The 64059-nt window shown below is 39.2% G+C and overlaps 1 protein-coding gene across 1 annotated transcript; it reads right to left on the bottom strand.

Annotated features, from left to right (window-relative positions):
• Positions 1-6205: 6205 nt before the first annotated feature.
• On the bottom strand, positions 6206-61573 carry ABCA9 (ATP binding cassette subfamily A member 9). The gene is made up of 40 exons (XM_036033443.1): positions 61045-61573; positions 57509-57606; positions 56032-56133; positions 54372-54579; positions 52174-52338; positions 51655-51758; positions 50719-50945; positions 47952-48093; positions 47499-47684; positions 46456-46603; positions 45856-46024; positions 45137-45198; positions 44507-44617; positions 43908-44083; positions 43608-43727; positions 43254-43392; positions 42694-42784; positions 40502-40641; positions 39887-40006; positions 38424-38622; positions 36484-36650; positions 35722-35855; positions 33431-33568; positions 29857-29955; positions 25537-25710; positions 25239-25352; positions 23155-23274; positions 20353-20421; positions 19848-19939; positions 18580-18700; positions 17882-17999; positions 17136-17227; positions 14894-15054; positions 14360-14435; positions 14192-14286; positions 13411-13530; positions 13060-13200; positions 11735-11814; positions 7312-7367; positions 6206-7180 (listed from the first exon to the last, which is right to left on the bottom strand). The coding sequence occupies exons 3-40, from the start codon at positions 56125-56127 to the stop codon at positions 7082-7084; spliced, it is 4869 nt and encodes a 1622-aa protein (XP_035889336.1). The 5' UTR covers positions 56128-56133; positions 57509-57606; positions 61045-61573; the 3' UTR covers positions 6206-7081.
• Positions 61574-64059: the final 2486 nt, after the last annotated feature.

Genomic DNA, 64059 nt, shown 5'->3' with positions numbered 1-64059 from the left:
AAGCCAGCACTTTCCACCAAGAGCTAAAATCTTGTTTTCTCCTCTCGTGCACTAAACTCAAGCGGGGAATGCGCCACAGGAATGGAACTGCGACTGCTTTTCACTGTGCCTCTCGCTGCATGGACTTCTGCTTGCAGCTTGCGGGGAAACCTAGCATTCTGCCCCATCCTTGTCCCAGCCTATCCACTTATGGGTGTCTTTGTTGTGGCAAGCACCCCACTGGCTTTTAAATGCTTGGCTGGTGGCTGCAGGTGTGGCAACTGTGAGAGGGAGAGATCATTCCCCTGGAAAATGTAACATTGCCCCTCCTGGCAGCTCTTGCAAGGAGTATTTGGATGCAAATTGAAGTGCTAGAGAAGAGAGAGGAGAGAAAGCTGCAAGAAAGCCACCTGGGGAGAAATGCTGGAAGCCACCTGGGGAGAGAGACACAAGAAACATTCTGGGGGAGAAAGATGCTGCAAGCTTACAACAGGCCAACGGTCTAAACTGACTCTTCTTCTGGCCAAGTTTAGACGTGGAAAAGGCTGAGGATGGTGGGTGACGGGAGTTCCCTATGGGGCCCTTGTACGACTTAGGGATTGGCCTCAGACACCTCTGTGAGGCCCCCACTCACATAGGGATGCCTGAAGGAAGTACTTCTTTTGTCTTCGGAGCCCAGAAGCCCGGGTGCAACTCAAGCACTCATTTCATTATTTCTACCCCCAAACACAAGTCTAGTGTGTTTGAATGCCCCACTCCCAAAGAGCAGCATCTCCTTTACCCCAAGGGTGAGAGACTGTGCTCACTGCATTCTAAAGGGCTGGAGACAAAAAGTAATATCCAAGTCAGGACCCATGTTAGGTTCCTGGGTTTCTGCACCAAATATGTTACCAGAGAAACCCTGGTTTTCTCACCAACACAGTAAACAATCATAAATCAGCAAGCCTGTTAGTGTGCACGCAAAATTTATCAGTGCTAAATTCTAATGGGAGAGCAAAAGCAAGGTGGCAAGAGCAGGGGTGGCAAAGGCATGGTGGCCAGAAGCCAGGTGGCCAGCATCTGGGTGGCCAAAGCCCAGGTGGCCAGAGGCCTGGGTGGCCAAAAAGGGGTGGCCAGAGGCCCCCCTGCCCAAGATTGAGTGGCCAGCCCCCCCCCCCCCGCCCCCGCCCCAATGTGGCAAAAGAGCTACTAGCCAAGAGAAGAAAATGAATCCTCTGTTCTGAGGATTTATGCAGTTGGTGGGATGGGGGTGAAGGAGTTACCTTTTGAGTGACGGGTAAAGGTGGTGCCAGCTTTGCCCCGGAGAGATGTGACTACCCAAATGTAGGTATGTGTGGGGGTCTGTTAGCCTGAATTCTTGTCTTCTCTGGACTCTATTTGTTCATTTGGCACATGTGACAAGAGGCAGGCAATTAACCAAAGTTGTTTCATGGATTTTTCTCTGGGCACTGTAGCCCCCTCCCCTTCCCACTTCTAGGCCTTGGAATGAATACATAGTCTCAAGGTTTTCCTTTTCCCAGCTAGTGGAGATGATACACACAGACTTTCAAGGGCTTATCCCCTGCACTATCATAGTTTACTTGTGTTGTTTGGAATGCCTGGCAGTCTTTTTGGACCAGGCTCAGGATTACTAGGTCAACGGGTGAGACATGTCTTCCTTTGTTTTTAGTCTCCTGTATTAAGTTCTTCATTAGATTGTAATAGTGAGGGCTCTGCCTTTATTTCCCTTCTGGCCGCTCATTCCTAGCTGCTGCCTTTGTGTTAAAAGGCATTGCCTGGCAACCAGAATGCCAGCTGCTGGCCAGCAACGGCAGTGCAGTCTCAGAGCTCTTCTACGTTATGTCCTGCAACACAACCACTGTGGACAGCAGGGTGGAGACACCTCAAACAATTAAAAATGGATCTGCCTTTTGACCCAGTTATCCCACTTCTGGGAATATATCCGAAGGAACCCAAAACACTAATTTGAAAGAACATAAGCACCCCTATATTTATAGCAGCATTATTTATAATTGCCAAGATATGGAAGCAGCCCAAGTGTCCATCAATAGATGAATGGATAAAACAACTATGGGACATTTACACAATGGAATTCTACTTGGCTGTAAAAAAGAAGAAAATTTTACATTTTGTAACAGTATGGATGGACCTGGAGTACAGAGTACATTATGCTAAGTGAAATAAGCCAGTCAGAGAAAGACAAGTACCATATGATTTCACTCTTATGTGGAATCTAATAAACAAAGTGAACTAACAAGCAAAACAGAAACAGACTCATAGATGGAAAGCAGATGACAGCTGGTGGGGAAGAAAGCTGGGGGCCAGGGATTGAGCAAAAAGAAAAAAAGATTTATGGATATGGACAACAGTGTGGTGATTGCTGGGGGGAAGGGGGTATAAGGGGACTAAATGGTAATGGGAAAATACATTAAAGATTCAAGTAAAAAAAAAACTAGTTAGGCCATCTTTGTCTATTGTGGGTTTTTTTACAATAGGAGGAAGGGTAGACTCATCCAAAAGCATCTTGGGTATCTTGGGTTGGATCATGTCCAAAGAGGGATTTTTGAAGTGACATTAAAAGATTTCCAAAACTTACAATGAGAGTTCCATTTCAAGATAGCGGTTTAAAAACAGAAACAGACTCATAGATACAGAGAACAGAATGATGGCTGCCAGAGGGGAGGGGTTTTGGGGGACTGGGTGAAAAAGGTGAAAAGATTGAGAAGTACAAGACTGGTAGTTGCAAAATAGTTATGGGGATGTAAAGTACAGCATAGGGAATATTGTCAATAATATTGTAATAACTATGTATGGTGCCTGATGGGTACTGGAAATATCGGTGGGGGGGATACTTAGTAAAGTATATGACTGTGTAATCATTATGTTGTAGACCTGAAACTATGATAATACAAAAATAATATTGAATGTAAACAGTAATTAAAAATAAAACATTTTAAAAATATAGTTTTAACCCAACATTTTAATTCTCTTGCTTTTAAATTTCCATGGATGTAACTCAAAAAGTATCAAGACAAGAAAACATGTATATTAGTAGTAATAACAGAAAGTTACTATCATATGGCTAGACACTTTGAGGGCAGTGTGGTGGAGATAAATTGAGATTGAAGGAAATACCAACTTGTTACAGAGTCAACACAGATAGGTAAATGGGAAGGGTCAACTTGCGGAGTCCTGATCCAGGTGGGGATCAGGGACAGGCAGCTTGGGATACTTTGGAGGTCTTTGGCAATTGCATCCATGCCCTGTTCAGGGTTTTGTCCTGCACCTTTCTTGGCATGATCTACTATGTTAGTCAGTGTAATGTTAACTACCTTTGTAACAGCCCCACAATCTCAGAAATCTCAATAGCTCAACACCACAAAGGGTTTTGTAGCAGTTCAGTGTGAGGTTTGGTTCTGGAGTGTGCGTGCGTGTGTGCATTTCATGTTTCTTATGTTTCAGACCTAAGTTGGCCAGGTGGCTCTTGTAGACAGCTCATCTCCAAACGGTGACTTAGGGACTCCAGTGCTTTCCATTGTGGGCTCTGCCATCTCAAGTCCCTCATTTCCTGACTCACAAGTAGGAAACAGAAATCACACAAATGACCTAGCAGGAGACTTAGGCAGCAGCCCAAGTGTGTCATACATCATTTCTGCCCATATTCTATAGTCCACAGCTTGTCCCATGGTCCCAGAGTAACCGTAAAGGAGGCTGGAAAAGGAAATCTTCCAGTCTGCTCAGAAGGAGAATGGGATTGGTGAGTATCAACAGGTTTCTACCTAAACGACAAAGAAAATTAAGTGGGGCTGTTTTCACCCCAGATTCTTAGTAAAGATGGTGCATAAGAGGAGAAACGAGTGCCCCAGCTGATGTTAAGAAGATTCAACAAAAGATGGCTACTGCACATTATCTCTAAGTGTTTTCAGTACCATTTGATCAATGTAATCCATCACTGTGACTCTCCTGCAAAATGAAATGCAATTAACTTTCTTAATGATCATAAAAATTTCCCTCAGCATCAAGGTTTTACATCTCTGTTGTTATGTGCAGTATAGACTTTAAGCTTGTATTATTTTCCTCTTTGGAATAATAGTTCAGCGTCTAGAGTTGCTATACTTAGAAGATGCATCCTCCTTGATATGGAAGGAGGATTATAAAAGGAAGATTTTTTTTATCCTGGTGGAAGTTTTGTTTATAAAGGGACTATTTTCAAAAGTGCAAAAAACCAGAGTACCCCTCCCATCAGTCTGCCCACTGCTCATGTGACTGTCCTTATGATTACAGGAAAATTATTTTTTGATTTATAAACTTTCACCTGCATTTCGTCATCTGATTCTCACAGCAAGTCAATGAGTAGATAGGTTGGGTATTAATACTCCCTTTTTAAGATGGAAAACTGGAGACTTAGTATGTTTAAGTCACCAACTTATAGACCCATAGCAAGAATAATACCAATATAATTCTGCCAATTTTGAGGCCTAAGAAACAAATTCCTATGGGTATTTCATAGAGCTTGGTGTGCTCTTTCTCAATGAATTCTCAAGTTCTTTGCCAAGATCATTACATTTTCTTTTATATCCTCATTGCTTTTGAAGTTCATAGCAAGGGAAGGCATTCCTGGTAACTTGCTTTATACTTGTGTCTTGGAGTTCTCCCTGAGACAAATTTTGTTTTTTCCTTAATCAGTAATGTACAGCACCTTCAAGGTCAACATAAAATTATTTCTTTTTAGATTCAATTGTTCATAGGTATGTATTCTTTGCCATTTTATTGTTCATAGCTTTGATCTTATTTTCTTAAATAATTCCCTTTAACATTTCATATAATAATGGTTTGGTGATGATGAACTCTTTTAGTTTTTTCTTATCTGGGAAGCTCTTTATCTGCCCTTAGATTCTAAATGAAGGCTTTGTTGAGTACAGCAATCTTGGCTATAGGTCCCTGCTTTTCATGACTTTGTATATTTTTTGCCAATCCCTTCTATTCTGCAAAGTTTCTTTTGGGAAATCAGCTGACAGTCTTATGGGAACTCCCCAAACTGCTTTTTGCTTGCTGCTTTTAAGATTCTCTCTTTATGTTTAACCTTTGGCATTTTAATTATGATGTGTCTTGGAGTGGGCCTCTTTGCATCCATCTTGTTTGAGATCTCTGTGCTTCCTGGACTTGTATGTCTATTTCCTTCATCAAATTAGGGAAGTTTTTTTCATTACTTTTTCAAATAGATTTCCAACTTCTTGCTCTTTTCCTTCTTCTTCTGGCCCTATAATGTGAATGTCAGAATACTTGAAGTTATCCCAGAGGCTGCTTATACTATTCTTGTTTTACTTGATTCTTTTTTCTTCTTGTTGTTATGATTCATTGTTTTTTTGCTTGAAGAACAGAGACAGAATCAGGGATTCAGAGAGCATTTTGATGGTTGCCAGATGGGAAGGGATGTGGGAGAACGTGTGAGGAGGTGAGGGGATTAAAAAGTACAAATAGGTAGTTACAGAATAGCCATGGGGATGTAAAATATAGTATAGGAAATGGAGTAGCCAAAGAACTTATAAATATGACCCAAGGATATGAACAATGGTGTGTGGATTGCCTGAGGGAGAGCAGAGTGTTGGGTGGAGGGGGGCAAAGAAGGAAAAATTGGGACAATTGTAATATCATAATCAATAAAATGTAATAAAAATAAATTAATAAAATAATAAAATTATTTCTTACCACTATGACAAGTATACTGTGATAGCTTTAAAATGCAGTGTTTATGACACCGATTGGGTATATAAGAAAATAATAAGTTTTGGTGATTTGCCTATAGACCCTTGAATTGTAACAAAACACGTAAAACTTGGGACACTTTTCAAAATTGTATCTGAGATATTTATATTAAACCATTCACAATGGGATCATTTGGATTTACCACATTAATTGGCTATTTTTAGGGCAAAAATAGTTTTTAGCTTCAAATCCTTGTATTGTTCTAGTTGATACCATAACAATTAGAAATTGATTATATAATGTCTACTGGGTTCTTTAGATTCTCTCCCCAAAAGACAATAAAAACTTCAAGTTGAAGGAATGTTCTTTATACCTTCAGTGAAATGTCAATCCAATGTTTAATAACTTCTTGATGAAATCGTAAAGTAGGTGGCATCAGACAGACTCCTGGGTTTGAATTCTGGGTCTTTGTGACCTATAACTATGGAAGGTCAACTTGTCTAAATACCACTTCATTTACATGCCGGTATTAGACTTTTATTGTTGTATAACAAATTACCATACACAGCGACTTACGCAACAATACAAGTAGCAGCAACAACAATAACACCTCATCTAAATATGAGTGTAAAAGTATATTGTGTTGATTTTAAGGTGTTTATAGAGTCACCAGTTGAATAAATCATAACAGATACAGACATGGGAAATTAAGATCAATATATATGGATGGACCCACTGCTTTCCCTAGATCATTGCATCATAAAAAACATAAAATCAGGAATATATTTAAAAGTTATATGCAAGATATGTATTTTTTTATCAACTTGATAATTCAAAGTCTAACTGCAATTATTTATTTTAACAGGTTTCAAATTTCCTTTATAGTCACTAGGCAAAACATGAACTCTACAATTTGAAATCTGAAAAGTGATAGAAAAGGAAAATCAGTGAATTAAGAAAAATTTTAAAAAAAGCAACAGTGAATTACAAAAGGCAAAGACATTGCTGCTGTGTAATCACTGGACTTCCTGCCCCCTAAAATCAGCATTCTCTTACTTGGTATTTTAATCAAAAAGATAAGAAAATATCCAGAATATTAAAGTGCAGTGAAAGAAAGTGAAGCAACCTCTGAATCACCCTCAGAAGCAGAAACAATTCTGTAACAAATGCATTTTTTTTTTAAGTTCACTGTTGTATGAAATGTGGAATCTGGTGGCTGGTGCAGAGGCTGCAGGATCTGGCTTCCTTAGTCCCATTGTAGTAATATTACTGAGAAAAATCATGATGTAAGTTTCAAAAGTAACTTGTACAAATCTGAAATAAGGAGTATTCATGCTATAAAATGTTATCTTAAAACAGTCACAAGCTTAAAGAGCAACCTAGGGTATTTGGGACTTCAAGGCTCTTCCTGCGGGAGGAGCTTCCACTTCACTGATAGATGGACTTCCTCCTCAAAGTCTGCCTGCTCCTGCTCCTTGGAGAGCTCTAGGAAAACCTGACATGAAGGAAAAAGCGAAGAGAGAGGGAGTCACACTGCTTCCTGGAGTTCCAAGTGAGCACAAAGAATATGCAGATCATATACATTTATATCCATGGGGGATACAAGAATTTCTAAGACTGACCCACCTGCTCCAAGGTAGACTGTGAGAGGCTGTACTCCTCCAGGTCGAAGCTCTGTTTAACTGCAGAAGGATGGGTGTGTATTAGGGAACCATATATTTTTGGTCCAGAGAGTTGTACCAAGACATGTATAAGAAGTACATACTAGTAGATCTTAAATATAAAAGACAAGGTAACACACATTTTTGGACTAAATATGAGCATGCAAGTTTATGTTCCAGTCCCGTGACAGGATGGAAATACTTTTCCATTGTCTTAGGATGTTGGCAGAGGAACCACCATACTGGAAAACAACATAAGGGGTTCCAGACCACCTAAGTAGGTTAAGCTACGAGTGGTTTCCTCCATGCTGGAAAGCTACCAAGTGCCCCTCTCCATACACGCTCACTCTTCTCTACCCTGATCTCTGCTCCAGAGACTCCTTCTTGGGGTTCCACCAGCAGCGGCTCAGAAGAAGGGACAGAGGAGAGGGGAGGCAGGTCAAGGCCTTTATTCCTTCACTTTCTCTCTGACACCACCCATGTTGCTTAATTGAAAGTCACGCCTTCTCTCAAGGTGGCAAATTCTACATGATTCTGCATCCAGGTTTCAGTCACTGCTTCCTCTCTTAGTCCCGTCGGACCTAAGGATGGGGATACTTCTGCTGGTTTAGCCTCGGGTAATTGTACTGTTCCTTGGCAAATAGTCCCTTTATAAACAAAGCTTCTCTGAATTATCCTATTTTGAATTTCCAATCTGTTACCAGTCTGGATTATGACTAAGATCCCAAATATGCAGATACACAAGGGGAGGAAATAATGAGAGAAAAGGTAAGACTGAAAAGCAAAGTCATCAGATTGCTGGGGTGGGGTTGGCCCACAATTTGGAAACATGGGAGTGGGTCCTTGACTCGTGTCTGGAAACACGTAAGGAAAACATGCTATAGATGGCTGATGGCCCTGCACTTGCAGAGTCTGGAGAAGCAAAGAATCTGCGTGTTTCTCATAGAATGCAAAGTGGGAGGTATCCCTAGAGGATATCTCAGAAGGTTAAAGAGATTCCAAGAGGCCAGCAAGGTGTTCACAAGAGGCCAAGGGGAGGCAGCACCAGTCACTCCAGGAAGCTGTGGTCAGAGACTAAGTATGGGAGAGGAGAGAGTCTCTTCAAGGAACCCACAGAAGCACCCCACGAGAGAAGGGGAGTCAGGCCTGTTGCCATAGTACAGTGCTAATGAGCAAATCAAGTTTTGCTTCCATATTATCTCTTCTCCCCTCTCCTTGTACTCTGTCCTAGAGAGGGCAAAAACATCAGCTTATGAGTAGAGAATAGGCAGGAAGAGAGATAAGACTGACCATCCTACCTTTTTAGCTTTAAGTCTTCAAATATGAAGCAAGAAAAAGGCATGTGAGTCCCTAATTTTGCTGGAATTTACATTACACAAAGGTGATCTGACTGTATGCAAGAATGAGTCTATGTAGCAAGATAAAGGAATAATCACAGGACATGCATTTTGCTTCCAGGCTGGTTGGCCTAGCCCATAATTTCAATACATGTATTACAGCTGACAATGTAAGTATGGCCAATTTAACATTTGGAGAAAAAACTGCTAGCTTATGTTTCAATATTTTGTGCTTTGTGTCATCTCCACATAATGGGATAGGAAACTGATAATACACTGTTTTTCTTCCCTAAATCAGAACTTCAGTTTCAGTAAATTAATCACAGCAGAGGAAATCTGAAGAGGGAGAGAAGATTTTTGAAAGCAGAAACATTAGAAGGCTCTTAAGAAAAGGGTCCATTGTGAGACTTCTGGCCAAGGTGGAGGCATATGTAGACATGCTGTGCCTCCTCAAACAATCAAAAGAAGGACAACAACAATTTAAAAACAAAAAACAACCAGAACTGACAGAAAATCAAATTGTATGGAAGTCTGACAACCAAGGAGTTAAAGAAAACATATTCATCAAGACTAGTAGGAGGGGACCGACAGGGTCCTAGAACATACACAAGCCAACCCACATGGGAATCAGCACCAGAAGGGCACAATTTGCTTGTGGGAATTGGGGGAAGTGACTAAATCCAGCAAAGAGTGGAGCAAGTGCCATTGTTCCCTCTCAGACCCCTTCTCCATATACAGCATCACAAACCAGCGATGTGGGTTAACCTGCCCTGGGTTAATACCTAAGGCTCCACCCCTCAATATGTAACAGGCATGTCAAGACAAAAAAAAAAATGGCCCAAAAGAAAGAACAGATCAAAGCTCCAGAAAAAATATAACTAAGCAACAAAGAGACAGCCAACTTATCAGATGCGCAGTTCAAAACACTGGTAATTGGGATGCTCACAGAACTGGTTGAATTTGGTTGCAAATTAGATGAAAAAATGAAGGCTATGCTAAGTGACATAAAGGAAAATGTACAGGGAACCAATAGTGATGAGAAGGAAACTGGGACTCAGATCAATGGTGTGGACTGGAAGGAAGAAAGAAACATCCAACCAGAAAAGAATGAAGAAACAAGAATTCAAAAAAATGAGGAGGTTATGAGGAACCTCCAGGACATCTTTAAATGTTCCAACATCTGAATTATAGGGGTACCAGAAGGAGAAGAGGAAGAGCAACAAATCAAAAACTTATTTGAACAAACAATGAGGGAGAACTTCTCCAACCTGGCAAAAGAAATAAACTTCCAAGAAGTCCAGGAAGCTCAGAGAGTCCCAAAGAAGATGGACCCAAGGAGGAACACACCAAGGCACATTGTAATTACATTACCAAAGATTAAAAATAAGGTGAGAATCCTAGAAGCAGCAAGAGAAAAGGAGACAGTTACCTACAAAGGAGTTCCCATGAGACTGTCAGCTAATTTCTCAAAAGAGGCCTTACAGGTAAGAAGGGGCTGGAAAGAAGTATTCCAAGTCATGAAAGGCAAGGATCTACATCCAAGATTGCTCCATCCAGCAAAGCTTTCATTTAAAATGGAAGGGCAGATAAAATGCTTCTCAGATAAGGTCAAGGTAAAGGAGTTCATCATCACCAACCCCTTATTTTATGAAATCTTAAAGGGATTTATCTAAGAAAAATAATATAAAAAATATGAATAGTAAAATGACAGCAAACTCACAGTTATTAACAACCACACCTAAAACAAAAACAAAAGCAAACTAAGCAAACAACTAGAACAGGAACAGAACCACAGAAATGTAGATCACATGGAGGGTTATCAACAGGGGAGTGGGAGGGGAAGAGAGGGGGGAAGGTACAGAGAAAAATAGCATAAATGGTAGGTAGAAAATAGACAAGGGGAGGGTAAGAATAGTATAGGAAATGTAGAAACCAAAGAACTTATATGTATGACCCATGGACATGAACTAAATTGGGGGGGAATGTAGGTGGAAGGGGGTGTGCAGGGTGGAGGGGAGTGAAGGGGGGGAATGAGACAACTGTAATAGCATGATCAATAAAATATATTTTTTAAAAAGAAAAGGCTCCATTGTATTCTAGGGACGCAGCCTTCCTGCAACATCTCTCTCCCTGCTTCTCCTTTTTTATAAAACCCTTCCTATTGATCAGAGCTAGTTGTGGGACTCCTTCCCACTGGAATATTGCAAAATTGGTCAAAAGGCCAAAATAGTCAGTGTGGAAAATGGACCATACACCATAGAGTGAAGGTGATTGGCGAAATCGGAAAGAAAAAAGAAAACCTATGTAGGGTTATCACAAGCTTATCTCAAGGGGAAGAATCTCATGAAGAACTAGGATGCCTGGGACTTCCAATGACGAAGGATGACAGGCAAAGGAAGTACAAGTCACAAAAAGGGGAGGTGTTCAGCTTTTTATCAGGTTTCATACACTGGTGGCGTGACAGGCAAAAACTTAGTCCAGGTCAGCACAGTTTGCAAAAGTCCAAATCTTAGATCAGAATTTAAGAGCCTAGAAAAGAGTTACGACTTAGCCCAGTTCAATGGAGAGGTGCCTTCTTATCAGCATCTAATGCTATCAAAGACCACACAGCCACAAAACCAGGCATGTATCTTGCTGTTTGCATGAATTTGTGGGCACTCCTGTCCCAAATGCCAATAGTCTCTTCCCTTTAGGGCCTCACTCTCTTAGGGCAGAGTTTTTCAACTTTGGCACTAATGATATTTTAGTCCAGTCATTCTTTGTTGTGGGTGGGGGCTGACCTGTGCCTTGTGGGGTGTTTAGCATCATCCCTGGCTTTGACCTCTTAGATACCAGTTGCACTCCCCAACTGTTCCCCTAGTCATGGCAACCAAAATTGCCCCCAGATATTGCTAATTTGCCTCTGGTTGAGAACCACTGGATTAGAAGTCTTAATAATTTATTTGTGGTATAATATCACAATTTTACATTCACATACATATCCTACCAGCTTTACATAAGATCTAAATTTACCTGTTGCCCAGTGTCTGATCTCTAAACAGTCGCTCTTACCTATCTCTAACTTGAAGAAAGCCTGCGATAAGGGCCGCACGTCCTCGACAGGCAGCTTGTATACCATCAGGGAGGAGTACCTGGGAGGAAAGCAGCAAGGCTGAGCTCCAGGTTTCCAGAGCCCAGCCACTGACAGGCAGATGTCTAAACAGGAGTGACAGTCTGATGGGTGTGAAGTGATACTTCATGGTGGTATTAATTTGCACTTCTCTATAAGCGAACAGACAAAATTGAAATAGGCTCATAGATACAAAGATCATCTCGACAGGTGCCAGATTTGGGGGAAGATGGGGGAGCTGGGTGAAAAAGGCGAAGGGATTAAGAAGTACAGGTTGGCAGTTGTGAAACAGTCATGGGGATGTAAAGTGCAGTATAGGGAATGTAGTCAGTAATACTGTGATAACTAGGTATGGTGCCAGGTGGGTACTGGAAATACTGGGGGGACCACTTTGTGAAGTATATGATTATTTTACCACTTGCTGACACTTAAAACTAACAGAAAATAATACTGAATGTAAACTGTAATTGAAAAATAAAATTAAAAAATAATAAAATGATATCATGACTTTGGAAAAAATAAATAAAAAGGAGAAAAATGCTGCCAATAATTTGTTTGCATGTACACATCTGTATGGCATTGGAAACAGCCATAGGGTGAATGCTCTTTGATCAACAAGAAGTCACTAAATAGTTTACTAAAGCAGAACCATTGTAAGGCTCTTAAGAAAATGCTTCTTTGACTCTAGGCAGGAATGAGGGACAAATGGCAGGAAACCAATTGCGTGTGTGCCTTTGGAAGGGAAGAAGTGGGTTACTTACCATCCATCTTCTCTCTTAGTAAGAAGAGAATAGCATTTAACTAAAAAACACTAGGTTTGCTTCCTGGCTCCAGCACCAGTTACATGGCATTCTCACACCTACCTGAGTCTCAAGTGCCATTCGTTACTGATAATAATGAAAAGGCTAAGAGACACCATGCAGTGAGCTTCGACTCCTGCCCGGAACTGTGCATTGTACAGGTGATCGCATTTAATGGGGATGGTTCCACCCTCTAGAAAGAGCAATTGAAATGAACTAGGTACCAGCACATGTCAGTACCTGGCACATTCCCTGACAAGAATCAGCTTCCGAATCAGCACTTTGTTCTCTTATTTCCCTCCTGTGGGATCCCTTGGATTTGGGCCTTTCTCTAGCAATTGAAGTATTCACAATTACCATAGAGTTAAAAAAAAAAAAGAAGAAAGAGATGATAAAGTTTTTTATTTTTCATCACCATATAGAAAACAAAACAGAGACCAAGATGAAACAGAACACTGCCTGTTTACCTTTCCTGCCGAGCAGCCTGGGGGAAAAGCCTCAGAATTTCCGTGTGGAGGGGTTCCACGTGGGTGAGGCTCTTCACCTTCATCTCCAGCAGGTAATCTTTGCCAAATTTGCTCTTTAGGTGCTGGATGGAACCGATACACCTGGAGAGGGGTGGGGGGTGAGGAGAATGAAGTCCACCAAGAAAAGGGAGACAGGAATCTACAACTGGTGCTTTTCGGCCTCGGTAGGCGTCCGTAGGCAGGGCCAGGTGGAGCCGCAGCAGCCGCCCCTCCCGCTCCCCACAGTGATACTGTGTGCTGAGAAATGTCCTTTGTTCAGGGCATAACTGGGGGCCAAGCGTGGGCACCCACCTGAGCCTTCCGGACACCATGATGGCCACGCGGTCGCACACGGCCTCAGCCTCCGCCATGTAGTGGGTGGTCAGGAGGGCGCCCCTCTCCGTGTTTCTGATGGTAGCCCGGATTGCCTGCCTAGAGTTAGGTCAAGGGACATGTTAACTAGTGGGAATGCTAGGATAGTGTGAAAAAAAACTTTTAAAGAAATTACCATTGGCATGTATGGAACAATTTGTGAATCCAGATCAGACAAAGAAAGGATTTTTGCAGGGATTACAGGCATGGAAATAACCAAACTATGGTTTGGGCTGAACAGAGAGGATATTGGGTAAAAGTTTGTTTAGAAAAATGCTGGTTTTCAAGAATATGTATGAGAAGGCAGTAGGAAAAAAATAGAAAATGATAACATTTAAAAACATGATAATAATGACATATACTCTAAAGTACACAATAGCAGATTTCAGAATATTCCTAATGTAATTAAAGAATATATTTCACGTATGGAATTTTTTTCTGGCAGAATTATGTTTCAGGTGGTGTTGCAGAAAGCTTTAAAACTTAATATAGATCGATGTCATTGAGTATAAAAATGGGCCACGCATACCCAGATGACTAAAATGAGGACAAAATTCTCAGAGTATTGGTTTGATAGAATATCTTTTTATCCCCCATAAAAATCGGCAGTGATGTGCTTTCAGATTTTTTCCCCTTAATATTGTTTTTGCTGATAATGTCGATGTCTTTCACTTTGGGAGTAAAACAGTTCCACTTTAGGTTGGTCATAATGTCTCCTCACCACATCTGCTGCTGCCCCTCGGGGTCCATGCCCGTGGACGGCTCGTCCAGCAGCACCACCGAAGGGCTTCCCAGAATGCTCAGCGCGAAACACAGCTGGAACAAGAGCAACAGCGCATCTGGCTCTGATCTGTGGGCCGCCCAGAGTAACGCCGAGCCCTGCCCCTACCTTTCTCTTGATCCCCTCGGATAAGGCCCTCACGGGCTGCTTCTGCTGGTCCTGCAGCTTGAGCGCCTCCACCAACCTGCAAGAGACAGTGAGGCAACCCACATCACACCTGCATAATGGGGCAAATCAGAAGACTACAGTGCAGAATTTTTAAAAACACTATTCAGACTGATCATAAAATAGAAACTATATATGATTGTCTAAGCACTATGCCGTACACCTGAAACTAATATAAAATAATATATAAGGTCAACGGTAGTCAAAAAATAAAACATAAAAAATTTTCTAGGATACTTTATGAACCTTTCATGGTTTATAAACTTATATTTTCAAAGACTTCTTTTTGTATTAAGAATAATTGATAAACTTTTCCTCTTCAGGCTTAAAATGAGAGAACACAACACTGAACTGGGGTCTGGATAACCAAGTCCTCTCCCATAGCCATGACTCCTCAGTTAGAATTGCCCTTCCTTAATTTTGTGTGAAGCTATTACATCCCCCTAGTAGAGAACAGGTGTGTCTCCCCCAAGGTACCGTGTGATGGCGACTGTGGCGTCTGCTTTCCGGAGCCCTTTCACCGCAGCGAACACATCCAGGTGTTCCCTCACCGTCAGGTTGGACCACAGTGCATTTTCTTGAGGGCAGTACCCCAGGAACTTGGGGGCTTCCCCTCTGCTGCTCCCCTTCAAAATCACCTACACAAAGGTTCATTCTCACACTCTGTCCAAAATTGTGTGTGTGTGCATGTAGGTGTATATTTCAATGATGTGCTTCTCTTACACACACAAGGCTGCTGAGAGTATAAAGTCAGTAAGTCATCACTTAGCTCTGGGCAAAAAATGACGGAAACTCAATAAACCCAAAGGCAGATATCCCACATTGTTCCATCCCTCCATTATAGTTTAGGCTTTATAACCACGTCCATCACCCTGGCTGAATTCAAATTTGCTTGTTTTGTTGTCCATTGTTGGACTTCATTCGTTGATCCAAACATTCAAAGGAACAGATACTTGAAGACTCTGTTTCTCCAATGTTAACATAACTATTATTGTTTAATCTGTTTTACAAGTTTATTGTGAGGATTACAGAAGGTAGTTCTTTTCAGTCAGGGGCAATCCCCCTCCTGGGGAACATGTGGCAATGTCTGGAGACATTTCTGATTGTCTCAGTTGGGGTGCTAATGGGGTCTAGTGAGTAGAGAGAGGCTGGGGAAGCTGATACATATCCTACAATGAATGGGACAGTCCCTTGCAATAAAGAATGATCTGGTCCAAAATGGTACCAGTTCTGAGCTTGAGAAATCCTGAACTAAGCTAATAAATGAAAAGTCCTTAGCACTAGTCTGGCACATGGGAACCAACAAATACATGATAGCACTTCTTATTTTTATGAGCCAGATACTATCTAATAACAATAATAATAATAAATGTGTACCAGTGTTTACTACATTCCAGAATCCAAGCATTTTGTTTTGAATTACTTCATCCTTAGAAAGACCCATATGACTGAGGTGTTGGTTTTATCATCCCTGATTTACATGTGAGAAATCTAACATGTGCACAGATGCAGAAACTTGCAGATCACACAGTGTAAACCTGGGAGCTGAAATTGGGATTTACCATCAGAATCCAAACCCTTGACCTCCATATTGTATTGTCTGTCCTCAATACGAAAGAGAAGAACATAGTTAACCTGGCCTCATAGAGCTTTCAATCTAGTGAAACAGAAACAAAACATACATGTGAATGAATTGTAGCCTTTGCTTCATACTTTCAAGGAAATAAATGTGCTAAAGAATACCAGGGAGGATATAATTTAGCTCCTAGTGTAGTCAGGGATAAGGCTTTTGGTGAGGTAAATTTCAAGGTGCCGAGAAGGAGATAACCAAGCACAGGAAAAGCTGAAGGAGCGTTCTCTGGCCACAGGAAAAACAAACTCATAGGTCCTGCAGTGGGAAGACCACCACAGGCCAGTGTGAGCAGGGGGTGTGGCACAAAAGGTGTTCAGTGGAGCCCAGATCTTGCAGGGCCGTTTGTAACCATGGTAAAGATTTTGGATCAATTCTAACTCAAGGGTTATGAACAGGAATGGAACATGACCTCATTTGCATTTTTAGGGACTGCTGGCTGCTTGGTGAGGTAAGGGTGGAAATGGAGAAGACAATTTAGGAAACCCTTGTGGCAATCAACATCACAGTACAGCCTCTCTTCATGAATACTCCCTCCAACCTTGACCTTCTGTTAAATGTCAATAGCATCTCCCCTTCAAAATGGTAGTCCTTTGATCTCTGTCCGTTGTTTCGCCCAACATAGCCTGGACATACAACCAAGTGTCATTCATATACTATTCTAGTTTTGCTTTGGAATTTAGACAGTTACCAATTTTTCCTCTAACTTATGATCTCTATTTTCTGAGTAAATCCTGGATCTTGGCAGTTCAATTTGATAAGTTCTCAGGATGCATGAGTTCACAAAGCAAAGATCTCTGACCTCCAGTAAAGCTAATGCTTAACTTTACTTCCCAAAAGATTGCTTTTAGTGCCTCTGTTTTTCATTCAATAAAAATCCTACTGTAGATGACATGCTGCCCTTTTGAGCACATAACTTTTTTTTGAATTAAGGGGTGAAATTTGATGAATCCTCTTCATTCAATGCATAAATCACATTGACTAATACTGAAAGATCGCCTATGTCTGTGAAGATGGTCATCAGTATGTATAGTAAAACGTTTGATCCAGGCAGCCATGAATGACTGGATTTCTATGTGTGTTACTGACCTGTCCAGCAGTTGGTTTTGAGTCTCCAGTTATCATCTTAATAGTTGTGCTTTTACCAGCTCCATTGTGTCCTAACAGACCTATAACTTCACCTGAAAAAATAGGTATGCTAAGAATTATAACCACAAATAATCATAATAATAAAAACCAAATACTGTTTGAGGACTCACTGTGTATCAAGCTTCATGTCAAATGCACAATGTATATTAGTTCACTTATTCCTCACCCACAGACAAACCTGCATTTCACAGGTGAGGAAACCAAGGCATGAAGGGGATGCATACTTGCCCAAGGTCATGCAACCAGTAAGAAAGAGGCTGAGATGGAACTGAAACAAATTTTCATGGCCACACCTGTTGCATCACACTGACACTCTGACCAAATGTGTCATTTGTTAGGAAGAAAGAGGGAGCTGCTACATCCCGGTGACCTCCCATATATGCGGTTTTCCTCGTTGTGAAATTAATTTGACCTCTTAGAAAGCTCCTTCTTGGTATCAAAACTGCCTGTTTTTCAGTTCCTGTTTTTTGTTTGTTCCACAGAACAGATGTACTGTCATCTACGCAAAGAACAGATTGTTCTAACCGAGGCTTTTAAGCAGGGTGCATCAGTGGTATACTGCTGCTGAGTTGGCCGCCTTTCGTGTTTACCAATGAGTGGCCTCAGATTCAGATAGTATCATCCCCTTCAGAATACCTTATCTTCAGAGCTCAAGATCGCTCTGCTAATGGAACTACTTTTCCAACCTTTTTTAACACAGAAAGAGACATTTCTCGTGGCCACTTTTTTCTTCTTCTTGGCAAAGCAGTTCTTCTTTTTGCCAGCATATTCCTTTCGTAGACAACTGGCAACAATGACTGGTTTCTGGAGAGAAAAGTGAATAACCACAGGGTTTTATTTTCATCTTGAAATGAGTGGGTGCCCCACACTCCCCCACAGCCAAATCTTCCTTTATACAAACACGAATCCAACCCATTCCTTCAAAACTGCCATCGTAAAGCAAACCCTCCCAATCTGTATTCCTGCAGCATAGGGACATTGGCACTAAATCATCCATGTGATTCATGCTTGCCTTCCTCAGGAAACAGAAACAGGGACATTCACTGAACAATAGGTCTGTCAGACATACACTCATAGGCACACATGCAAGCATGTACACGCACACATCTCTGATGAACTCTCCTCTGAAGTGCTTTGCTCACTACATCTTTATGGGTTTTGTAATAGTTAGCCTTACCCACCGAACTTGGGACTGAAAAACTGTAATATGTACATGTGGTCTTTTGTCTCTGTTGGCATTGCACAGTTACCAAAATCAAGTAGTGAGCTATCTGTGTAAGGATGAAAGAAACTTAAAGTGCTTTTTTCAAAAACTCAGATGAGAAAGTTGCCCACTTTTTCTGAGAGGGTACTACTTGATGAAGAGAATTTTTAGGAGTCCCACCTCATCAGAGTCTGGGACAGTCACAGCGTTTGCTGTTCTTGTTCTTTCTATCTGAACATCTTCATCTTCTCCTTCAGGCTCTTCTGGGTTTGGAAGAACTTTACTGCTTTTTGGTGAAATCCTAAAATCAAGCCAGGTTTGCAGTTGAAACATTTGTAGCAGAAATAATAAACTTTCTGTAAACTTATCAATGATTTGCATAGATTATGTAACTGAGCACAACATAATCTTGCTTTTTCTGCTCTACACCCCGTGCCTTGCAATCAGCCTAGTTTTCCAATGATTCAAATGATACAACTTTACATCATCCTTGCTTTTTGTCTAAGTTTAATTCTTGTTGAACTTTTTTTTAACATTAAAGTGGTACTCACACCCTGATAAAAGATTTTAGGGCAGGGTTGATAAAGGAATCTAGAAACTATAATTTTGACAGATATTTTGGAATTCTGAAAGCTTTGTGAGAACAATGTCAACACATTTGGAATCACCAGTTTCTGGTCATTGTCATTTCTTAGGAACATGTGTCAAAATCACCCTTTCCAGACTGCTACCAATCCTTTCATCATCCCTGCCATTGATTCCTGCTGATTCCTGCCTTTCTCTCTCAGGCCATCCCAAATTGCTGCTGTTAGCAGATTTTCTAAAACATGGCTGCCATCTTGTCACTCTCCTGCTCTAACACCTACAATTAAACTTGAACTTATTCATATTTTGTGAGGTAAACAAGGTTTTCAAAACACATCTGTGTGTTTCCTATTATGTAATTTGTAAAACCTGCCCTGTGGTTCCCTATTCCAAGACCCTCCAATATCTAGCTTCATTTTAATTTTCCATCAACCTCCAACACAAGGAAGGCTTGAAATTCATTCCAGTTGCCTTCTTGAACCCATAGGATAATGGCATTTATTCTAAGTTTTGTCCTTTTTTTCCAGACTACTCTTCCTTCTTGGATTGGCTACACATATCCAATTGCTTTTATATACTTAGCCATTATTTCTAAGTACCCCCTCTCATATGTTACTTTCTTCTAGTATGTCAGTGGAATTACTGGCTGCCTTAATTTTTCAGTGTCTTATGTGTGCTAATGGGGCTTCTCTCGCTAGACTGCAAGCTCATTAAAGTACCAACAATTATAATTTTGTATACTACACAGTCCCTTAAAAACAATCCTGTACAGTACTTTTTACTAAAGTAATTTAAGCCTATTAAAATGTCTTTAACAATAAATATTAAAATAAAACATAAAATTCTATTTGAATTCTTTCAACCTGAATACAGGATCCTTTCTCATTGATTTCTTCCTAGACTTTGCCTCCAGACATCGTAGAATGAAAAGCAAAACAAAAAGTTGAAGGTAAGGCTAGAGGGAGGAAAGACAATCAAAATTAGCATTACCATGAAAACAACAATTTCAATATTAGAATTGACTTAAGGAATTTAATCATATGTAAAAATAGATTTGATAACATTTTCATAAGATTGAAAAATTGTATTTATTACCCTATGAGGTTCTCAGAATTCACTTCACTGCTCTTTAGAGAAACCACGACAGAAATAGTAGGTTGACACTACTCTATTCACATCTTTGAGAGTTTGTGCTTCACACTGTGTCAGATGGTCATTATAAAGCTAGTGGTCCAGAATTTAAAGCTCCTGGTGTGTGTGTGTCCAAATGCTTAAAGTGCCAAATTTTTATGCATCAAAATTAAATTTTTAACTTCATATAAACGTGTCCCCTCATGTAAGAACATTTAAATGGAAATGTTGTCTTACTATTAGTGGTGCCAAAAATACAGAATAATGCTGTGAAGTTCCTAAATAATCCATAGAGTCAGGAGAAATCTGTAAAATGAGAAAAAAGTGTGTTTAGAGAACCTCCATCTGTTCAGGAATCTCAACTCAGTTAAGATAAATTAATGTCCATTACAAGATGTTGCCAGCCTTCTGTGTAATTCTTGCTTGTACATCAGGTAAGAGTCAATTTCTGACTGTGCAGTGTGTCTTCCTTGATTCTAATGTTACTTGGTGACCTGTTAACCTGTGCTTGGCTATCAGCTCCAGTGCTTTCATATTTTACGCTGTGACTTAGCAGGATTCACCTTGCTAGGAGAACTTGGATGGTGTTGGCAGGACTCATCTAAGCCATGGGTGGGATTTACTCTAAGACAACCCTCTGCCCTAACTTTACATTTCTTTCTCTCTGTATCTGTGCTCCTTCCTTCTCTTCTTTTCCCACAGCCCTAGAATAATTGCATTGCTCTGTCCATTGCTACACGCATTCAGGAAAAATCACAACAACCTGTCATGTTGAAGACAAAGCTCTTCACTTGGTGTTCCCCACGCATACACTTAAGTGCATGGTTTCCATTAGATTTATAATACGTTTTGAAACATGCCCCAGTTTTTTAGTGAATTAAAAGTACAGGCCCAATTTTGTTTCTTCTTTTTAAAAGATTTCATTTATTTACCTTCGGAGAGGGGAAAAGAGGGAGAAGTAGAGGGAGAGAAACATCAATGTGTGTTTGCCTCTCAAGCGCCTTCTACTGGGGACCCAGCCCATAACCCAGACATATGCCCTGACTGGGAATTGAACCAGTGACCATTTGATTTACAGGCTAGCACTTAACCCACTGAGCCACACCAGCCAGGGCTCAATTTTGTTTCTTGAACTATATTTCTCAAGATGTGTTTTTTTTTTCTGAGCAAGTTTAAACAGATGTAGTAAATCTCTAACCATCACAACCATCCAACATCAAAAAAAGATGATTTTTTCCATTATTGGATGACTTGCGAGGATCCCGACCTCATTTCTAGTGATATTTTTTCCTAAATGTTTTAGTCGCCCATTTCCAATATCTGTACCACATCCAACATCAGTTTCAGGCCTCCCTGCCTTTTGCCCTGTCTGCCACTACATTTTATGTTTTCAGCTTCTTTCCTCTGTAATTTGGAGTTGGTGAACCTCCAAACCACTAATCCCACTGCTTGTCACTCTCCATAAACTCCTTCATTTCCTTCGCTTGTTTATTTCCTAGCTTAGAATCCTTGGTGCACTGTTATAATCCTTCTTTATACAGAGCCACCCTCTTCCACATCCTTTTCGTTGTCAGATTCATCTTGCAAGTTGATTGAACGCAGCCCTCCACTTGCCCTGAGCTGTACCTAAGAAACAGACTGTGATATCAAACATTCAACTTAGCTGACTTCACTTGAAAAACAGGGCCGGGCATCCTTTAGCACTGCCTGTCAGTTCTACTGACCTACTCTCTGAAATAACACTTTATATCTCTTGTTCTTTCCTCAAAATCCCAACACCTCTCTTCACTTCATTTTCAGTTGATAATTTCACTTCTACCCCTAAAAAAGTACAATCAGTCAGAAGAGAATCATTGCATATTTTTACCAACAAAGCTATTTGTATTCACGCACTCTGACCACAATCTTGACACGTAGATGGAATGTTCCTACCTGTATGGATGTTAATGCCTCTGCTTGTATACTGGGTGCCATTTTTTCTCAGTTCAAGGACTTGGCATCTTTGGTACTCCAAATTCCTTTCCAGGAGAAATTTCTCTCATATTACCATAGTGTCTCCTTTCTTAAACAAAAATCTATCCTCTTCATTCGTCTACTCATCCATCTCTCTGCTACTCTTTTTAGCAAAACTTCTAGAAATATGTGTTCATAGCAACCGTACTACTTCTGGATCTCACAGTCTCTACTATGCCCACTCTTATCAGGCTTTTGTATTCACTCTCTTACTGAAGTATATCTTGTTAATATCACTGGTGACTTCCATGTAGTCAAATCCAATGGTGTCTTCTGAATTGTCATCTTTCTAGACCTCTCATTTGTTGGTTGAATCATTCCCTCCTTTTGAAGCATTCTTTATTGCCATCTGACACCCATGCTTAAGGAGAGTTCCTGAGAAGAGATTCTGGCACACAAGAGCCCCTCATTTTTTCTTCTACCTCACAGGATCCTTTTCAATTTGATTTGGTGGTTCCTCCTCTTCCCAATCTTTAAATTTTGGAGTTCAAGGCCAGATCCATGGGCTGTCTTTTCATCCTAACTATACTTACTCTGCAGGTTATATTATCCAGTTCCATGGTTTTAAATATCACAGATATGCTAGCAAATCTAAAACACTTAGCTTTAGTCTCAAACTCCACAAAATCCTACATAACAAATTTCAGACTCACGTATCTAACTGGCTGCTTGATATTTCCCATTGCTTGTCTATGAGGAGTCTTAAACTTAACATGTCCAAAATAACAGAAAAAGGGCATCTCATCTGCCTCTCGGTAGGGTCTTTGTTCCCAGGAGTGAGGGTTTTTATGAGAACTATAAAATTCTACTATGGTGGAGTTGCCTTTCACCTTCCTAAACCAAGGCTGGCTTTCCTATTGAATGAGAGCATGATTCTAGCCGGAGGTAAGTCAACTGGCTTTCAGAAGACAGAGACCTCAAACTTCATACAGGTAAAGACTCTAGCTGCATTTCTACACTATTCCCGGCTGTCTTCAATGGCCACTCACCCATTACATGACCTTAGGACAATAATGACATTCTTACCTCTGAAAAAAGGAATAGACAGCCAATCAGTGTGAATGGCGGTATGAATATGGTGCAGAGAAACAGCCATAGGAATCCATATTCACTCATATCAGTAACAACTATCAGGAAGATGGTGACCTAAAATAAAAACACAGGATAGTTTCACTAAACTGCGACGATCTGAATTTTGCATGTTTTTCAAGAGACTGGAAATTCATCTTGTAAATGTTCTTATTTTCATTTTCCATCTCACCCCCCAAGACAGTACTGCCATCTTAGTTTTTATTTCTGAAACACAGGATTGCATCACAATTCTGAATTGGATGGAGCATGAAACTTTTAAGACACAACAGGGCTTCTTAAATTCAATGTACATACAAATCAGCGGGAGTCCTTGTTAAATTCAGATTCTAACAAAGGGTCTATTTATTACACATTCCTCTGCATTTTTCATTTCCCAGTAGGTCAAAGACACCTTTTTAAGTTTCTGGCTTACCAGCTCTTCATTTTCATAGCTACACAGTACTTCTTTGAATGGATGTGCAAGAATTCAACAATTTCACCTTTAGAAATGATGTTTTAATTTCTCTTCTGCTATAAATGATGGTCTATATGAATTTTTGTATATGAACACTTTTAGTGTTTAAGGAGAGATTCTGAGGAGTACTGTTACAGTTTAAAATGTATGTGCATTTAAATTTTCAGTAGTTACGAATGCATTATTGTTTAAAAGATGGTGACAGTCTATTCTCCCAGAGACCACGAGTTAGATGACACATGAAGCCATTGCACTGAGACAGGATGTTATAAGGACTGCAGGTGTCTTTGTTTCACTGTTGATATTAGGTAAAGAAATGTATAATTTCCCCACATAATATGATAATGGTTTTTGATGATTTGCCTTTCTTGTATTTGTATTTTCTTTTTACTGGGCATTTTTAAAAGGAATTGTATGGTGTTTTCTTAACTCAGTTTTTTTCTTCTTTAGTTGGACAGCTGCTAATACTGAGGCATCAGTGCATTCTGAAGTAAATCACACCTGACTCTTTATTATTGTTATCCTTTTAATTTACTTCTGGGTTCGCTTGGCCATCTCTTTATCTAGGGAGCTGTCCTTGATTTTTCTGCCTAAATTTGTCAATGATTTTATTTTTTATTCTATCTTTCTCAGTATTTGTTATTAAAGTTATGCTTGCTTTACAAAAGAACTGTAAAAACTTTGTGGATTTTTCTATATAAATATGCCATACCAAAGTTATATGATATTCACACATGTTTAACAGAATCCAGTGGTCCCTACTTATGCTTTTATAATAATTTTTTCTTGACTTCTTTATTTTGACTTATTCCTTGGTTGAATGAATTTCATCTTTAAGTGGTTGATCTTTTTTCCAGCTTTCCTGGGATATAATTGAGACATAATGTTGTGTAAGTTTAAGATGTACAATGTGGTGACTTGCAAGCACACTGTAAACTGAGTCTCATTGTTTACAGGAGGTCAGAGTAGAGAGAGGGAGGCCAGTTACAGAGCTGCTGCAGGGTTCCAGGGCAGAGATGCTGACTGCTTAGACAATGGCTGAGGCAGTGACATTGAGACACATCAAACAGACTTGAGAAATGTTGAATCTAAAGGACATGCAAATGGATTGAACAGGAGGAGAGACAAAGAGATAGGGATCAAAGATAAATTGAGATTTCTGGTATGAGTAAATTATCTGCATAGATTATACCGTAATGAAGTCATTTATTAAGAGACAAAGAAGACTAGGATTGAGGAAAGGATTTTATTTTACATATGTGATCATTGAGGTGTTTTTTTAAATACTCAAGTGAAATTGTAAGTGAACCATTAGAGGGAGATGTCTGTAGCCCTGGGGACAGGTTAGACCTGGAGACATGTTTGAGGTCATAGTTTATAAATGGTGTACACCCTCATTTATAGACTATTTTATATATGTCTGTGATTATCTTAGAGTAATTTGAATTTTCTAGATAGTAACATTAATTTACCATTCTGCTTAATATTAAGATTAAAGTATATGTTCTTAAAAATCATGTGAAGTGGCTTAAAAACAAAAGAATACTGCTGTATGCATACTTACAATTAAGAAGAAAAATGACCAGAGGCCACTATTTTTCCTCCCATTGCGAAAAATGAATGATATCACATATGTGAAGAAAATAAGAGATAAGACATATCCAATATTACACAGGATCTGAAAAGAGAATATTAAGGTTGGATGAGGTCATTGCTATCTAGGAAAGCATTCCTACTTCAACCTCAGCTTTCCAAACTGGGCTATAGCAAAAGTGAGGTGAAGTTCTTGGGTTAAGATTAATAATGTTTCAACATTCATTAAAATCATGAAATAAAACCATTTAATAATTTTTGCCACTTACCTGAACTAACAGGTTCTGAATTATAAATATGATGTTATCTGGGTTAAAGACGTAATCCATTATTTGCATGACCAGGAGGATCAAGAAGAACAGGGGAATATCTACCAGCGCCTGCCCAAACCAGTACGCAGAAGGGAAGAGGCCTGAGATCCATAGCTGGGAGTGAGCTTTCTTCTGATTAAAAATACATAAATAAAAAATAGAAGAGTCATCAAAAGGTCTTGAATAGTTGAGGCTGAGAAATTACAAATATGCAGTCACAAACATCCTCTCTATGTCCCTTCTATATATTATGCTGATTTAGTAAATGAGACTCACTTGCCATACTCCTGCTTCTGGGGCACAAATCATGTTGTAACCCCCACAACGACTTCATTATCTGAAAGGAAAATGCACTAACCAAACTAGCTGACATCCCATCACACAACGACTGGGCATCGCCTCCATGAGGAGATAACCTGTTCTTTCCCTTTGACACCATCAAGACTTGTAAACTGTTCAAATATTCAAAAGACATGGATTTACAATTTCCCTTAAGACAAATAAATTGCATGTTGAATGTAAATAGTGCATTTATAATGGGTCTCTTATTCAGAGCCTAAGAAATGACCACCTAACTAGTCAATCTCACTGCAAACTCTAGGCTGGTGTAAGAAGTCTTCTGTTGAAATGTGACACTCATCATCTGGCAGTAAACCACACTTCTCATTACCACGTGTGAAAACTAGTGAGGGGATTTTGTCCTGTGATCCATGACAAGTCATGTTTTGTTGCAGTGTTTGTCTTAACCTAAGGTCTTCAAATATAACTTGGACTTCCCTAACAGTAAAGCACAAAATCAATTAAAATTTTAAATCTCACATTGAGTTTCTATAAAGAGATGAATTAAGGAAAAGGTTGGAATGCCGATAACTATTCTGGAAAGGAGAGTGCATCTGGGAGGAAGCCGGAAAGAGAATGATAGTGAGGACACATTAGAGAACTGAGGTATCCTAGTCATTAATTTGTTTGTGTGCCTGGCTCTGTGTGGGTCACAGAGCTCTTGTGGAGCTTAAGCTGTCGGGGGAGGGGCCATACAGACAATAAGCAAATAAATACAACAATAGCTATCTAATTAAACATGCTAGAACTAAAAATTAGAAAAGTAAAGTTGAAATTGTGAAGAAGGTTCAGGGTCATATGAGAGCCTTTACAAAGGAAATGAATTGTAGTGTGGAATTGGGGTGGGAAGGGGGTCCTGGGGAAGAGTTGAGTTAGGGTCTCAGCAATGAGTAGGAGTTACCCATGTGGTGGGTTGGGAGCATTGCAGGCCAAGAGAACAGGAGGAGAGAAGGCTGGGCAATGGGTAGAGCTGATGTTTTGGGGAAACTGGAAAGAAGATGGGAAAGTCGGGTGTGATTATCAAGATAATGGTGGCATCAGACTGAAATGGAAGGACACACCTGGGTCCAGGTCACACCTAGCTTTTCAGGCTACACGAGTATTTCATTTTTGGCTGTAGTTTGACGAGGGACCACTGAAGGGATTTAGGCAGGTAGTTAACAAGGTCAGGTTTATGTTTTTAAGATATTGCTCTGTTACACTGTGTGGAAAATGGATAAGGAGAAGACAGAAGAGGATCCATGGAGAGCAGTCAGGGATGCTGCTGTGCTCATCTGGGACAGAGACGACAGTGTCTGTGACGGGGGGTGCAGGAGAGGAATATGGAAAGACTCTACACCTGTATGAGAAGAAAATTTCATGACTTCACCATTAGCTAGCTATGGAGGTAGGGAGAGAGCAGTTGCAATGTCAATGCCAGTTAAATTTGTATTTTAGATAAAGACCGTTTTTTTTTGGTATAAATATGTCCCAAATTTATACTGGAAAAAGTATTCATTGTTTAACTGATATCAAAGTTTAACTTGGTATTTGTAATTTTCTTTGCTTAATCTGACAACCACTACAGGAATAGGTCCTAGATTTTGGTCAAAATGAAAAGAAGTAAAAGGTAATCCAATAGTTATGCAGATGAGTAACAATGGAATAGGTAGAATTTAGAGAAAAATATTCCTGCTGTGATGATGTTTATTCTTAGAGAGGAGGATGCAACAAACAAATGAAAAAAGACTCAGATAGCAACAAGCACGATGCATAGATTTTTAAAAAATGAGCCCCTGTGGCACAGAAGGGGAACCTATTTTAGACTGGGTAAGCAGAAGGGGGATCTCTGTTTAAATGCTGTTTGTGCTGAGGTCTGCATGACCAGAAGAAGCCAGCTGTGCAAAGAACAGGAGGGAGAACATTGCAGCCAGGAGGAAATGGCTAAGACAAAAGCACAGAGATGGGAAGGATATTGGTGTGTTCCAGAACAGAGAGAGCTTGGGGGTGGTGGAGGAGGAGGCTGCAGGGAGGAAAGGTTGAGACACTGGAGACAGACCGTGCCGATTCTGCCAAAGCAAGGAATCAGGATTTCATTCTAGATGAAAGAAAATTATTCAATTTAATTTAACTAAAATTAAATTCTAGCAAAAAGAAGTTACTGGAGGCTATTGGGCAAGGTAATGGGGTGACCTGATTACATATTTTTGAAAGCTTGTGCTGGCTGTACATATGGCAGGGATTGTAAATAAGGGGGTCGACAGCTACTGCAGAGGTTTAGGCAAGGAATGATGATGAGGGAGACAAGGATGGAGATGGTAGAGATGGAAACAAGAGGACAAATTTGATACATTCAAGGTAGAGCTTAAAGAAATCATTGAGGGATTGGGCAAGAGAAGAAAGAGAAAGAGAGGGAGAGGGAGAGGGAGAGAGAAAGAAGAAAGAAAGAAAGAAAGAAAGAAAGAAAGAAAGAAAGAAAGAAAGAAAGAAAGAAAGAAAGAAAGAAAGAAGGAAGGAAGGAAGGAAGGAAGGAAGGAAGGAAGGAAGGAAGGAAGGAGGGAGGGAGGGAGGGAGGGAGGGAGGGAGGGAGGGAGGGAGGGAGGGAAGGAAGGAAGGAAGGAAGGAAGGAAGGGAGAGAGAAAGAAAACTTTGAATTTTTGTGCTAGAGTAGAAGTGACTGTAGCTGGTAGCACCATTCACTGAGATGGAAAAGTTGGGGGATGAGCAGATTTAGCCAGGAAAATCACAGGTTTTCTCTCAGTCCTGTTTTAACTGCCCACTAGGCATCTCTACACACATGTGTGTTATATAGACTGTTGTATATGTGGAAGTTCAAGAATTCTGGAAGTAGCTGAAATGGACCCTAAGACTAAACCCTGGACATTTGGACATCATCCAGTGACATGTATGGAAAACTTACTACATGCCAAATAGTGTTCTAAGTAATTCACAGTTATTATTTCACCCCTGAGTGATTAAGCAACTTTCAGATGTTTATACAGCTTGACAGTGGAAGAGTCAAAGTTTGAACCAGGCAGGTTGACTCCAGAAAAATACAAGGAAGGGGGGGGTAACAAGTAGTAGAAAGAAAATGGTGAATATATAGTTTGCTAAAACTGAAAGAAGAAAAGTATTTTGTGTTTGTCCTGGGAGAAACATAGCAAAGGGCCTTTCTGTCACATAGAAGTCTCATGGAGAGGCAGAAGAACTCTGTTACGGGCTTCTTGAATTTTTATAAAAGCATCACAAATATGAAGCTTCAAAGACATAGTCTTTTTCAACAGTAAGTCAAAGAGCTGTGGCGAGTTGGTGAGGTCTATTTAACTCAATAACTTTCCCACATGCAGGAAGTAGAAAGCATCCCTGAGAGAGGGAAGGCCCGTGGGAAGTGTCTAGAAATAAAGTGATATACAGAATAAAAGTGCCATTTTCTGTTAGATAATATTCCCTATGCTGTTCTTTTGGAGGTCTCATTTGTTTAAGAAAATTTTGTTTGTTTCTTTTGTTTAAGAAAAATAGTATTTTCTTTTTTAAAAATTTATATTTGCCAACTTTAAAAAAAATTCTCACCTGGGGATGTTTTCTTCATTGCTCATAGAAAGAGAGGTAGGGAGAGAGAGAGAAACATCAAAGTGAGAGAGAAGCATTGGTTGGTTGCCTCCCACATGCACCCAGACCAGGTATCCCATGAGTCTGGACTGGGGATCAAACCTGCAACCTAGGTCTATGCCCTAACTGGGAATCAAACCCACAACCCTTGGGTTATGGGAGGACACTCCAATCAACTGAGCTATACCAGCCAGGGCATATTTACCAACCTTTTATGATAATGCTTGATTGTTCATTGTTTTAGGCACATAAATTAGGTGTACCATCACCTACACATAGATTCAACATCATGAGATGGGGAAAAGTTCTCTGGGTATTAAGGACATGTAAAGGCTTGTTAACTCATCTTACTTTATAGTCACCGATGCTGCTCATGGCAATGTAGGGGGTCAAACAGGTTGCCAGAGGTATCCAGAAGAAGAAACTACTTGGGGACCCAAATTCCTGGGCCTGAAAATCATGCAGAACATATGAGTTGATATCAATTGGGTATACAGTTCATTCATACTTTCTTAACTAAACCACTCAAATAAATAAATCAATCTGACCACCCAAAATACTCATACTTCCCAAGGTTCTATTTGCAACTTCTTTGCCACATTTATTTTCAATCATGAGTTGCAACAGCTTGGAAACTTTGCCATGCATCCTGATTTACTTGTGAAGAAGCAAACTCCACCAGGTTGTGTGAACTGGTTAAGGTCTCGCAGTTGATAACCAGTAAAGCAAAAAACTTCTGCTCTCTGACTTTATGATATCATTTAGGCTGATGTTTTCATGGGCAATAGAGTTTATGGACTGTCAGTGCTACTCTCGGAAATTGCTGCCAAAGCAGTTCATTTCAAGACTGATGAAGAATTGTTCTTCTGGCTCAACATAATGCATAAGTAGCAAGTTCAAGTGCCTTTGGGCACCTGGTAGATGATACATGAGTGAGTAGGGGGGATGTTAGGAAATAAAAGTGAAGGGCCTTGGAGAAAAATGATCAGCACACACTCCACATAAGGGCATTGAATTTAAAAAATTTCAAAATCCTGTCCAGGTGAAAGAGGGCCTTGGGTTTTGCTAGAAGCTTTGATTTGTTCCATGATCAGTTGCCTACCATACTGCAAGCATCTGTATCAGGAGGTCTGCTATTAGAGTTTTGGGATCATTTTACTTGTCTCTTCTCTTAGCCCCTCTTGAATCTTAGTGTCCCTCTGAACTCTTACAGCCTATAAACTGCCTGAGTAAAGATACAAATTGGGGAATGAGTTCCTGTCAGGGGAATGAAAGGCACCAAGGACCGCATCACCCACTTGATGTCTACCTCTGGTCATCCTTACTGATTTTCCAGATTTGAAAGATGTCTAGGGATGCCAGATGCACAGTTAGTCTCAACACCCAGCCCCGTATAAACAACTTGGTTTATAAACAACATATTATGTCCATGTTAGATCATACCCACCCACAGCTCTGTGGTGCTCCCCTGGAGGGATTCACAGAGAGACCCTTGATATCAACGGGGTAGTTTGGTCAGGTGACTACATGCGTGAGTGGCAGGTGGGAACACTTCAGGACTCTCTGACAGATGGTTAAAGGCACTGAGTGGGGTCAGAAACTACAGCAAGCTCTGTGCTCTAGGATCATGGAGGATGTGTGTGCAGAATTGTAGGAGGACACCAGGAGCTGGGTGGGAACACCAACAGGAGTAATTTAAAGAGAATTTCTATATGCATGAACACGAGGTCAACTGGGCTGGTGGGTAGCAAATATTTTGTAGATTATACAACTGTTTAAAGAAAAGAACTCAGGTCAGATCATGTGCTCGTTCTAGAAAGCTGTCTATTGTTGGTGATCCTGATAACTGACAGGTTTCTTTGAATAGAGCAGCTAATGAAACGTACCAGCACCTCTACGCACTGCAAGCTTCCTCAGCTTAATAATAACAATACTCAAAGTCTTGTTAAGATATATAAATAGAATAATACATGTAAACCACCTGGTAAATATTCTTAATATTTGAAGTTAACTTGAGGCCTCCCATAAGTAGGGGACAACTGTTTCTGCCCTGGAGACTTCAGAAGTTAGGAGGACTGCTGAGTGCAGCTTGAGAGGACAGAGGTCTTATGTGCTTAGAAAGAAGATGGGGCAACCCACATGGCACCCCAGATCTCAGTAGCTTCCAAACAGTGTGCAAGGGGCATTCAACAGCTCTTAGCACTCTTTCTGAGGAAGCACAGAGGTGAAAGCAAGGGTAAAAGTGGTTCAACTGCCTGGATGAGGGCACATCCAATAATGAAAACTGAAGAAAGCTTGATAGTGTGGGCTTCTCTGCAGGAATTCTGCATGGAATGGGTCTTCACCTACAGAGGGGGCTGGGGTCAAAACTAAACGCTGCCCAAAACAATCACACAGGGCACCGAGGCTCTGGCGACCACCTAAGGAGAAGGTACTAGTAGCGGATGAAGCTAGAGAAAGCAGGGATGTCTCCATAGCACCCCTTCTTTCCATCTTGGTCTCTTCATCCCCCTTTCTGCTCCCAGCCCCAAGAGCATGTTACTTGGAAGGGAGAAGAAAGGGCAGATATTCCAGAGCAAAGTCATGCTCTCCTTTCTACTCCAAGATGTGAAACTATAAAGAAGAATGAAAGAGCAAAGCACATCACCACCACCCACCCCAGCCCATGTCCTTTAGGGCACAAATTGACCCTGCAGGGTTTGGATTGGACAGGAAATTGAAGCTTTGGACAGCACTGGAATGGTTCTTTTTATTTTTTTAAAGTTTCATACTTTTTTTAAAAAAATATTTATTTATTTATTTATTTATTTATTTATTTATAGAGAGGGAAGGGAGGGAGGGAGAGAGAGAGAGAAACATCAATGTGCAGTTGCTGGGGGTCATGGCCTGCAACCCAGGTATGTACCCTGACTGGGAATCGAACCTGTGACACTTTGGTTCGCAGCCCACGCTGGAATGGTTCTTAATAACAAAAGGTACCAGGGAGCTATAGGATAGGCCCAAGGTGTCATTAAAGAGGGTGAAGGGAAAGTCAACACAGTGAGATGAAAGAGATGAGTTGAAGACATGGATTTGCACCCTCCTCCCTGCCCACCATGGAGATTCTGACTCAGAGGATCTAACCAGGCCTGGAAAATTATATTTTAAACAAGAACTGCTTTGAGTTCTAATTCAGCCAGTTCTCTGATCTCCTCAGAGCTGAATGTTCTTTATCAATTTCTTTTTTTGAGAGAGAGAAAGAAACATCAATTTGTTATTCCTCCTGTTTATGCATTTATTGGTTGATTCTTTTATGTGCCCTGACTGGTGATTGAGCCCACAGCCTTGGCCTATCAGGATGGTGCTCCAACCAACTGAGCTACCCGGCCAGAGCCTGAGTGTTCTTTAATGGAAACGTAATGCATTCCCAAGAAAAGTAATATTAGTAGCAATAATGATAATAAATGCATTTTATCAAGTGCTTATGGTTTTCTGTGTTTATGTGTTTTATTGTTCACGTTTACAATAACTTTTTTCCTGTATTTTGTTTTGTGGATTAGTGAACCAAGGACTACAGGGGTCAAGTTGTTAAGGAGGCCACCCAGTCTGGCCTTGATGACTCTGGCTGTTTCAGCCAGGTCCCACTACTTAGGGCCCCAGACAGTAACAGATCAAAGACTGAGAGTCGTGTCTTTTTCCCGATTAACCGTATTGTCTGCTGTTCCCTTGACCCTAAGTCATCCAACTAAACCTATAATGTTATATATGTATTGCTAAAAATTGTGTGTGTATGTATTTAAAGTAATGTGTATGTGTATAAAACATAAACCTACTCAAGAATAAGTTAATACAAATTAAAATGATGCTATTTCAGCATTTCCAGTATTTTTCTTCTTGAAAATTCACTTCTTACAGTTCAGGATGAGGGACATAAAATTATACTTACTTCAAAATATGTGCTTCTGTCTGTCTGAATGTGTTCTGAAGAATTAAAAATTGCAAGTAGCCCATTGCTAATGATATCCATGAGGACAGGAAAGCAATTCAGCCTTTTGGTATTGCATGCTATTGAAAATTTGTGATCCTAAAATAAAACAAATACACACCCTAAGTCCTCAGAGAGTCAATATAAAATTTAATGAAAGAATATGATAGAAAATCATTCAAATCATTGACAATACAAGAAGACTAAAGCACTGGATTAATTAATACTGTCATCACTAATATTTCATTAAGTCCTAATATACTGCAAGAAATCCAGTATTTTGGTCTTTACTAACCACAGCATCAACCATATGGCTATTTATAACTAAACTCTCACAAAACAGAATACCTCACATGATTTTAGGCAGAAACACTACAAAACTCCGTAATGCAGCCTCACTTTAACACGGCAGTAAGTCTTGTTTGAAAATGTGATACATTCATTTTATAACTAAAGAATGTGTGCCTACTGGGAAGGCAGGAGGCAGGCAGCTGTTGAACAGAAAGCATCAGTTTTCAAGAACACTGAGCTTGCAATTGCAACATTGCATGGAAATCTCTTTTTAAAATTCCATTTTAAAATCATTTCACAGTAGATGTAAGTCAAGTAATTATGCGGTACATCTTCACCTTACACAGTGCTATGTGTCAGTTACATCTCAAAACATGGGGAAAACACACTAAAAACTGACACTTTATATATATATATATGTAAATATATATTTAGACATGTTAAATATATATTAAAACGTGATTATTTGCATCCCAAATGAAAAGAATATAAGTAAATTATTATCTATATTGGCCAAATTGTGGGCAAGGTTTGAGCATGCATTTTTACAATCACAAATACATTAAGTGAATTGTGTCTAGCCTATATACTTACAGCAATGTTTATTGATATTAAGGGTGTCACTTCAAAACTATTTTTCTGAATATACTGGAAACTAACCTGATGAAGACATTAGCAAGGACTACTTCGATTGAAGGTAATTTCTGATTTTATTTTTGGCATGGAAATTATTTCTGAAAATTAACTAAGAAGCCGCAAATGGTCAAGCTTTGTGCTGATTTGTACATCGAACACTATCTTATCTTTTTCCATCTGTCTACTATTGGGATCTCTATTCAAGGCCTACAGGGCCTAGGCAGGTACATGATATGACGCAGTATAGCCACGCAGCAAACTGAAAAGTCAAGTCTGAATATGAACTAGACAACTGTTCCTGTGTTCCAACTGCAGACAGCCAGAATGGTCACATGAAGGAATTTTTAAAGAGAAGCCAGAAATTTTAAGTTTTTATGTGAAATATACCAATCCTAAATGTTTCCAAATAAGGCAGTTGTTCTCAAACCTTAATGAGCACATTGATCCTCTGTAGATCTTGTTAAAGTGCAGATTCTAACCCAGGTCTCAAGTGGGGCCTGAGATTCTGCATTTCCAACAAACTCCCAGGTGATCCAAGATATTGATCCATGAAACACATTTCAAGTTGCATGAAACTAAGGCATTTTTGTTAACATCAGGGAACTGCGAATAACTATTTATCTAAAGATCTGACCCCTTTGTGTAAAATGTAAAAGGTAGAACTTGAGCTTTTATCCACTTCCCCTCATAAAAACCACACAAAATTCTATTGTAAAAAAAAAAAACATAGCTAAATATTTCTTTTTGGTAACTGGAGCTGAAGTTCACAATAGGTATTAATGAGATTTATATTTGTAGGGTTCATCAAAATATCATTTGAGTTGATATTCATTTGAGAATCAAACTTAAATTAATGATTAAAATGGAATATGACTTAATAAGAGTTAAATTCATTATTAATAATAGCAGTGCACACAAGGTAATAAGGAACAAAATCAAAGAATATTTATTATATATTATTATATGCAGGCTGTGGGTAACACTGTATTTTTCGGATCATAAGATGCACCTATGTTTTAGAAGAAAATAGGAAAACAATTTTTGAAGCAAAAAATGTGGTAAAATATTAAATAACATAAATAACATAATATTTCACCAATGTAAATGTAAACCTACATTTGGACTATAAGACGCACCCCCCATTTCCCTCCCAAATTTGGGGGGTGCATCTTATTGTCTGAAAAATACAGTAATTACAGTCCAGCTTCTCCTCTAAAAATGAGAACTATGCCCCCTGCTTTTGTCAAATTGGCCTTTTCCATTGGTTGACATGTATTACTCAGATTCCATGTTCATACTCCATCTGCAATGAGAACCCTACATACCTTGTCAGCACCGGACACAGTGATAGCACCGTTGTACGATGGCTCGCTGGGGCCATATCTGGTTCCAAAGGCATCCACATCCAAAGCGATGTTCTGTTGCCTCAGTGAGTGTATGAAGTTTTCGATGCTTGACCCTACCAACAAAGTCAAGATCAAAAGAAGCAAACATGTAGTAAAACAACAGTCAAGTAATATTGAAAAAAGTGAAATAACATCATTCAAAGCATATCATCAAAAGGACTGTCTAAGGATTTCCTTAAAAAGGCAGAATTGATGGTGCGGGACTAAAATCCATTCCAGGATTTAGGTTGCTTTACCTAAAGGCTAGGCATTTTCCTTATAATGTTTACTAGTTAAAAGTATTATTTAAAATCCACATCATAATCCTTGAAGGTATTAATAATCTACTTTCTTGGAAACATAGAAACATTTGAAACATATTTTCTTCCCAGAGCCCATGAATGCATAGTACTTAAAAAATGCTATGCAAAGACCACAGCAAAGACCAGTCTGTGGCTCACCTGCCTGAATCCCCTTTCACTGCTTGGGCAACGAGCTTTAGGGTTTAAGTAAACTTGCAAAATGTGTTTCTGAAACAAGTTATCCAACCTTGTCTTTTTCGTTTTTAAATTAATTTTTCTGCTTGGTCCCTTAGGTACTTTCTAAAACATGCAGAATTTATTTTCCCTTCACGGTTAACATTGTCTGGGGAATCTTTCGACGAGAACAGCATTTCCAAGTTTCCTGTAGCTCCATGTTTACCTGTTTTGTTGATGACCAGTAAGCGCGTCAGAGGGGTTTGAGGTGATTGTCCAGGTGAAAGGAAGTACATGTGGGGAGATAGTCCCCAGGAATAACTCTTTTGTTGAAGCTCATAGAATACATAGGACAAAAGCTGAGGGCAAAAGCTAATGCCCAAAAGCAGTAATCTGCATAAAGGAAAACGTCAGAGAATTATATTCACATAGAGCAACTTTTGTAGGTTTTAACATTTGGACAGATAACGGATGTTATAATAGAAATAAATGATAAACACTAACCAAATATGTGAATCATGCTTTTCCTTCCCTTTTCTTCTTTCTAAAACAAGATGGTTCTTATGAAGCTATCCTTGGTATTTCTATCTCTTCAAATGCTTCCTTGTACCCCCTTTAAACATTTTATTCAAGCTTATGAAATCTGCTGATTATGACTCTTAAATCTCTCTCTCTCTAGAACCCACTTCTTTGCTTTGGCTCAGTCTTGCATTTCTTCTTTTTGGGGGACCACTGCAAGCTGGCATATGACCAATATTCAGACTTACCACGCTCTGAAACTTGCTCCTCTCCTATCCGCAATTTCTGCAGATTACATTTCCTCATTCACTTGGGCTCTAAAGCTCAATTATTTTACACCCATCTCTCCCCCATACATCCTTTATCAAAATGGTTGTAAATTTCAATTTATAATATCAGCATTATTACTTGCCTCTCTTATCTTCTACTCTTCAAATTTGGACATTAATTATCTCTTTCCCGACCTCTTTCAATGTTGTCCTAAATGGCTCTTTTTCTTGTACCTAGTGTCTGCTGTTCCTGAACCACTTGTCCTGCTGCCCTACTAAGTTTCTTGGTATTCTGTTCTAATTATATCAACTGCCTGCTCAAACAAACAACAACAACAGAAAAACAAAACAAAAAACCTTCAATAGTTCCTTACTAGTCATGAAGTCCAAATTCTCTAACTCTATGTAATATAGTGTCAAAATTATTTTTACCTTTTGCACACCCTGTGTTGCAATTAGCTCAAAGTCATACGAGTTCCCCAGACTCCTGGTGTACCTCCATGCTCAGAACTGCTCTCTGAAATTCCACCCTCCTTTCTCTCCTTAGCTTAATGTTCTGTTTCTCTACACCAAATTCATGTAAAGTTCTTTTTCTGATGCCCCTATTTGGACATAATATCTCTCACACTGAATGTAATAGTTGACAATAATGTCTGATTTTGTGCTATGCCTTTTTTAGTGTACTTCTAATCACCCTCAAGAGCCAAATCTCATGTCTGATTCATTGTGATCAGTGTTAAAGACATTTACCACAGTGTTCTGCAGAAGTGCTCACACATACTGTTGAATGAATGAGTGTCCTGGGTGGAGAGCAAGGAGGTGTACTCAGTGAAGAGCCTGAAGCTGTAGAGAACTGTGCAGGTTCCATATTATGACATGAAGACTTGGCCATGATAGGCCTGGCACAGAGACGAGTCTCTGGGGTAGAACCTCAGTGCTAACTTTCATGCTCTGGTGAACTACTTCAACCTTTTGATAAGAGCAGATTTTGTGTGACATTAAAAGAAAAGCCTTATACTTTTTCTGTTTTAATGACATACCCACCTAAACAATTAAAAATTGGCTTCCAGCCCTAGCTGATATGGCTCAGTAGATTGAATGCCGGCCTGTGAGTCACTGGTTTGGTTCTCAGTCGGGGCACATGCCTGGGTTGCAGGCCAGGTCCTCAGTAGGGGGCACCCGAGAGACAACCACACATTGATATTTCTCTCCCTCTCTTTTTCCCTCCCTTCCCCTCTAAAAATAAAAAATTGGCATCCATTGTAAATAGACTGTATACAGTTGCTGAAATTTATTTTATCCGAAGTTATTATTTTTTCTCTCTTGAATTTATTTTGAACATGCTGGCCAAACATGCCTGAGACACATGGGTACTCACATGGTCATCAGAGTTTTCCTTTCCTTCTTTAACTTCAGGAAGCGAACCTTCGCCATGGCACAGGTCTGCTGCCTCCAGAGAGCCATGCCGCTGGCTGCTTCTTTTGTCTCATTCAAGGAAGACAAAACTTGTTCCAGCTCAACCAGGCTTCCTGTGTCTTTTGTCCTATCACTGGGCACCTGTCCCCAAATTCCAGTATCTATAAAATGTAAAATCAGTAATTTACAAAGTGCCATTTTAGATGTGCATCATTTTGATTTTCCTGTGAGCATCTTTTCACCACATGGTGTCAGAGTAGAGTCTTGGACAGTAAGTACCTACTGTCCAAGTAATCTAATCTAATTTCTGGTTTTACTTGAGCAACTACTAAAGAAATGGGAATGAAGCAAAAAGAATGATATGCTATAAGAAGAAAAAACGATATAATAAAAGAAAATCTCGTATTTTCTGAAAAAAAGTTTTGTGTGTACAGCTTTAAAGGACTTAATTCATTCTAAGGAAATCAGTGAAAAGAAGCCAAGAAGAAAAATCTATTAATTGCAAGAGATAAACTATCTTAGTATTTCTGACATGCAAGAGTTAATACATGAGATAAAAGTCATGTCATTTGGAAGAAAAGCCTAGAGAAATTGATCAACTCTAGACTTTCAGAGAACATTAAAAGGTAAGAGTAACCACTAAGAAAAGATATCAAATGTATAACTTCAAAAAGGATTTAAAAAACCCACTTGGTCTTTCAGGGGAAAAAAAAACAGGAAATGAAAAAGTACAGAATGTACATGGGATGATAGTAAATCAGAAACAAGCAACTATCTTAGTCATTAGAGAGAAAAGGCAGAGCACTTTCCAAGGTGTGACAATCAGACTGTCCGAAAACCTTTCAATGGCCACAACGGAACCCTGGGGCCATTGAAATGATATCATCAAAATACTATAAGAGAATGAACTGTCAACCTACAACTCTCGTTTTCTTTTCTCTGTAGCTCTTAGACACAAGGAACATTGTATCATGTATTTGTTGACTGTTCTATGAGGATCTAGTCATAAGCACTGTGGTATCCCACATACTTAGGAAAATGCATGATACAAAATAGGAAATTCAAGATGGGAGACCAGCATTTCTATCTGCTCTACATTTTCCGAAGACCAGACTAAATCATTACACTCCAAAAGCATATCATTTCATCACTCAAAGTATATTTTCAAGATAAAATATTCCACAGAAATATAAAATTCAAATCTTTTTTTTAACATTTTATTTATTTATTTTTAGGGAGGGAAAGGAGGAGGAGAGAGAGAGAGAGAGAGAGAGAGGGAAAGAAACATCAATGTGCGGTTGCTGGGGGTTATGGCCTGCAACCCAGGAATGTACCCTAGCTGGGAATCGAACCTGGGACACTTTGGTTCCCAGCCCGTGCTCAATCCACTGAGCTACGCCAGCCAGGGCTCAAATCTTTTTTTACCTGATTCATCAATAGCTGATTTTCCTTCTAATTTCAAGAACACCTCATTCAAAGTTGTCATGGAAACACCATAATTCTCAATGCCTTGGTTAGAATATCTATCAAGATCTCTGTAAAGGTCTAAAAGAAGACACAAAAATGCATCAACAGAACATGATATGTAATGAGATTGGTAATAACTTTATTTTTAAAAATAGGAAATATTTGTGATAGACCAAATGCACTTATCAGTTGTGATACAGACATCCCCTTAGTTATAAAATACTCTATACAGTGTATTAGTTTTCATGTCTTCTTGAGTATACAATTTTAAACATTTATTTTTTCATTCTTAGAAAACTACATGTGTGAGGGATTTTGAAATAAATTATTATTTTTATTTAATTTGTTTTAAAATAGTTAACTATTAGACTATAGAGACTGTTATGGATGAACTGAATGTGCCAACCCAAAATTTATATGTTGAAGCCCCCATTATATAAGAAATATTTTCTAGAAAGTAGAGATTTATACTTTCCTGGTAGGAATAATTGTTAGGCAATACAGTAACAAATGCAAAAGAACTAATGTTGTAACATCAATGTAAATCATTCTGTGGTCTCTACATTCTGTTACCTGGAAATTTGTTTGTCCTTTCCAAAGGCAAAATATATACAAGCTTTTCTTCACTTTGTGCTTTTAATTTGGCATCGGGGATGTGCTGTTTAACAAGGGATGTTATAGTGTCTGGATCACACATTTCATTCAAATGTAAGCTAACATTGGAAAAGAGTAAATTAAAGTTATTTTTCTTGAACACCATCTCTTCAAACTATTGTAGTATGTGCTTATTCTCTCATAATATTTATAAGACAAAGCTCATATACACTAATGGAAGAAGCACAATGTGAAATACTAATATAGTCCAAGCCATATAATTTATATCACATAGCAGGGGACCTGGTGTCAGGGATGTTAGAGATAGAGCAGGTGACTCAAGGATGGCTATTTGGAGAAAAGAGATCTCTGGCTGGATCTTAGCTGGGGTGAGGTGGAGGGGATGCCCAATTTTGTTTCCATCTGTTCAGTAACTCAACTTTGAATTCTCCCCTCACAGTAAACTATGAGCTCTGCAAAGACTAGCACTTGAACCTGGGGAAGATAAAAACAGAGGTAATTTGGTATAGCCATTAAGAATAGGGTTTTATTGTTCTACTGATCCATGTTCCAGAACGCATTTAATGTCTCTGAGCATCAGTTTTCTCATTTATGAGGTTAAACAATACTAACCTCTCAAAGAATTTCAAAACACAGAATAAAATAAGTATGAGATAGTGCAGGGCCTCACACTAAGTAAACCCTCAATATATATTTGCTGATGGTATCAATTTTTCTTGGTCCAAAGTTAATTCAAGTCAAAGCTGGTCTGCCTTTTTATGAGGACATATAAAGTTCTTCATGAAATCACTGGATTTTAGAAAACTCATTATTAGTCACATGCACTGAAATTGACTGAGGCTATAGAATGCTGAGCATATCAAAATTGACTTTGATGACATGAACCTAAAACAATCAATTTTAGAAAAAGCTGTTCTGTGTTTACAAGGACCTATATGCTTAGCATTCTCCAGGATACCTAATAAGAAGAATATAGAACCTTCTGTAAAGGAGCTTGTAACATGACATAATGTAAGTATAACAGAAACCAGCATATTATAAGATAAGTGAGGGAGAAGAAAGTTGAGTTAAATCAATTAAGCACTTTGCATGTCGTCAGTTACTCATTTGTTTAATATTTTTATGTCTTAAATGCAGAGCAAGTATTATTACTGCTATGCCATAGATGAAGTTACTGAGATTCAAGCAAGTTAATTAAGTTGCCTAAGGCAACAACGTAAAACAATGCCTTCAGGGTTCCAGAAGAGAGGATGCTTCTCAAGGAGAAAACAGTTCGAACAGACCTTCAAGAGTGAATAAGATGTAACCAGGGTTTGATGGGCGGGAGGAGGGCATGTTAAACAGGTGTCCTGTCTCGAGCAGAGACGAGACACCACAGCACAGAACACACCTAGAGAACAGTTAGTGGGTCCTTTTAGTTGGAAGGTACGGATTCAAGCAGGTTGCACCAAGCAATCCTGATGGAATGGCAGATTTGATCAGGTTAAACACCTGGAGTAAATAATGGGGGTGGGGGCTGTTCATTTAACCACTGAAGATAAAATGATTTGAATTATTTTGAAGAAATATTAATATTTGGGGGGAAGTATAGGGAACGAGTCATATTACACTTGCAATCTTGGTCCAAAGATTCTACCACTTATAAATCATGTGAGATTGGTCAGATTATTAAAATGTTCTGACATGTCAAAGGAGAATAATAATATCATCCTAAAGTCATCTGGAGGGTTAGATATGAATACTCCACATGTCAATATCTTAGCAAGTACCTAAAACATAGCCAATACTTAATAAGTGATAGACACTACTTAATACTGACAATAACTATGATCTGGAAGAGAAGGAGACAGAAAAATGTGAAGGAGAAAATGAATTCAGGGGGAACCAAGAAGGGATTAATGAAAGAGCCAAAATATACCACAATAAACATCCAAAATATGATACTGGAGAGAACTGGAATATAAACACACCTCTTTTTAGCAAATAAGGTGTTGTGAAAATATTTTCCAGAAATTTTATTTAATTGTAGCTTAAGCCTACTTTAACATACTAATATTTTTTTTGCTTTTTTGACAACATACTAGTATTGACATCACCTGTCCTCAACATTTCCGACATGTTCTAATATGTCTCCAACAAGAAGCTTATACCTTAAATGGTAGCCAATGCCCCATTTCTTCTTCAGGAACAGGGAAGAGCCTGCACACTTCAGCTTGCCGTCAGATATAAACACCTTTCGATCTGAGTAGATAAAAGAAAAAAAATTAAGTAAATTGTATTAAGGAGTTATTTTTCACTATTTATAAAAGAATGAATCCGCCGGTAACTAATGTATTTTAGGAGCATGGCCCACTAAAACAGATGCATTCGAATTCTGATCCTATGTAAACCACTTCCTGTGTCATCGAGTAACTAAAGTGATTTGTTAGTTTATTGTCTAGCATATTCAGGAAAATTTTATCGTACGTTGAAAGGACTTGTTTCAAGCCAGCTGACATTCACACTGAATGAACTATAATATGTCTTTGCGAGTAGCTGTATACTATTTTACAGCCAGAGCAACAGGGTCAGAGAACTTCCATGGCAAAGTGTACTCAGGGGTGTAGGCATTCAGAAGGGCGATTCTCCTGTCTTGGCAATTGTGTTGGCATGCATTCCACACATGTCCCTGGGTTCTCACTGAGATACATGAAAGGAAATTAGGAATGACCGGCCAGAATGTCAGCCTCATCCATGAACTGGGTGCTGAAGAGAATGACTCTGTCTGATTTCCTCTCCTTCAGAAGGTTCCACACATGGTGCCTTGAAAGAGGATCTGATCCTGCCGTTGGTTCATCCAGTAGCAGAATCTGCAGTAGGAAAGCACATAAAAGCATTTTCCCCTTTCCGGCAACATCCTTTTAAAAGACAAAATAGTCGTAGAAGTTTTTGGAGAAATAGCTTAGCACTTAATTTTTCATGGTAACTGCTCTCTTGCTTTTATTGTTTACAAATGAGGTCTGACCAAACACAATAGTTTCACAGTCTTCAATCTGATTTCACCAGTAATTTTAGTTCCACTTACCTGAGGATCTCCTAAAATGGCAATGCCAAAAGTTAATTTCCTTTTTTGTCCACCACTTAAATTTTGAGCAAGAACATCTTGAATATTTTCCATCTCCAAGTCCCGTATAACACGTTGGACCTAACCAAATAAAGGATATTTGGTGTTTATTTTGAAAACACTATCATTTTGCTATTCATTCCAAAGGGCCTTTTTGCCCTTTAGATGATGAACTGTATAGAAATAACACAAATGCAGTTAGAATTTCCTAGGTAAACAATTTCATCTTCATGGCTGTGGGACATCTAACATGTAATCTACCTCTTGTTCCACTTCCTGTGGCTGAACCCCTTTTATTTTTGCAAAGAGCCTGAGATTTTCCTTCACTGTCAGGAAGCCAAATTGCACATTGGTTTGTGGACAAACTCCAGTGAGCTTGCGGACAGTCTCCAAGTCCGCCGTTTCCGAAAGCAAGTGATTATAGATGGTGACTGAACCTAAAAGTTAGAGGTAAAGAGTTAGCATCACGGTAGTGTTCCATGCTTTAAGATCTTTTAAATGAAAAAACAATGTGTGGCAATCACTGGAGTCCTTTAAAAGATACTATACCTATCTCTAAGGAATACACAGCAGACTAATTAAAAATTTAATGCTCATAATACCTCTGGTCCAGTTGGGATGCCAACTAAAGCATAAAGCTACTTCTTGGGAAATATTGAAACCATAAAGATTTTCCTAAATGAAGGGAACGTGAATGTATAAAAGAATAACTTGAAGAAACTTCTAAGACTTTTAATAAAACTAGTTAATAAGACTAATTAATAAAACTATTGAAATTAACTGACAAACACAATTAATTAATGAAATGCACAGTTAACTTATTTGTCCAGGTTCTCGTCATTGGATAGTTGCCTTCCCACCTGACGTTGGGACTAATAGTCCACTGAGCGTGTTCAGCAGGGTTGTTTTCCCAGCTCCGCTGTGACCAAGGAGGGCAGTGATCTGGCCCTCATATACATCAAGTACCAGACCTGGAATTATGTCAAAAAGATTACAGTCAGAGCCTCTATAGTAACTTGACATTCTCCGAAGTTTGTATGAGCTCTTATAACATGGGTATATTTGGCTAGCAACATTCAAAATGAAATCCATCCCCAAATTCTTTCCTTTAAAATTGTATCTGCTATGATAAATGATTTGTAGATGTAATATTACCATACTATATTGTTCTATGATTAACCATTTGGGGGATCAAAGCAGTTTTGTCATTAAAGATAGGCTGACTACAATAAAGACAGTTTTAGGATTAGCCAATGTGACAAGCTGAAAATAAACTACCACACGTCTCTCAAACCCCTAGAACATCAGGGGTGCATCCAACTTTCCAAAATTGTTGTCTGGATTTTCATTTACTTGGAAGGAAACACAGTGTGTTCAAACAGAGGAGCGGCATGAGAGCTGGAATAGCTGGTCTTCTTCTACCAAGACAGTGTCATAGTGAGATGGAGTCTTGAAACCAACCAGCCAGGTTAACTAGGGCATTTTATTACCTTTCAGCGCTTCTACTCTTTCATGCTTTACTTTTTTATATTCCTTTTTAAGATTTTTTATTCTGAAAGAAAGACAAAAATGTTTTGAGGAGATGGTGGCAGTGGACAGAGAGTTGACAAATCAAGTCCCTGAGGCTGTGAGGAGACCCGGGGACCCTCTCCCTTCACACAGGCCCAGGCAGGGGCCCTGCGGAAGCAGCGAGGGCCTCTCAGTAAAGGCAGCACGAGTGTCCCTAACTTACGTTTCCTTCCCATCGCTCTGGAGGGTCTCTCTCCAGTTGCCACCTCCCCTGCCTCTTCTTTCCCATTGTATTAACCAGGGAACAAAGAGGTGAAGAACAGAGTGAATCAGAGAGAAAAGGGGGTGAAAATGACCTGGGAGACAGAGACAGGGTCTGCCATAGAGAGAGCAGGCAGAGAAAGAGAGAAAAGTGTGAACGACAGAAAAAAAGAGATAATGAAGACAATGGAAATAGGAATATTACTCATTCATTGACGGTTGTTGCTGTTCCGTGAGATAGCAGTGAATGTAAATGCAGACAATGTGAGAAGACAAAATGCTAGCAAGGAAGAGTGTAGCCCGTCATGAGTGCGCAGCCTGCTTATCAGTGGGTACAAAGTGGCATGGAAGGACATTTCTGTCATGCCTCGGTTTGCCCGATCGATCTCTGGTCTCTGACCAGTTTTTCATTTGCACCTGCATGTCACTGATGTGTTACCTGATGGCTTCTTTCCCGTGAAATTCTGGAGACACCGGTTCAAAAGAGTCATTAGATGAAGGACTGGAATCTGTTTCGTTTTCAAGGGCCACATGGTCAGCCCTTGGGTGTTGAAACCAGAAGGAGGATTTCAGGAAAAACCAGGGAGAGTGCTGGCGTCCGTATTTGGCTGCATGAACATGAGGCGATTACACATTGGCTCTGCCACCACTTCGAGGGTGACAGCCACCACAGCACTAACAGTCTCCATCCAGCTGTGATATGAGCACTGGCAATGTAAGTATCCTGAATCGCTCACAAGTGTCTCTTTTAAAAAAGTAACCATCTAACATGTTATGCTAGAACAAATCTTAGAGAGTAATTCTATAAACAAAGCACAGAATTCCCTTATTCTATTTTAAATTTTTTAAAAGCTTGCTAATTTATATTTCATACACTGTGTACATTATTTAACCCAATATATCCCAAACCTTATCATTTCAATGTGTAATCAATATAAATATTATTAATGATATAATCTTTATCCTTGTACTAAGTGTAGACAGCTAAAGAAATGCAATGAATGAAATTGCGTTGAGTCATAATCATGAATCTACTTACCAGGCAAAATTTTGTCAAAATATAATGTCAGCACCAAATAGAGAAAAGTATCAAAAACCAACATGAAAAAAGTAGCTATGATTAGGTTTGGGTTTTCTGAAGAATCCAAATGGGTGTTAGCGTTCACATCATAGTCCAGGTGTATAAGCTGAAAAAAAAAAACCCCACATACATTGAATATTAAAAGGATAAACAAAGCAACAAGAATTATTATTGTCCTATTATAGACACTGGGCTTGAAATGACAAATAAAACAAAATTCTTGTCTTTACACAGCTCGAAGCGATTTGATGGTATAACAGTGAAACCATCTAACTCAAAAGCAATTTGGGAAGTTTATGGAAGTAGGAGTAAAAGGTTCAGAGACCCACAGGCAGCGGCAGGCAGGTCCTCGGAGCAGAAGTAAAAAGTCAAGGAAGGCCATACTTGAGCTGGGATGCCTGTAGGATCATATCTGGCTCAGGATGGGGGAAAAGAAGGGCATTGCAGATGCGGGACAGGATTTGAAAATGAAACCATGGAGGGCTGCAAGTCCTCCAGCGTAGGATGGAAGACAGCAGAAGCATCACTTAGTGTAGTCAGCTACACTGAGTTTTTATGTCATATAACCCTTCATTTAGCATTTATAGTTATGAGGTCAGAACTAGAGTTAATTTTCTGAGAGAAGGTTCAGTTCCATTTAAATTGACCAATCAAAAAATCAAAAGGAATGTCTATGGAATTCCTGGGTTTCAAATACTTGTGGTTTTATCAAGGGTCACGTTTCCTGAGCATGGAATTAGATGCACCTTGATGGGGATAGCCCATTGAAAGTACAAGCAGAACCCATCAGTAATGGAGCATCAGCCAGTACAATAGTTAGTGACTCAAAAGGAACCTATGCTGAGAGAGAAAAACATCAAAACATGCATCTCCCGTCTCTTCAGTATGTACATTTACAAAGGTAGACAAGAATTTTAGTGTTTAGTACATGTAGCATGAGTTATTCGGAGGAATTGTTGTAAATAGTTTGTGGACAATGAAATGGTTACATCAGCTCTTACCTGGGCCATTCCAGCCGTGAAAGCAAAAGGGCTAAGGAGACACAAGGTCCACTCCAGCGCGACGGGAAGGTGTCTGTACAGCACAGCGAAACCCAGACTCCCCCAAAAGACGGTGAGGAGAAAGACGGCCAAGCCGGTAATGAAAGGCTTCTTTACCAGGACGCTCATCAAGAAGGCTAAAGTTATCTGAGAGAAGAGGAAAACTTCAGGTAGTGCGTAACTCTCTGAGAAGCATTAGTAGCATGACAAAAAGAATTTTATAATACAAACTATATTTCATGTATCCCCCCAGATACTGTCATATGTAAATACTCAAATACTGCAAACAGAAGAAAACAGGTGTGATCGGGATCAGTGATAAATAACAGAGTTTTCCTGAGAAAGTGGAGGGGGGAGGGAGAGGGAAGGAGAAGGGGGAGTGATGGGGGAGAGAGATTAAATTCACCAACTCACCAGAGACAGGCCGTAGAGAAGAAAGAGGATGAAGACCACCACAAGGCCAGATAGGACGACAACACGGGTAGATTTTACAATAAGAGCCATCAAAATCGCCATAATAAAGATGAAGCCAGCATACATCAAACCCCAGGAGAGCCTTGCATAGAAACAAAGCGTCAGTTCAGAGTGCTGCTACTCCATCACTTGGCTCATTTGTTTATTCAGCAAATGGTCTGTGAAGCTCATCATGTATCAACCGTAAAGGGAATATGACAGCTAATAAATTGGAAAACTTCTCTGCCCCTAAAGTTCATAGTGTACAGGGGAAGGTGGGCAATAAACAAATAAACAGGTAAACCAGGTAGCTAATTGCAAAAGAAGAATGAAACTGGGGGATAAAATGAGACTAATTAGGAGATGTTTTCAGGGAAAACATTTTTGAGGATTTGTCAGTTCTAGACGTGTTCTTTTGGTTAAGTAATTGCATAAACACCGTGGACCGAGAACAGATGAGGAAGAGGCACATGTTTTCTCTGAAGAGTCAGACAGCAAATAGTTCAGGCTTCTCAGCCCGTGTGGTCCCTGCTGCCACCACCCAATGCTGGCTTCAGCACAGAAGCGGTCACAGAAAACATGCAGATGCGTGTGGCTGGGTTCCAGCCATAGTTTATTTGTTGACTTTGAAATTTGGATTTTATGAGTTTTTAATGTGCCATAACATAGTTTTTTTTTCAAATACTTAAAAATGTAAAGGTATTCCTGGTTTGCAGATGTAAAAAATAGATGATTAGATAGAGGTTAGCTATAGATACAGATGTACACATAGGACATAAATATAGATTTATAGATGGATATGAAGGTATGTTATTTCATGTTATAAATGGCAAAGAAGCAGGAAGAAAGTTCTTTATAGGGCAAAGGGAATAAGTTTCCAATCATGTAAATCTGGGTCCAAGTTTTCTCTGCTGCATTGTAACTATCTGATCCTGAAAGGCAGTTATGTAATCTCTTTGAATGTCCTTATCCTCTACTGAAAAACAATAAGAGAATAAAATGAAATGTTGCATGTTATGGGTTTCCTATGGCAACTGGTCTATAGCATGTCCACAATGAATGCTTAGTTTTGTTTTAGTCAAAGTGGAAATTGCCATCACGTTTTGGGAAGTCTTGCCTAATTGTGATGATTCCCTTTGCACAATATACTTCCATTCATCTGAAATTGTTCATTTCTGCCCTTTATAAATCTCTTCTTAATTTCATCCATACCCCATACAAACAGAACGCCAGTCTTTTCTTATGGGGGGGGGCTCTTATTTTTTAATGCGTTGCCACCAGATTTATTTAATCTCTCTCTCTCTCTCTCTCTTTTATATTGGTTGCTTTTCTCTGATGCTCTGTTGATTTCCATGCTTCTTTAAAAATACAACGATCAGCCCTGGCTGGTATGGCTCAATGGATTGAGTGCTGGCCTGTGAACCAAAGAGTCACCAGTTCATTTCCCAGTCAGGGCACATGCCTGGGTTATGGGCTGGGTCCCCAGTAGGGGGCACGTGAGAGGCAACCACACACTGATGTTTCTCTCCCTTTCTTTCTTCCTCCCTACCCTCTCTCTAAAAATAAATTTTAAAAATATTAAAAAATTGCAGTAGCTAAAATTTCCTTCAGGACCGAATCCTGCAATTTTAATACAAAAAGAGACACCAGAAAAAAAACCCCTCCAAATTCTAGCCCAAATCAGCAATGCATTTTCTGCACTTTTTGCACTCAGTTTATTGAACATTTCTGGAGGAAAAATAAATTTGCTATAAATTGGCAGCATCAAAAATGTGTGGTCTTCCTACTTAACAGTATCTAATGTTTTTTAAAAGACTACACAGCATATATCTACAACTATTCTATATATTCTACAAATCTTATTTAACATGGAGAATAATATCACTGTGTAATAAGCACTCTCAAACCACTGCTATTTGACCCCAGAACTTATGCTTTTATTACTATATGTCTCAAAAACATAGTTTGGCTAAACTCATTAAAAATTTTGTTGCTAATTGGTTCCCTAACTTATATCTCTTGGACCATACTACTTCCCAATACTGAGGGTGAATTCACTTTAAGTACAGTAATTTCACTTTAAGTACATTTTTTAATGTACTTACTTTCATTTTAAGTATATTTCCTGTTTAATCCTCATGACCAAGAAGAGATAGATATTATCATCAGTGTTTAACAGAAGAGAAAAACCAAGGTTTAAAGACATCAGGTAGCTTGTTCAAGGTGGTAATGCTCAGATGGAGGCGGTCAGTGGCTTTCTGCCTCCCGACCCTGTTCTCACCATTCTGCTACACCTCCACCCAAGAAAGCTCTGTGCTTAAGGACAGGACATGGTTTTTTTCCCTTCAGTGTCATAAAAGTAAGAATTCATTTAATGTGGGGTCAAAATCAATCACCCTTTCTAATAAAATATCTGATATATTTCATCAAGCATTAGAAGCCCTAGATGCTATGTAGGTATTCACCCATCTATAGCAACTAGCAACTGAGAGTCATCGTTTTATTGGTTAGTGATCTGGGTTTCAGTAATCTATAGAATTAGACTTTCTTTAATTCAATGAAGTATAAAAAGTATCATTTACCAAGCTTACAAGTCCATCTACCTCATTCATTTATAACACACTCCTTTATGAAAGCCACCGAGTTTAAATAAGATACTTTATAGGTCTAGGGAGTCCAACCAACTCGCTCTGTTTATGCTGTGTGACACACTGGCCCTGTGATTTACCAGAATGCTGACTCTCGAAGTCCCATCATTGTCATCAGTGACTTAATGTACTGCCTTTCTTGCGCCACATTGATGGATACATAGTATATGAATGTAGAAAAAGAAATAATGCAGAAGAAAATGAAAACATCTGTCGCAACTCCTGCTTGGGCAACAAAAGGTAGTATCTTCATATTTATCCCAGTAACTGACATGAGCTGTTCCATCACCGAATGATTTGTTGTGATCTAAGGAAAGATATCAATAAACCAATTGTTATTACGGAGCTACTTATAACCTCATACATTTTTTCTCAATTATAAGAAATTACGTGCATTCCGCATTTAAATATACATGCCCATCGTGATCTGTCACCATGAAGTTCCTGCCACACTCCATTCTCTCTCTGATTCCTTGTAATATCCCTACCTACCATCTTCACTGCACAAAATTCTGCTCAATCTTGAAGTCTCAGCTGAAATGTCACTTTCAGCGGTAAGTCCTCTCTGGTATTTATCATCAGAGTATCTTCTGCTTCAGTGTTTGCCTGGCACACCATTTATAATGTCATGATAGATCCTAAACTCTTATTATGACTAAGTATCCATTGCTCTCCCCTCAGTCTTCAGTAACCCTGGAGAAAAACACCCACGTTCTACTTATTTCCTGCTCCTCGGTGCTTAGTGTAATGGTTTAAACACAGTCACGCACCACTTAACATCATTCTGCTCAGTGATGGGCTGCACATTTGACAGTGGTCCGTCACCTCGCCCAGTGACGCTGCCGTCCCAACATCACAGTGCGCAGTGGGGCAGGACTGCCTTGGAGTTGTTCAGTACATTGTGCCAAATAAAGTAAGTGAATAAATTAATTAAATATAAGATAGGACAATTCATAAGATAACCATCCATCAAAACTTAACTTACAATTCATTTGTTTCTTTAACTTCATACTCACTTCTATGATAGCAGCATTAATGGCAGCTTGAAAAGCTATAAAGCCTTTCTCCCAGAACAGTGAGGCTTCACACGTGACTTTGTTGTCTGTTGTCTGGCAAGGAGCTTTAGAAAAGGAAGAGCACAGCATAAACGGTTAGGATGGGATGGCACAACTGTGGCCATAGGGAAAATAAGAACTTCCAATGTTCCAACGTGCACTCCAAGTCCACAATAATATAAAGAATGGTAAGACTTTCCCAGTGAGGTTTGCAATGCACACCCAAGGAGAGTGGCTTTGTTAATATGAAGATCAGTTCTCAACAATTTCCCATTCAATCTTGTAATTCTCTCCATTAGCCAGGAATATTTTGTTGACCTTTGCTGTTGCTTGTGCTGAAAAAGCACTACATTTTATGTACAACATATACATGCTTTATGTGACTACATACATTGTACACTACATATGTATGTTTCTCTGTTCTCACATAAGCTTCCTTGTGACTAATCCCATAATAGCAAAAAAAAAAAGGAAAGTTACCTAAATGGTCTCTGTGTTCCTTCATTCTGGGGATTCTCGCTCCCCAGTAAAACTTCAAATGGTATGAGAAGTTATCATTAAAGATGACTCTCACTGCATCTATAGTATAGTTTAAATCCAGTTCACTCATGCTTTTTTCATCAGGCCAGCCCGTGATTGTTCTTCCTGCCATGCGAGAGAAGGGATTAATTATGAAAGACTTGTGCATGGTCCAAAGACAGCAGACCATGTTCAGTTGTGTTAAGTTGTGTTAAAGTTGTCTCTCCACCGAAAGCAGTGCTGATCATAAAGAAGGGATTCACGCCTGGTGTGCGTGGGGCTGGGGTGAGGGGGGGTGAATTCTAATGCTATAGATAAAATCAGAAGTGCTGTGTGGCAATCCTTTTTATCACAAATAGATTGTGCCTTTCCAAATGAAATAGTTAACCAATAATTTAAAGCACGATGAATTTGGAATATTAACAGTGCCAACGTACACATTTAAACTCACGTACACATGGCCCTACCTAAAGTTGCAATGTATACTACATTTATAAATATATCCTGTAATTATAATATACAGGGTGGCGTAAAAGTAGGCTTACAGTTGGTATGTATGCATAACACACAGTTTATTCATTATTATTTGTTAATTACCATTTTCCACATGAACAACTGTAAACCTACTTTTGTGCCATCCTGTATGTTTATGTTTGACAATGGTGTCATTATGGTCAAACTCCAAAGCCAGCATTAAGTTGTTAAATTTGGGGAGTGTTTTCTCAAGAGACTTTGTTTATTGGAGAATATGTGATATAAACGAATGATTCTTGCTGACCAAATTCAGGCCGTTAACCCAGTGTCAGGATTCTGTGGAATGCATCCACCTGGTGCAATTCAACATGTTCTATTGTCCTCGGTGTTTCCCGCCATCTGGCAGCCAGAGCAGAGGTTTAATGAGACTCAGGCCCCATCCTTTGGGCCAGACTATAGGTGGTGGCGTATTCTTTGGTCAGCACTATAATTTCTGACTGTCTCACTTTTTGTGACATTAGTAGCCACTGACACTCAGTGCCTAGATTCACTAATTAATTCAATGGGAGTTTCCAAATGAGGATGTTTTATTTCCATCCATTGTTTTTCACTTACTAGTAGAACATGTTTATCAAACAGTACTTTCCATCATCTGTTTGGTTACCCAATAGTACAGTACATGTAAGATAAATGCTGGTATTTCCCCTTTATTTACAAGTTTTCATAACAACTGATTTCCTATCATCTTCTCAAGGCAAACATTTTAAAATATTATGAAAACAAGCGAATGTACACTGAGTGAGTTTCAAATCATTGTATTTATTCTCGTGAAGCTTTCCATGTGCCCGAACCAGTGGGAGTCTCTTTAAGTTGACTGCTGAGGGGGTTTTTTGACACAAGCTATTGCTGTCAGTGGCTTCCTAGCTGTCTAGAAGGTCAAGATTCCTCAGCTTGTAACTCTCCTCTCCCAGATCCCTGTATCTCTTTTCTTCCCATCCTGAGACTCATGTGTTTCAAGGACACAAGGGTGAGAGAATTAGACTACTCTCTAATGACTTCTTTGGTATATCCCAGTTTACATATATAACAGTCTGGGAATAACGTTCTAACACTACATCACCGATCCACCTACTGAAAGTGGTTTCAGTCCTTCTCACATTGGCCCTCTCTTCTTGCAGTGGCTCCTGGCTTGTTCTTCAGCAGTTTGCATCCTCCTGGCAGGTGCATCAGACACCCTTGTTGGGGCTTCTTCCCTACTCACTCACACTTCCGGGCTCAAGGAAACACCTTATTTTCTATCTTGTTCTAAATATTGCCCACTGTTTGTTCGTTTTGCTCTTCAATTTCTTTCTCAATTGTTACGTATTTAAAGAGATGAAAAAATCATGCTGTCACCATTGGCTAATCTTTTCAGAATCTTCTCACAACATACATTTGAATAATCCTCCACTATTTCATTTTAATACGGACTATACAAAGGAAAACCTTTTTAACATAAAATTTCCTAGATAGAAAACTAGTAAACAGAGTAAGAAAATCTCCTTGATATTGGAAAGAAACAGACATTAATGTTGTTGATTAAATCCAGAAACTTAAACATTTAACACAGTTTATCAAGGAAATTCCAAAAGAAATTTGTGTATTTCACAAATAAGGAAATTACCATGAATTGCTGGAGAACATACCTTTAATGAATGGGGCTGAAGCCACTTTGTTCATGATCTCCTGAGTTGTTTTGGATTCAGGTGCAAATGCAATAACATAATCAGAATCATTAAAGTTATCTACACGTCCCAGGTCCATTGCAGGTATTTGAGGAAAGTCATTAGCGTGGTGTACTTCGGATGACAACAGGTATGCAAATAATGCTAGGAGAAGTGAGAAAAACCATTCCTACATGGCAATGAGAGGAAAACGAAGCAAATCAACAGGAGTTCAACCACAGATTAATCCTCCCAAACAGTTTCAAACACTTAATTTTTAATGTAGTTTGGATTCCATTTTTTTGTCTCCCACTTTTTAAATGTCCCAATTTTCTTTAATCTGCACATTTTAAAATATGCACATCTTCTGTCAAGACAGAATTGTAGCATCAGTTCCAATTATAATCGAGAATCTAAGCTTATCACACTTTCACTAAAGTTTTACAGGCTGGATTGTTTCATGGATGGCCCAAAGGTTTAGAGTCGTGCTGACAATGATAAAAATATGTTAGGTGGCATGAAATAAATGACCAACTTCCATCAACGGGAACAAGGTCATATTTTCATCTTCTGCTTCTAGTATGTGGAAGGAGATAGGGCCAAAATATTGCTTATATCAAAGAATTTTAAAAGTCTTTGTCATTGCAGCCACATTCTGGAATTGGAAATGCAACAGAATGTATGTGAAGTCTATGATAAAAACAGGCTTTATTATTTAATTTTAATTTTACACACGTGGCCTTTACAAGAGGTATACACCTTACTCTCCATATGGTCTGATTTTAGCTCTATGTGTAGGCTAACACACAATGCTTATGTAAAAAGAATGAAAATGATGGTAGCAAAGCATCTCTATAGAGTAGGAACCAACTTCTATATTTATATTCATATAATCCTTACTCCATGCAGGGATTTTTATACAGCTTATTCCTGCCCAATGCAAGCATTCGGTACATACTGATTGAAAGAACGCACACACACACCCCGTCCATGAGATCGAATGTTAATATTTCAGCCCTTGATCTATGGGTACTTTATAAGTACCTTTTTTAACTTACTGAATATATTTTTCTGAGTTTACTACACAAAGCACACCTAATCATTCTTATCATTACAGAAAATAAATACTATCTTAATAGAAGCAGAAGGTCAAAATGCACTCCCTTTCCTCTTTGTTTATATGCCCATTACACTGATATCATCCATATCCATAACACGATTGTATGGAAGTGCTACATTTTGCCTTTTGAAAGCTTTTTAAGACTTTGCCTTAATTTCTGAATTCATTCTAGATTAAGTGCTGCATCTTTCTTTGACTTTGACCCCGAACTTGCGAACCTATTCCTTCATGAGTTTCAAATGATTTCAGGCACTAAGATTTGTTATCTCTGCATATAAAGATGTGACTTTATTTTTCATTATCTATTATGAATTATTTTTCAAATGCCTTAAGGCATATAATAATAATATATTTTCAAGGAACCTTCTCTGAGATAACAGCAAAGACCAAAATTCGAAAAAACTCCAGTCAGTTAGAAATAGAGTACATACGACACATTAAATAATGAAGCTACAGTGTTTGTGCTGCCTGAACAAAATATTTCTTCCTCTTCTATCAGAACACATAGACCCTGAGCCATACCAACAAGGTTTCTCTCTTCATCCTCCATTTTTTAAGGAAGTTCTTGCTGAGAAGAGCCCACGTTTGCTGACCCACGCTTATGTGCCTCTTGCTCATTCTGACCTGTTTATTTTAAAATGAAGACGTAAAGGAAGTAAATAAGGAGGCATGAAAAAGAAAACATTGTTCAATCAAGAGAAAGAGCATAACAATGTTTCAAATTGCTTGCGTAGCAAAGAAGGGAGCTGGAGAGCTTAAAAAAAAAACATGTAAAAGGATGTTCAAGCTCGTTGAAAGAAATTAAACATTTTTTAAATTATTAGATAAAATTTATGTTTACTCCCCAATGGACTGACAAAGATTAGAGAGTTTAACAGAGTCAAGTGTTGTCCCTTCACTGGCACGGTTCAATTTTCTAGCAGGGATAAGGGAACTTGATGTCCTGCTGGTGTGAGGATTGACTTATGCAACCATTTCAGTGATTCATTACCGATTCGTTACTGCAGCCCTCAGTCAATTCAGCTGCGGGGTATGTGTGCTGAAGAAATTTTCACGTGAGTCCTTGTGGGGACCTTTATGGAGATCCTCTTCATAATGTGGATTATTGTGACACAGTGTGGTAAGTCATATTTTAACCAATACAGCGCATAGAATACTATGCAGGGTTCAGAAGCAGCAGGTGGGTAGCCACCTATCAACACGAAGAGATCTTAAAACATAGTGCCAATGTTTTAAAAGTAAGGAAATGTTGAGAGTTATGTCACACTGTCATTTATATTAATTAACACCTCACACATTACACATTTTCCAAGAATATCCAGGAACTAAAGGATCATTATGAAGTACAACGAAAAGGTTATGTGTGGCAGTGGGAGTTGGGAACAGAGGTTGAGTATAACATGGGTTATTTATGGAAATGAATAACCAAAACACAACAAAAATCCATCTTTGTTTGAACCAATCATTTCGTGTGCCATGAAATCAAAAGTATGATTAACTCCAAAAACTTCCTTGCCCACCATTAAAAGACAAACAAACAAACAATGAGTCTAACAGCAACAAAACCCAAAAGTGAGGAGATAGAAATTCTTACGAAATTTCAGAGAATTCCCTACTGTTCATTATGGCTAAAACAAAGAGAGATGGGAAGTAATTCTGAATATAGGATGTTGGGCAGAAAATAGTATTAACTAGTTACTAATGATGGTTTCTATGTTTCAGGCAGTTCTAAGTATTTCTAAGAATTAAGTAGTTTAATCCTCACAATAAACATTTGGGATAGATCTTATGAACTTGGTTTTACAGGTGAAGAGGATGAGACACAGAGAGGCAGAGCGACTCTGCAAACACAGCTAAAGGCAACACAACCAGGGCTTTCACGGAGACGGCCAAGCTCTGGGGCCGCGCTCCTAGCCAGGGCACCAAGCTGGTGTGGAAACTTATCTGGGGGTGTGTGGGCCATGTCTCCCTTTGGTGCAGGAATAGAGATCCTTCCTACCAGCGTCCCAACGGGCAGCCAGGGGCTTCGGGAGGGATCTGCTCAGGCTTTTAGCCCCAGACTTCAGTTCCTGCGATCGCTAGCAGAAAGCCCAAATGCTGGAACAGAAAGAAAGGTGGGTTACCCTCAAAAGGCAAAGAAAATACGTAATATGAAAAAGGAACTATATGACAATAAGCAGAAGGAACTTTTAAAATCTTCCCCTTAAAGACCATAATAAGATTTTAAAAAAGGTAGAAAGAAATTACAAAAAACTACCATACTAAAAATTCCCATTTAAGTCATAAAGAACACATCTTCTACAATACAGAGAAAATTTTGTAGTCCTCTCAATTTTTCAAAGAAAATTTGAACATATTTGAAAATAATGAGATTAAAAATAACTAAAATGAAGAGAAAAATAATAAAAAGTAAAGTATTTGGTGAAGCAATATCCAAAAAGAAGAAAATACAGTTATAAGAAAAATACATTGTAAACAACACAATGGAAATAATTTTTCAAAGTAGTGGGAAGACATGCATATTTCCCAAAAGGCTCTCCACGTACCAAATATAGTTACATAGAAATATCAAAAGTAATATTTATGAAATTAAAGGATAAAGGGAAAAATCTATAGAGAATCAAGTTTACAGGACCGAAATGGAGTAGTTCCGGAGGGAGTAATCTGTTTTTAATGAAACAAAAGTCAGCCCAATATCTCCAAAGTAGAATTGGAAAAGTGATTTGTTCAACTTCCTTTTGAAAAACATACCCAGATAGACAAAACTAAAGAAGAACACTGAAGAAAATCTATTTGCAATAAAACTAGAATATGATTTAACCCCATGCCATACCACACTTTGATTCTTACAAAATAGATGGTACGGTTTTATTGCCAGTAGAAAAGAGCACCCCAAATAATTATCAGGCCCTTATGCCTATGGACTTCAGCCATGCATATGAATGCATGGGAGGGAGGTGGCAATGTGGATAAGGGGTGAATGATCACAGATACAAGAATAAGACATATACATTTGTACCTGGAGGTCCTTGAACTGGAAATGCCGTCTAGGCAATGTAGGCGTAACTATTTGCAGGCACCCAGGTTTCTCTGCTGTTGTCAGTGAGAGAAAATTATCCCTTCACTCCATTTTATGGGTTCAACCTTGGCCTTGCAGGAGGAGAGAACTAGCCTTGGGGCTTACACACAGATCCACCACTCAGTCAGACTGTCAGTTTCCAATATGTGGTCCAAGTCATCAGCAACTGTCTATAGAGCTGTTTGCAGAGAGCATTCTAATTTTAGTCTAGAACCTATATAACTACCTAAATTCAGGACATACCCGTTAATGGCCATGAACTGATCACTTTGAACCTAATGAAGGCAGCAGATTTCGGATATGACACTCGATCTGGTAGTAGTGGTGTCATGTCATTGTTTATATGGTCGCCTTCGTGCAGCCCAAGAACTACTAGTGTATTTCCCAGAACGTGCTACGTAATTGCCCTGCACAGGGCATATCTTATTATTTTCCCATAAGGCAGAATAACAAAAAGACTCTGAAACGTTTAGCATGTGAATGGCCATGATTTATCTTAGTTGATAAAGAAAACAAAAGACCTAATCTTAGTTAATAAGCCCAACACTCTAGGAGGGGGAATTGGCCCAGGAACTGTTGCAAGGACAGTGCTTGGAGCACAGGGCTCGTTGGCCAATGAAGCCTGGGGTTTAAAGGTAGCGGTACCCTCCTTTGGTGCCATATTACACAGGGATGGAAACCATAAGGTTGCTATTGTGCTCTTCCTTTATTTTACTAATGAGGTTGCTCTTGGCTCTTAGGTTCAAGGACTAAAATCCTGATTTTATTCACGCGGCAGGGGCAAAGCCATAACTATGTGGCCCCCTGCTGGTGACTCGGGAGGCAACTCAAATGGGAAGTTACCTACTTGAGCCAGCCTGGGATGGGGGCACTGCCAGAGACAGAGCCTAACTATACTTTATTGATGGCAATACTGTGCTGTTGCTACTTAAGTCAAGGAATAATTAAAGAGAACTGGTATGCAGAATAATGCTCCTATTCTAATCCCAGAATTTGGGGACATATTACATTATACAGCAAAAGAGAATTAAGGTATGGCATCAGATGGGAGTAAGTTTGCTGAATGACTGATTTTAAATCAGGGAGGTAATCCTGGGTTATGTGAGCAGACCCAATGCAATCACAAGGGTCCTTAAAAATGGAAGAAGGGGGCAGAAGAGGAGGTCAGAGTGCTGGGATATTATAAAGATTCAGCCATTGCTGGCTTTGATGATGGAGGGAAAAGGGCATGAGCCAGGGAACAGGGAAGCCTCTAGAAGCTGTAAGGGCAAGAAAACAGATCCTTGAGTACATCCTCCGGAAAGGAACGCAGACCTGCTGACACCTTGAGTTTAGTCCAGTGACACTCACCTCACATGCCTTACCCCCTAAACTCTAAGACAGTAAACCTGTTTCATTTTAAGCCATTAAGTATGAGATCGCTTGTCAGAGCAGCAATATAAAACTAATACAGGAACACGAAAGGAAGACTGGGAACCAGGCAGGGTGAAATTCTAACATTGTCTAAGGCAAGGGCTTCCTTCCACGATGTGCCATTTATGGTACGCAGGGCATGAATTTATGTTTAAAAATCGCCCGGGAGTGGACAGAATCCAGAAGCTCTGTGGGTGAGCCTCTGATGACAGGGCACCAAAGCAGGCTCCAACAGTCCGGAGGACTCAACTGGATCAACTGCAGCATTTTGGGTTAGGAAGTCACTACTGTGGTATCCCAAAGGGTTAAATACACTGCCTGAGCGCCTAGTCTTTCTTCCTGTGGGTTAGTGCATTTGTTGAAAATTACTTATGGATAAAGAATAATTAACATGATCCAATTGTCATAACGGTGGCTATTTATCTCTCACTATTAAGACTGATTTTTCCCCACAGCACGCCCTGATATGAATACCAGGAAATGATACTACTCAGCATAGTAGCACAAAATGCCTAACTAGCTTACATTGCTCTGAAAATCATGTGGTATAGAGATAATAACTTGGCTATAAAACTCCAGTCATGTCCTGTCGGATAGAATTCCTAGTATTTAGAGAATAAATACAATGCGCGATAAATTATATCAAAATTCTTATGATAAACAAGGTCAAATAAAAATATTGTCCCAAGTTTTCTTGATGAAAATATTCTCAAGCGAGTTAAAACAATTCAAAACTCTAAAATGGTGTACATTCCTCAATGCCTACAAATTCTCTGGCAGTAAAATTGAAAACAAACAGTAAAGAATAAGTAATTCTAATAACTTGGCATATAGCTCACGCTTGCAAAGAGGAAACATAAACTTACATTCCTTTCAATTTCTCCAATAGCTTATTAGATAGTATATGCTATTTGTCCAAATATGCTATTAATGATGGGGTAAAAATGAGGGGAAAAATCTTAGCTTTCCAACTGATTATTTACCCATACACTATAAAATACTCAGATGATCTGAGAAATCAAAACGACTCATTAAGAACTTACTGCATTTCATAGCTTCCATCCAAATGTTTGGCATTTCCTATTTGAAGTCATAGGTTATATTTTCACATGCAAAACAACCACAGTTACAGAGGTTGACTTACTCTCAGGAAATCTGGAACGAGAATCTAGAAACAGTTCATCCATGGGTCTCTGCGTGTCCTGGAGAAGAATTCACATTCCTTTTAGGTCGCTACTACATCATGCTTTTAATTTCATGTTTATTGTGAATAGTTCCATTTTAGAATAATTTCCGAGAAGGATTATGGTCTTAATTCAGACAAGCTGCCAAAAACTCGCTGCTCACATCACATGGTGACTTCTTTACAGTTTTCCATTTCTTTGTCTCCCCGCCAGTTCCCCAGCAGGGAGTGTGTAGTTGCAGATGGCTGGCTGGACAGATCAAAACGTTACGAACTATCAAACCAGAAAGAGTTTAGTTTGTCTCAATTAGCTTTTTCATACAAGGTCCTAATGGGAGAGTTGTTCCCCGCAAACAATCTTTTAAAGAAACATGAGTTCAGAGAAAAGCACCACAGGGAGAAGTGGAGGGAAAAAAAAAAAATAGACAGTACTGGCTGGGTAGCTCAGTTGGTTAGAGCAACATCCCAATACGCCAAGGTTGCAGATTCAATCTCTGGTCAGGGCACACGCAAGAAACAACCAATAAAAACATGACTAAGTGGAACAACAAATCAATGTTTCTCTCTTTCTCTTTCTCTCTCCCCACTGTCTCTCTCTCTCTAAAATAATAAATAAAAAATTAACAAAAAATAAAAAGGGAGAAAAAATAGCTAGAAATGTACTAATCAGGCCAGAAAGGAACTCTAAACCTTCCACTGTAAGTTAGTTCTTAAAAGCTGGACTTGGAAACATGGCAACAAAGCAATGTGATTTTTTTCAGGATAACAAAATGAACTCAAAATTTTTATCTGTATCCCAGTCACATTGTGTGCCTGCTATCTATAGCATCTTTTGTGGAATGTAAAATAGGAAAAACCTTAGAGTAATGTCATTAAAAAGTAAAAAAAAATAAATATATAACCTGCACTCCATAACTTAGTTATTTCTGCCACAAGTCCCAGAAAACAAACTACTTCTGTAAGCAACTACTGATTTTCAGCGTGTCCTATTTTCCATATTGTTGACAAAACCTTTTTAACAGGAAAGAGCTGCCATTCTATCTTTTTTAAACAACTCATGTAAGTCTAAGACAAGGCAGTTTCGAAACTTCTTATAATTCATAAAGTTTATCTTAGCTGAAGAAGAAAGGAGAAAAAGTAAGAACCACTACCTTTCTTCCTGAGGTCGATAAGTCTAAGTTCTTTGGAGCTGTCATTACTTCCTGAATACACAGTTGAGGAAGAAAGGATGTGTTTGCATGCAATTCTTTGATCAATAGCCTCTGCGTCTCACTGTCCAAGCATGTCTCATGAAATCTTCCTTACCTATTTCCCATCCCCTGAATATTTATCCTACTATGTTTACTCTTTGATTAGTTACATGTGTTTAGAAATTGCTCAGCAAGCAAAGTAGAAGCAGATTGAATTCATTAACATGTAAAACTGTCAAACATTTATAAAAAAGGACTCTGATTGTTTCTGTATGTCTACTGTCTTCTGCAGATAATACCAAATTATCACATTTAATAACATCACCAGCGTTTGCACACGGGGAATGAATATAATATAGGAAATTGTTTTTGGTAACTTTTTCCCTAGAACTTTGTATCTAGGATAGAGCTGATGAATTCTGGACCTAGTGGACTTTCAGGCTCTATTCTTTTCCTTCAACAAATTGCCTCTTCCTTTGCATGTGCTGCTACGTAACCTCTGCAGCACTAGAACAGAGCAAGCCCACTCTCGTTAATCTTCCTTTTCAATGTTTTCTTAATCAAAGTCTTATGTCTTCATGCTTCTAAATAAACTTTAGTATTAGCCTGACAATTTAAAAAGAAAAGTCTCACCCTGGCTGGTGTGGCTCAGAGGACTGAGCACCAGACTGTGAAACAAAGGGTCATTGGTTCAATTCCCAGTCAGGGCAAATGCCTGGATTGTGAGCCAGGTCGCCAGTAGGGGGTGTGCGAGGGACAACCACACATTGAAGTTTCTCTCCCTCTTTCCCTTCCTTCCCCTCTCTTTAAAAACAAATAAGTAAAATATTTTTTAAAATAAAAAGAAAAGAAAAAGGATAGTCTCATTGGGAGTTCAAAAGTGGAATGCCACTGACTTTGTAGCATAATGTATTACTTAGCAACAACACATGGCATTTTCTATGTGCAAAACACACTTAAATATTAACACATTTAATCAAGATAATAATCTCATGTGGTAGGCACTATTATAATAACCCCCATTTCACAGATTTTAAAAAAGTGAGGCCCACAGAGTTTAAATAACTTGCCTGAATTTACACAACTGGCAAGTAACAGAACATGGGTTAGACCCAGACCATCTGCAGCCTGTGAGTTCAAGTAAATGCTCTTCTGTCCCACACATGTGTGTCTGTTCATTCAGTGATTCTCACTTCAGGTGCATGCATTTTACAGTTCTCCTTGCCTTTTGCTTCACATATTTTGCAGCAATATCTCCAGTGCCAGAAGCTGTATAGATTTCATGCGATGGACTTGGTGTTGGGCGAAAACATTCCTTGAGACTCTTTTCTGACTACTTATGGGAAATATGGGTTGGTCAAAAAGTCCATATGGTTTTTTCTGTAAAATAAATGACACATTTTTCATTTTCTTCAATGACTCTATTGACCGGGATATTTTGAGTGTATCAGCTATCTCCTTCATAGTGTAACATTGTTTGTTCTCAGTTAATGTCTCCATTTGATCGCTATCAACTCCAACTGGTCTACCCGACTGTGGAGTATCGTCCTGTGAGGAATCTCCAGCATGAAATTTCACAAACCACTTTTGACACATCCAATCAGTCATAGCATCTTCTCCATTCACTGCACAACTTTTTTTTGCATTTCAGTTGCATTTTTACCTTTCTTGAAGTAATAAAGCAT

The sequence above is a fragment of the Phyllostomus discolor genome, chromosome 8 (assembly GCF_004126475.2).
Source record: "Phyllostomus discolor isolate MPI-MPIP mPhyDis1 chromosome 8, mPhyDis1.pri.v3, whole genome shotgun sequence".
Classification (NCBI taxonomy): Eukaryota; Metazoa; Chordata; class Mammalia; order Chiroptera; family Phyllostomidae; genus Phyllostomus; species Phyllostomus discolor.
Note: the sequence above shows the minus strand (reverse complement) of the source record. Positions and strands in the feature narration are given on the sequence as shown.

Coding starts and splice junctions, on each gene's coding strand:
- ABCA9 (XM_036033443.1), bottom strand. CDS start 56,127: ATGAGCAAGAGGCACATAAGCGTGGGTCAGCAAACGTGGGCTCTTCTC. Junction 51,759..52,173: donor GGAACACAGAGACCATTTAG/GTAACTTTCCTT, acceptor CCTTTTCTAAAG/CTCCTTGCCAGACAACAGAC. Junction 7,181..7,311: donor CACAGTCTACCTTGGAGCAG/GTGGGTCAGTCT, acceptor CCTTCATGTCAG/GTTTTCCTAGAGCTCTCCAA.